The sequence below is a fragment of the Sciurus carolinensis genome, chromosome 16 (genome assembly GCF_902686445.1).
Source record: "Sciurus carolinensis chromosome 16, mSciCar1.2, whole genome shotgun sequence".
NCBI lineage: Eukaryota > Metazoa > Chordata > Mammalia > Rodentia > Sciuridae > Sciurus > Sciurus carolinensis.
In genome coordinates, this window is record NC_062228.1 from 41,364,699 (window position 1) to 41,422,135 (window position 57,437).

At 53.2% G+C, this 57,437-nt stretch overlaps 2 protein-coding genes across 5 annotated transcripts; one reads left to right on the forward strand and one right to left on the reverse strand.

The window, feature by feature from the left end:
- Positions 1–350: 350 nt before the first annotated feature.
- On the forward strand, positions 351–14,727 carry Lrp3 (LDL receptor related protein 3). 2 transcript variants are annotated; one of them, XM_047529369.1, is made up of 8 exons: positions 352–943; positions 2,796–2,843; positions 4,957–5,138; positions 8,966–9,104; positions 10,413–10,627; positions 11,023–12,139; positions 12,366–12,498; positions 12,772–14,727. In XM_047529369.1, exons 4-8 carry the CDS (start codon positions 9,091–9,093, stop codon positions 13,357–13,359), a joined length of 2,067 nt encoding a protein of 688 aa, XP_047385325.1. In that variant the 5' UTR covers positions 352–943; positions 2,796–2,843; positions 4,957–5,138; positions 8,966–9,090; the 3' UTR covers positions 13,360–14,727. The 2 variants fall into 2 exon arrangements, with proteins under 2 accessions (XP_047385324.1, XP_047385325.1); XM_047529368.1 differs by lacking the exon at positions 4,957–5,138 and having other exon boundaries at positions 351–943.
- Positions 14,536–29,145, reverse strand: Slc7a10 (solute carrier family 7 member 10). 3 transcript variants are annotated; one of them, XM_047529371.1, is made up of 11 exons: positions 28,867–29,145; positions 20,746–20,950; positions 18,391–18,542; positions 18,034–18,159; positions 17,811–17,964; positions 16,967–17,090; positions 16,778–16,881; positions 16,354–16,450; positions 15,973–16,122; positions 15,145–15,322; positions 14,536–14,887 (listed from the first exon to the last, which is right to left on the reverse strand). In XM_047529371.1, exons 1-11 carry the CDS (start codon positions 29,015–29,017, stop codon positions 14,757–14,759), a joined length of 1,572 nt encoding a protein of 523 aa, XP_047385327.1. In that variant the 5' UTR covers positions 29,018–29,145; the 3' UTR covers positions 14,536–14,756. The 3 variants fall into 3 exon arrangements, with proteins under 3 accessions (XP_047385327.1, XP_047385326.1, XP_047385328.1); XM_047529370.1 differs by having other exon boundaries at positions 18,034–18,228; XM_047529372.1 differs by lacking the exon at positions 16,778–16,881 and having other exon boundaries at positions 18,034–18,228.
- Positions 29,146–57,437: the final 28,292 nt, after the last annotated feature.

The following is a 57,437-nucleotide window of genomic DNA, read 5'->3' on the forward strand; positions in this document are numbered from 1 at the left end:
TGGCAAACAAGGAGGACAGTAGAGCAGAATACAGGGACACTTCGGGAGGAAGAGAGGCTGAGCCCTGAGCCACCATGCACTGTCTTGCTTCCAGGACTCCTAAGCAGCTCTAGGCAGCTCTTTCTCTGCCACCCCATCGTCTCTCTCCCGCCCCTCCCCAGCACAGCCTTCTACAGCTCTGGCTCCGGGAGAGACCAGTTCGTGGGCTTGGGAGACCAGGCGGTCGCTGACTGGGACCCTGGGCGCATTGCCAGCCTTCAGCGCCTAGGCTTGAGGGCCAGAAGACGCGGGACTGGGCAAGGGCTGCGTGCGCGGAGCTGTCCAGCACCCCAAGGCGGGGCGTGCGCCCCCCGGCCCGCCCCAGCCGCCTCCGCCCGCCCTGTCAGCGCCACTGCGGCTCCGCGGGTGCGTCACGTGGCTGGCGCCGCGCGGCCTCCAGGCTCCCTGCTCCGGCAAGGGGCCCGGCGGGAGGACAGACGGACTCACGGACGCACTACTGGCGGCACCCGGCCAGGCGGGCTGGGCGCAGCGCTGGGCGGTCCGGGGTCGCCGGTGCCGGACAGGCAGCGCGCTGCGGGGGCATGGGCGATCCGGGGGCCCCGGGGCGCAGGCCGGCCTCGGCGCGGCACCCAGGACTTAGGGGCAGCGGCGGGCGAGGGTCCTGCCTGGTGGCCGCCGCTGAGCCCCAGTGGGGCCCGTGACGCCGCGGCCGATGTGGCCCCGCTCGTTGCGGGCCTGCATCGCCGCTGCACAAAGACGCCGCCGGAGCCGCCGCCTACACCGCGGCCGCAGCCGTCGCGCAAGCCTCAGCCCGAGCCGGAGCCTGAGCCGGAGGGCAGGAGGCGGCGCCCGCGCGCGGCCGGCCCCGGCATGGAGAAGCGGGCGGCCACGGGGCCGGAGGGGGCGCCGGGCGCCCGGGCGCAGCTCGCTGTCGTCTGCCTGGGTGAGTGGGCCGCGCAGGCCTGGAGGGGTCCGGGTCCCTAACCTCGCAGCTCCGCGTCCCCTTGGCGGGACCCCTGCTCCCGCCCAGCCGGCTCTGTCCGAAACCCGCACTGGGATGTCTCCGGCTCCAAGGCTGCGAAGAGCGCACGCAGTTCCCCAGCACTCTCGGCCTGCTCGGGCCTTAGGCCTGGGAGGGCGGCTCCAGCGGCGGAGTCCCGGCTCCTGCCCGGCTCGGAGTAGCGCTCTGGCGCCGGGGGTGAGCGGCGCGCAGGCGGCGGGTTCGTGCAGGAGACGGGTCCGCCAGCGGCTGTGGTTGGCAGCAGCAGCAGCTGAGCCCCGCCGGCAGGCGCTCAGCTTGGTGGAGATGGGGCCTGCAGAGCCGCTGACAAAGGCCCGACCGGCTGCTTGCTGAAGAAAGAACTGTTTCCTGCCTGGAGTTGAGGCGGGGGTGGGTGCTAGCCGAGGACGGGGACTCAGGATGCAGGCTGGAGGAGGGTTCCAGGGAGAAGCAGCTGTGCGAATGACTCATTTTCCCTTTGTGTCTCTTGGCCCCATCGGGCGGGCCTGTTTAGTACTGGGTGGTGAGTTCCGGGATGCCCAGAGACCTGTCCAGGCCTGGCACCTGGGCCAGGGCTCCTTTCCTGCTCAAGAGTTTTTCTGTCAACTTTTCCAGGACCCATGTTGGGGTGAGGGGCAGGAAGGAGTTAAATGCTCAACTCACATGGCTCCTTTATTTACCTCTATGAAGGAGGGAGGCCCTTAGAAGAGCTGAGGGTCATTAAGGGACACACTGTGATGTCACTGATGAGGGCTCTTTAACCTGACAGGTTTGCTGAAGCAACTGAAATGACAAAGTGAAGAACAACCCCATTGGTTTTAAGCTGTATCCTCCTCTGTCCCCCAAGAACCAGGTGCTCTGCCCCAGCTGTGCAAGCTGGTCTTAATAAGGAATATCACCTCCAGAATGTCCACCTCTCAATCTGGCTATGGTCGTGGGTTCTGGGTTCTGAGTTGCTGTGTCCCCTGGTGAGCAGGTTCTTCCTGCTCAGATGATGTGTTATGGTCTGCCTGGCAGAGCCTGGGTGTCCTGATGTGGTTCAGGATAGGTGACCAGGTCTGCAATGACCCTCCGGAAACGCTCCCTGGTCCCTTGGCATCTTTGATAGGGGAAGGGAGCACCTTTAACTCCAGGAAGTTAGGTCTGCCTTTCCACTCTATCTATATTCTCTTCTGGGCCCAGGACCCCCTGATTAGAGCAGCAGATGAAAGCAAAAGACTATCCCATGGATGTAGGTACTTAAGGAGGTGGCAGGAGAATTCTTTGCTTTCCTTCTCAAGGTCAGAGTGATTCAGTGAAGAGGGTCACTGTTCTAGCTGAGTGTCCCTGTAAAATGGGGATAATTAGAACTTTCCTTCCCTCCCTGGCCATTGGGTAGGCAAGATGGCTGACAAAGTCTATCTGAGGGAGGAAACCCTTCCAGGTGGTAGGAGTCCTCTTTGAAAGGCAGGGCCCCAGCCTGGACTGAGCTAGGTCTCTTCTGTGATGGGTGCCCCCAAATCTGAGAGGAAACCCCCTAAGTTATGTGATGTAGTATGACGGAACCCGACTGGCACATTGCTCTCTGGCCATGGATGTGCCAGTTCTCTCAGGGGTCCCTCTGTGCATCCCAGCAGGACCATGGGAGCAAAAGCCTCGAGCTGCACTCTGACCTTGCCCTGTGAGGTGGCGAGGACCAACCTTGAGTTCAGCTATGTTGTTTTGTGTCCTGCAAGGCCTATCACTGGCCCAGAGCAGGTGCCTGGGACCCTGAGGGCCACGGTGCCCTTCTGACCTCTCTTTATGTCTCCCACAGTGAACCTCTTTCTCACGGGGAAGCTCAGCAGTGCAGTTCCTGCCCTAGGTAAGTAAATGCTTTCCTCCTGTCCTTCCAGCCCCTCTGGGTTATTGACCTCTGAGGACCAGCTTTTAGGTCCAGGCTCACCCTGCAGTCTCTTTGCCTCTTATTGAGAAAATCAGTTCTTGTGCATCTTTTCTGCATCGCAAAGGAGTTATTTGGCCTTGGGCAAGCTTAAACTTCCCTGAGCCTCAGTTTCCTCTTTTGTTAAATGGGTGGATATAGGCTCTACATCAAAATCTTGTCTTTAGGGTCCAACAAATGAATATGGCAAGATGTTCAACATGGTGTCTGGCATGTGTGGCTTATTACTACTGGCAAACTACTAGCACCCTGTGCAACTGAGAGATTTTGCCTGCTGTAGGCTGTGGGGTTCCTTAGGGCTATGAAATGCTGACCCGTGTTTAAAAACCTGTGATTCAACTTAGAGAAGTAGGACTGCGTGATGACACAGAGAAACCAAGACCATTGGTAGAACTTTTGACTCTTTGTGAGAGATGGAGACATGTTGTACCACACGGGGCCATCGGGGATTACTAGGTTTGGTCAGGTAGGGATGAGGGGAAAGGAGAGGCCAGACCATTATTGTGGTTTGAATGGGAAGGTCAAGGCAGGCAAAGCAAACAGCTTAGAATAGGCCATTCTGAATAATTCTGGGGACTTGGGCTGTAGGGTGGTCTCTAGCTCCTGGTCCCGGGTTCTCGAATGCATCAGGGCTGGGGAAGTATTAGCTTGGTGTGTGAGAGGCAGGTAGACGGTGGGTGAGGGCCTAGCCTTGGATCACTGCTGTGCATATGACAGGTGAGCTCCAGGCAGCTGACCTGCAGGACAGAGATTGACTTTGGCCAGTAGTACACACAGGATGTGAGAAACACAGTGAAGACTTCATGCTGGCCTCCTGCCTGTCAGTGTGGGTTGGTCATCCAGTGGCCCTCTTTGGGCTCTGGCCTGGTGCCTAGTATAGCAAAGCCTGTCAGGAGCAGGAGGGGCAGCCAAGAACATCTATCCTCCATCACTGAGGGGCTGCCAGGGATTGGTGAATGGATAAATCCAGGCCTTTGTGGCCCTTGCTGCCATTCAGAGAGTTCTGAGAAAGGAGACTCAGGGAGCCTGTACTGTGATTGATGCACCCTGATAAACCTCACCATCTCTTGCTCATTCAGCCAATATGCAGCCATCTTCAGCAAACCCTAAAATGTTATTCAAGTAAGCGCAGGTCTTTTGCATAAAAACATTGGGTCAAGGTTAACTCAAAGTAGTCAGGAATGATTATGATACCCAGCCTGGCACTCTGGACTTGTTTTTTGTGTGCCGTGCTACATGGTGGGGCAGGAGCTACTTGAGGTTTCTAGCTCTGCTTAAGGGGCTGACTGGCTTCAGAAACCCACTGAGACTGGCTCAGGTATTAGGGGCTCTTAGGGGGAGTCACCCTTGCTGGCTGAGGTCATGGGAATGGGAAGGTCAGAGTCACAGAGACTGGTCTCCCTGCCTGTCTCAAAGACTTGACCTCTGCCTGCCTCCTAATTTTCTCTGCATCTGAGCTCTGCACTCTATGCAGCCATGTGTCCTTTGCTGACCTGGGCTAGCCCAGGGCCTGGCCTTGCTCAGCACTGACCAGCCCAGTCCTGCCTGGTGTCCCAGCCCAGTCTCCCATCCTTTTCCAGGAAAAGACTGACTTAGCCAGAGCCAGATGTTTGTGGTCAGGATAGAGTAGGAGAAGGGGGTAAGAAGGGTTCACATCTCATAAACATGAGCCCCAGGCCAGTCCTTCTGCTAAGATGATGGGTGGGTATGTTGTCCCAAACATATCTGCCACTTCCAGGTTTAGATAAGTGATGCTCCAGAGATAAGGACACTTATGGAGCTTGGGGGAGAAAGACCCCTGTCTGGGTGTTCATGTTTGGTTGTTCTTAGCTTTGAAGACCTTGGATCCCAGGAGGTCCACGTTGCTATACTTGAGGGGTCGCTGTTTGCACATTGGTGCCCATGCATGGTGTCCTTGGTGTTGTGAGCTGTATGCACAGTTCGTGTGGTGATAGGTGGTAGTGTGGGACCCTAGCTCTATCCCTCCAGTCTTGCTAACCAGCTTCTGATTGCCCTAAGTGCCCCCTTCCAACAGTGCTTCGTGACCCTGCATTTGGAGCACTTTCTCTGCCATTCCTATTGTGAAGGAGACCGGATCAGGAACCGCTCCCCCAGCCCCTTCTCGGAACTGGCCTGGGCTCAGATAATCCTGAGGACCTAGCCAGGCTGCCTGGGAACCTCACAGATTTTTGTCCCTCAGTCTCTGCCCTGCCCCAGGTATGTCAGGGCTCAGATGACCCACCTCCCACATCCCCCAGGACCCAGGGTGGCTCCAGCGGGTGAACCTGGGCAGGGTTCAAGCTGTTCGCCACTCAGCCTGACAACTTCCCGGAGAGTCTGGGGTGGGTCTCCCAGCTCCCTGTCATCAGGTTACACCAGGCGGGCTGTCCAGGGTATCGATCTCACCTCTGGAAATTAGATCTGCAAATTGTGCTTCATCAGTTCTTGCTCATGTCCTCTCAGGAGTATTTGACGACTTTTGGACCAGGAAAGAAGGACACTGTCCTTAAAAGTGCCCAGTCATCTCTTTCCCACTTAAGCGGGCATTGAGAGCGGAGGCAATCTTCTGCCAGAGTGAAGTCAGGTCCAGTTAAAGCTCGGACATTCCTCTCTGTCTGCCCCGAACACCCCTGAAGCCCTCTCCTGCAGTAGTATCTCCCAAACACACGGTTCTCCGAACCTCTCCTCTGTCCACCCACCCTTACATACCTTTGCACAACCCTCAGTTCCTGGAGACTCCCCTCCCCTGATAGGCACCCCCATCACTCGGATGTCTGCCTCCAGTTTTCCTTTCCTCAGGTTTCCTGCCCATCCCACTGAGACAAGTGACACATACTGACTCCATTTTTCTGAAGGACAAACTGAGGCTCAGGGCAGAATGGTGTGTCTGGCAGCCTGAGACTGGGACTGGATTCATGTCCTTATCCCTGCCTGTGCCTGGGCCCTGGGGTGGTGCACTGGGTTGGGGACAAGGCTGCCCTTTACAGAGACAGAGCTGGAGGGCTGGCTGTCTGAGCTGGGGACATCCACCAGGCCCATGGCTAAGTGGCATCCAGTCAAGAGCCCTGGATGGAGCTCCAGCTCCTGGGAGACGCCAGCCTCCCTTCTATTCCATACTCGGTCTGCACCAGGCTGGGCTGGTGGCTGCAGACCACCCCCTGCTGTGGTCCTCTCTGGAGAAGAGCAGACAGGTAACAGAGGGCCAGTGCTCTTGATGCCCCTGATGGGGGAATTTCTGGGGAAGTGCTGGGGGCCTTTGGTGGCAAGACCATAGGGGAGGACATGGTACTGGTGCTTTGTGCAAAGCCAGAACTTAGCAGGAACTGGTCCAGTCATCTGGACAGGCTTCCCAACCCTTGAGCGAATGGCCAGATACAGGGGTAGGAGGGAGATATATTCTGGCTACTGTAGGTGGGAAGAGACTGAGGTGGCTGGTGACATTGGAGGGACCTGGCTTTCCTTGGCCAGGGTGGATAAGACACCTGGCCTCTTATTGCCCTAACACAATGGGTAGATCTATGTCCACTCCTGTGGGGCGGTGGCAGCCCTGTCCTTGGAGCCAAGGGTACAGATAAACAAGGGCTGTTTCCTGCCCTTGCTGACCCAGAGGCCTGGTTCTCTGGTTTAACGTGCTCCAGAGACTTGACATGGGAGCAAGCTGTGCCCCCTTGCTGGGACCTCTGTTCCCAGGAACCTCCTTTCCAGCACCTTCTGGAAGGAGAAACCTCCCAGGTCAGCACTCAGATCTCTGTGAGGTCCATGTGGCCAGTGGGCTCACCCGTCAACAGGAACTAGGCTAGGCCTGGGGGTACCTCACACTTTCGAAGACCTGCTCCATTTGTTTAGTGCTCAGACTCCTGTCCTGGGAGTGGGTCACGTGGTTCCCATTTTCTGAAATGGGAGGAATCTGAGGCACAAGAGGCTGCCTCCCAGGACCGTGTATAAGCACCAGGTCCAGAGGCAATGGCTTATAAACTCACTGAGCTAGACTATTGAGGCCCTGATGACCTTATGGTGACCAGACGTGCTTTAGGGCCAAGGGTGGCATTTCTGTTCTAGCCTTTTGATGCTCTCAGGAGCATCCAACTTGTAGTTATAGTTTTGGATAACCTGGACCCCATGGTCATGGCTGGTCCCCAGCAGGAGCCTCAGCTCACAGCTTGTCCCGCAGACTGATGTGCAGCAGGAGCTTGGACTGACCACTCAGTGGTCCAGAGTGCCTGGCCACGCTCTGTAGGCTCCTGGGGTTGGGTGGTGGGCTAGAGCATCACAGCCCTGCTCTCTTGTGGAAAGCTGTCATCAGCCCATCCCAGGGAGGAGAGGAAAGTCACTGCTGTGGCAGATGCTAGGGAAGAGAGGAGAGGTGGACATGGGAGCTTCACTGAGCAGCTTGGGAAGGGCTTCTCTGAGAAAGGACCTGGACCGAGGGCTGAAGCTGAGAGTAGGGAGGTTCCCTCCAGGGCTCAACAGGAGCAAAGTCTCTCCATGCACGGGACCAAGGGGCTTGGGGGTGAGGGCATTATGGGAGCCATGAGGCTGGTGGGGTGGGTGGGTGATCTTGTGCTTGTCCTAAGAGCACAGGGTGCAGGGAGACCAGAAGGCTTTCCTTCTTACTGCAGCTGCCCCATTTGGAGTTCCAGAGAGTCTTGCTGAGAGGCAGAGAGTATGTGGCTTCTGGGGCAAGAAAGGGAGGTGCTGGCAGTGGGAAGACAAGCGGGGGGTGTCACTGGTCTTGGTTATCACTTGATTCTCTAAGCCTCAGTTTCTCCATCTATATAATGGGTCCTGCCTTTGTCACAGACTAGATCAGATAAACTGACATGGTACAGGCTTGAGGGCATTGTGAGAGGGGTGTGCCAAGTGCATAGGTCCACTGCCTGGCCCTGGAAATGCCTGAGTGTATTCTGCTGCCCCTTCCGGTTTGGTGCCTTCAGGCTGGGTATGCTGAGCTGGCAGGTGGAGGGTGCAGATAACGAATCACTTAAAGGGAAGCCAGTAGTGTGGTGGGCTCCTCACCATACTGGCCAACATAGTGCTCTGTGCCCATCCTGGACACTATGTACAGTCGATACTCTATAAATGCTTGTTGGTACATAGTAGGTGCTCAGTAAATGTGAGCAAAGCCCCTGTCCTCCCAGGGCTGAAGTCTTCATTCAGCAAGCCCCAGGAAGCACAGGCAGGGGACCCTCGTGAGAGTACAGTCGATACTCTATAAATGCTTGTTGGCTCAGCCTCTCACAGGACCAGAGTGAATCCTGACTCTGACACTCACTGGCTTTGTGACCCTGGGCAAGTCATTTATCCTCTCTGAGCCTCTTTCCTTCTTCTGGTTATAACATCTGCCTTCAGTGGCTTCCCATGTACACTTAGGATAAGACCCCAATTCCATGTAAGGTGTACCCAGCCCCAGCCTGTGTTTTCAGCCACTTCTGGACATTGCTGCCTCCCTTCACATCTGTTTCATAATCTTCACCAGGTCTTCTGCGTAAGTCTGTCTGCTTCCCTCCCCAGCCTGTGAGTTCCACAGGGCAGGGCTTTTTCCTGCCTTACTCAGCATGCCTATCACTTTTGCTTGGTACATAGTAGGTGCTCAGTAAATGTGAGCAAAGCCCCTGTCCTCCCAGGGCTGAGGTCTTCATTCAGCAAGCCCCAGGAAGCACAGGCAGGGGACCCTCGTGAGATGGCTGGTAAGCCTGTCAGGCCCAGGGTGCAGAATTCTCCCTGAGCTGAGGCCCTGAGGCAATGGTGCTGCACTGGCAGGTGCTGGTTGCCAACAGGAATTGGTGGCATGCTCTCAGCCCTGCAAGAGACCTAGGCTCTGGCAAACAGCATAGGATGGGTGCTATGCTGCCCCAAGGCCAGGGGGACCCTCTCGGACCCCCTGCCCCTACTTCTGTGAAGTCTCAAGTTCATGGCCAGCCATGGCCTGGCTACCCTCAGCAGCACTTGATCACACCACGGGAAAGGCTTGTGCTCAAGCCCGCCCCCAGCCCACTTCCCACCCAGAGTTGGGGTGGGCACTTCTCAGCCTCCTCTCCTGACAGCTGCCTGCAGTGGGAAGCTGGAGCAGCATACAGAACGGCGCGGCGTCATCTACAGCCCAGCCTGGCCCCTCAACTACCCCCCAGGCACCAACTGCAGCTGGTACATCCAGGGTGACCGTGGGGACATGATCACCATCAGGTAAGAGGGCCTTGAGGGTGTTGGGGGGAATCAGTGTGGAACCTTAGGTCCTTGGCAGGTGGGGTGGGCAAACAGGTGGGTATGGACAGGTGTGTGAGTGTGCACATGTGTTTGCAGACTTGCACAAGTCCATTCCTGAGCGGGCATAAAGGACACGTGTGTGAGATTGCATGTGTGAGCACATGCATGTGCATGAGCCCGTGTCTGTAGATGCAGAGAGCATAAGCATGAGGTGTCTGAGAGGACACGTGTGACCATGTGTGTGCCTGTGTGAATGCACTTGAGCATGTGAGTGTGCCAAGCTCGCTGGGCCTCTGTGACTGGGTGTCCCAAGCCACACCTCTTCTTGTCTTGAGCCCTGGGAACTGGTGGGCATGATCTGACTGCCTGTGAGGTAGCCGAGCTCTCCTCTGTCCTGCAAGGATGGCTTGAGGCCAGGCTGGCACAGAGCCCAGATCGGGGTTTTTCCAAGGGGCCTGTGGTGGTCTCAGTAGGAAAGGGAACCAGGCAGGAGCTTGTGCCCTTGAGCTGCAGAGAAGTGCAGAGGGAAACAAGGGGATGTGAACCGGAAGTGGCACTGAAGAGCTGAAAGACCTGGCCTCAAATGGTCATGGGGTCATTTGACTAGGGGCTCAGCATGGATTCCATCTGCTTTAGTTCTCTTAAATGCCAAAGTCCAGACCCCACCCCACACCACGGCCCCGTTACTCCATAGCACCAAAAGACAGGGATGTGAAGGCCATGAACAGGTACTGGCTTGGTTTCTGTGCTTCAGTTTCCCCATGGCCACAAGGCCATGGCTGCAGGGCCAGTGTTCCTCCCTAGGTGATTACCTGTCACCCAGCTGCAGCATTGGACCTGTGGGCACAGCCTCACCTGCAGTGTTGGTATCTGGGAGTTCGTGCTGGGTCCGTTCCAGCTGACCAGGTCTGGGAGGGATCTGGGCCTTTCAGCCTCCACCCTTCAAGGAAAGTGTCAGGGTGGCTCCTGACCCTCCCACTCTGGCCTTGGACTGGAGCGCTGTGCTGATGGAGGAAGAGAGGGAGCTGCAGCAGAATTAAGTGTGACCGTTGCTGCCCACAGATGTCATGATTGTTCAGGGAGCTGCCCTTGGACCTCTGGGAGGGAACAGCATGGGGACAGAAGGAGTAGGAGTGGAGGAGTAGGCAGTTTGGGAGACGCGGGGCAGGGGAGGTGTGTAGGGGCAGGGTTGACCTTCCTTGCTGTGAGTGCTGGCCTGACCACTCTGCCAGTCCATGGGGTCTCTGCCTGCCCTGCCCATTTCTGTGGTCCTTTCTGTCCCTGTAGTTTCCGCAACTTTGATGTGGAGGAGTCCCACCAGTGCTCCCTGGACTGGCTCCTGTTGGGCCCAGCGGCCCCGCCTCGCCAAGAGGCCTTCCGGCTCTGCGGCTCTGCCATCCCGCCCGCCTTCATCTCTGCCAGGGACCACGTCTGGATCTTCTTCCACTCAGACGCTTCTAGCTCCGGCCAAGCCCAGGGTTTCCGCCTCTCCTACATCAGAGGTGACGCCAATCGGAGGTCAGGGTGGGGTCACCATGGAGCACTCAGTGTTTGGCTCCTGGGTCGGGCAGTGCCCTCTCCTCCTTGCAGGGCTCGCCCTGACCAGCCCTGATAATCCTAGGATGTGGGTGGGACTGCAGTGCTGCTGCCTCAGAACCTCTCCAGGTCCCTGGCTTCACTTCACAGACTCGGCTAGAGGGGGACTCTCCCCTCACCCTCAGGTCAGATCAGGGAATGAGCCCACTTGGGCATCCCAGCAATCTGCCTGTCAGTGGCCCTGCCCTTCCTGAGCCCCAGCTGCGATGTGGGTGACCTGCCCACTCCTGTCCCCAAGCCCCCATGCTGGAGGGAGGCACTGCTCTCCCCTGACTGCCTCCTGCTACCTCCTTGCCTACAGGGAAGCTGGGCCAGGTGTCCTGCCAGCCAGATGAGTTCCGCTGTGACAACGGCAAGTGCCTCCCGGGCCCGTGGCAGTGCAACACCGTGGATGAGTGTGGCGACGGATCCGATGAGGGCAACTGCTCTGCCCCCGCCTCTGAGCCTCCAGGCAGCCTGTGCCCTGGGGGCACCTTTCCCTGCAGCGGGGCCCGGTCCACGCGCTGCCTGCCCGTGGAGCGGCGCTGCGACGGCACACAGGACTGCGGCGATGGTTCCGATGAGGCTGGCTGCCCTGACCTGGCGTGCGGCCGGCGGCTGGGCAGCTTCTATGGCTCCTTTGCCTCCCCAGACCTGTTTGGGGCGGCCCGTGGGCCCTCGGACCTTCACTGCACGTGGCTGGTGGACACGCAGGACCCGCGGCGCGTGCTGCTGCAGCTGGAGCTGCGGCTGGGTTATGACGACTATGTGCAGGTGTACGAGGGCCTGGGCGAGCGCGGGGACCGCCTGCTGCAGACGCTTTCCTACCGCAGCAACCACCGGCCCGTGAGCCTCGAGGCTGCGCAGGGCCGCCTCACCGTAGCCTACCACGCCCGCGCCCGCAGCGCTGGCCATGGCTTCAACGCCACCTACCAGGTGAAGGGCTACTGCCTCCCGTGGGAGCAGCCTTGCGGGAGCAGCAGCGAGGGGGATGACAGTGGCGTCGGTGACCAGGGTTGCTTCTCAGAGCCACAGCGCTGTGATGGCTGGTGGCACTGTGCCAGCGGCCGGGATGAGCAGGGCTGCCCTGCCTGCCCACCCGACCAATACCCCTGCGAGGGCGGCAGTGGCCTGTGCTATGCGCCTGCCGACCGCTGCAACAACCAGAAGAGCTGCCCCGATGGCGCCGACGAGAAGAACTGCTTCTCCTGCCAGCCCGGCACCTTCCACTGCGGGACCAACCTGTGCATTTTTGAGACATGGCGCTGTGACGGCCAGGAGGACTGCCAGGACGGCAGCGATGAGCACGGCTGCCTGGCCGCTGTGCCCCGCAAGGTCATCACAGCTGCCCTCATCGGCAGCCTGGTGTGTGGCCTGCTGCTCGTCATCGCCCTGGGCTGCGCCTTCAAGCTCTACTCGCTGCGCACGCAGGAGTACAGGTGGGCGCCTCGTCGGGGCCATGGGCCCTCGGTTTCCTCACCCGCTGCGCATGCGGCTGTGGGTTTGCACACGGAGGCTCGGGCCATCCAGGTGGGGACTGCTCTTGGGCATGCTGGGTCTGGGCAGCTCTCATATTCCAGATGGAGGGGCAGAGTCCCTGAGTCCCGTTGCTGCGGCAGGTCCTGGCCAGCCCTGCCATACTTCCCCTCTGCCCACTGCTTTCAGGGCCTTTGAGACCCAGATGACACGCTTAGAGGCTGAGTTTGTGCGGCGGGAGGCACCCCCCTCCTATGGTCAGCTCATTGCACAGGGCCTCATCCCACCCGTGGAGGATTTTCCTGTCTACAGTGCATCCCAGGTGAGCCCGAGCAGGTGTGAGACCCACAGGTCCCAGACTTGCTGCTGGACCTCAGAGAGCATCTAAGACCAGGATGGCAAAGGGCCAGGCAGGACAGTGTTTGGGTTAGCCTGGTTCAGGGGTCAAAGAAGGGGGAGGTGAGAGCTGGGCCAGGTGACATCAGGGGCCCCAGCCAGGTGAAGGGATACAAGTTGGTCTTGGGTTCCTTGGGGGTGTGCTGACCTCTGCTCCTGAGTGGCCACGCATGCCCTTAGCTGCTGCCCCACCCTCTAGGCCTCGGTGCTACAGAACCTCCGCACAGCCATGAGGAGACAGATGCGACGGCATGCTTCCCGCCGGGGGCCCTCCCGCCGCCGCCTGGGCCGCCTCTGGAACCGACTTTTTCACCGGCCACGGGCACCTCGGGGCCAGATTCCACTGCTGACCGCTGCACGTACCTCGCAGACGGTGCTGGGCGATGGGCTCCTCCAGCCTGCACCAGGGGCCGCCCCGGAGCCCCCAGCATCCCACACGGACACAGGCAGCCCCAGAGCAGCTGGGGATGCGCCTCCCAGTGCCCCTGGCCATGCACCAGAGGTGGGAACTTCAGTGCCACCCCCACCCGCGGGCCTGCGAGACCCAGAGTACGGGCCTGTGAACAAGGACAGAAAGGCCTGTAGGGACCCTCTGGCGGATAACCCGGCCCCTTCGGACACACTTCCTGAGCCTTGCTTGGCCCAGGACCCTTACCCCCCGGCTCCCACTGCCAGCAGCACCCCAGACCCCCACTCACCAGAGCCACTGGAGGTCTGCAGAAGCCCCCCACCACCCTGCTCCCCAACATTGGAGGCCAGTGACGACGAGGCTTTGCTGGTCTGCTGACCCACAAGACATGCTGGTGACCGCCATAGCCCCGCTTTGTAACCAGGGAATACACAGTCATTTCTACCCTGCCTCCGCGTCCTTTCTTGCAGAGAAAGAGGCCCACCAGCAGCCCCACTGGAGGGTCTGGGCCCTGAGCCAGCAGCCTGCATCAACTTGGGTGGGCATGGCAGGCGGGCCCTGGGGGTTGGGGCGGGGAAAGAGGGTGGAGGGATGAGCCTATCTTTGGAGTCCCAGCACACACGAGCACCTTGGGGTCTCACTTCTACCTACTCCCCCACTCCAGTTCCAACCTGGGAATCCATTTCCAGAGAGGTAGGGGGGCCAGGGCAGGGCTCTCTGCAGGGTTTTATGTGACTTCTCACTTATTCATTCTGTGGTGGCACCAGCAGCCCCCCAGAGCCGTGCCAGAAGCTATAGTACTAGGACTGAAAGGGGCCCCGGGGGGTACTGGACTTCACCAGTGGTGAGGGCTCTGTACACACTGAGCCCTCTTCCCATCCTTCCTAGCAGGGCCCCCAGAGGAGCTGGGCTAGGAGGCTTCCGCGCCTACCCTCAGGCCTGTGATGGCATGGGCATGGCCAGGCTGGTGTCCTTTGCCCTTTGTGATCTGACTAAGGGGTCAATCCCCAGGGTATTGCAGCAGGGCCGGAAATGTGGGTATGAGGTTGAGGGCCATGAGGTCTTTTGCAAGCCCTGAGACTCCCAGGACATCCTGCTCTGTGCTTTCTCAGGGGACAGAGGCTAAGGCGCCAACTGACAGTAGCCAAATCCATTCCATCCTGTCTCAGGGTCTGTTTCCCCACCTGTAAACCAGGGTGAGGCTGGGCACACTCAAGTCATGACACTCACTCTGGTGATTTATAAGAAGAAAGATGATCCTGGCCAGGAATCCCTGGGCTCTCCTGAGTGGCTAAGCTCAGGTTGGCAAGGAGTGACCTGTGGAAGGGGCAGATGGAGCTGCTTTCCATCCTCACCGTCCCTTTGGGGAAGTTGGCTCTGGGCTCACAGAGCCAGCCCTAGGTCAGGCGGCAAGGACCCCCGATGTTGAGAGGCTCCTCAGTGGCATATCCTCCAGCGTCCGCCACGGCATCTTCCCAACTAGCAACGCGTGCGCCCCCCAGCAAGGTATGCCACCACCTGCCCCCATCAGGGTCCACCAGGGACTCCCCTGAGCACAAGCGAACAACCAGCCCTGTTTATTTGTAGATCTTTTCAGAAAAAGCTAGCAGGGCAGTGCTAAGAAAGGAAACCCCATCCACATTGTCTGGGCTTCCTTACGACAGGCCTCTAAGAGTCATATCTCTTCTTTCCAGAAAAAAAAAAGTTTTTGCAAAAACACCTCCTCAATAAACAACATGTAAACAGAAACAGCTGCTTCAGTCTCTACAAATGTCTCATTGTGTCTTTAAGGGCTTGTCTGTGGCCGGCAGTGGGAAGGGCTGGCAGGGGCCATTTTCCTCCTCCTCGGGGGAGCTCTGGGGGTAAACCACGAAACACAGCTCCTGGCCCCAGCGTGTCATGGACTCTGAGGACAGACAGACAGAGGGGCAGATGGACCTTGGGACCTGTCCTTTGGGTCAGGGGTGACCCCACCTCTGGATACCTCCCCTGGGCAAGGGTCTTCAGGGAGCTGCTCCCTCTTCAGCCACATGTTGTGGAGATATGTGGAAGGGGTTGGACTCTTTGTTACAGGCTGAACATCTGCGAGAACCTGTTCTGGAGCAAGACCCCAAGAGGATCCCCTCTCCAAGCCCTGGCTACTCAGCAAGGCCACCAGCTCACCTGTGAGTCTGTGTACACACTTTGGTTTCCTTCTCCAGAACACTCCCAGGAAGAAAATGGGCACCCCTGTGAGGATGATGATGATGCCAACCCCACAGACCATGGGCTCTGAGATGAAGCTGAAGACCAGCAGGAATGCCCAGAATACCAAGTACGCAACTGGGACAAGCAGGTTCACCTGCAGAAGGATGGACAGGAGTGCAGGTGGTGCAGGTTCCCCGGTGGCTCTCCTGCCCTACACCCAAACCCCTGGGTCTGAGGCTTCCTTTCCTTTCCTGGGAGCTGGGGCCTGAGGGCCCCACTCCTGGCAGTAGCCCATTGTGCTGGAAGCCAATACGTGGGTTGACCAGTTGGCCAAACTGTTGCGACTCGGTCAGTTTCAGCCGCCCTGACCTCTACACAGCTGTCATATGGGGACTTTTTTGCTTGTACTTGTCTGGAGTTCAGCTATTTTTGGGGGTTTCACATTTCAGGCATAAGCACTTCTCCACTTAAGGCTTTATGGGCAAATGGAGGGCCTTTTCTTTTAGTTTGGTTTACCATCTTTTGTTTTCACATGGGATAGGGGATGCTGGCTGTGTTGCCCGCAGCCTGTGTGACCTTGAGTAAGTTCCTTAGCCTCATTTTCCCTATCTGTAGACTGGGACTATTCAAAGCGTTCTCCTCATGGGGTTGTTATGAGGAGGGAATATGCTAGTGCTGGGAAGGCCCAGCCCTCTGAAAAAGGTGCATTCACTGACATGTTGTCATTGGCCCTGTCCCTGGTGCCCAGGGTGGCCCTGACGGTTTCTGGCACATCAGCCTACCTGTTTTCTCTGGGGGCCTCACCTTGATGGGCCTGTGGAGTGCCGGCCGCCTCCAGCGCAGGATGAGCAGGCCCAGGATGGTGACGCCATAGCAGAGGTAGTTGATGAAGGACACGTAGTTGATGAGCGTGTACGTATCTCCTACGAGCATGATCACCGCCGTGGCCCCGCACTGGGAGAGGACCCAGAGGACCCGAGGCTGACAGCTGGACTCCCACCTGCCTCCTGCCCTCCCGCCTGTCCTGGGCCCTCCCACTCTGGCCAGGAGGTGGTGTGACTCCCCACCCTACCCCCACTCTCCGTGGGCTGTCCTCCACGGCCATCCCTGGCATCATCCAGAAAACTCCCCATTGCTGGGTGGCCCTGACTCCACATGCTGCCTGGCCTGGGTCCCCAAACTTACACAGACAAGGAGGGCAGGGATAGGGGTGCAGTGTCTGACATGGATCATTGCTAGCAGGCTGGGCAAGTGCCCCTCTCGGGCTCCAGAGAAGCACAGCCTGGGGGTGGGAACAGAATGGGTAGGGGCCATGAACCCAGCCTCTGCACCTTCCTACCAGCTAGATCCTGGACCTCAGCTCTGGACCTGATATCCCCTCTCAAGCTCTCACCTCTGACCCACTCCAGGCCCTAGTAGCCCCACTGGACAGTTCCCACCCTCAGCTAGCCTGCCTCTCTCTTGCTTTCTTTACCTTAGGGTTGGGATCAGACACTTGTTACTGGCAGGTCATCATTCAGCTTTCCTTTCTGGTTGTCCCCAGCATGGTTCGCACACACCAAGGCACCTGCCTTGCCTCACCATGACAACCCCTCCCCAGCCTAGTCACCTGGAGGAGGTGAACAGGTAGCCATTGATCCCTCCAAAAGTGGAAAGTGCCACGGAGACGGGCATGACCCATGAAAAGTAGCCCAGCAGCTTCTCCCCGAAGGTCTGCGTGGGCACAGAAGAGAGGTAGGACATGAGGCTGGGGTAGGGGTGGGGCAGGGCCGGGGACCAGGCAGACGCCCCCACTTACCACGGCCACTGCGTTGGAAGACAGCAGCTCCTGGGGTGACATGGCAGTGAAGTAGGCCACATTGGTGAACGTGTACACGAAGGTCACCAGGGGGATAGAGATGAAGATGGCACGAGGTAGGTTCCTGGAGGCGTCAGTGGGGGCATCAGTGACAGTCCCTGGGGGGTGGATACCCTGCCCAGGTGGGACCAGCAACAGCAGCAGCATTAAGTCTCATCTCCTGTGTCTGCTGGGTGTTGGGGCAGGTCGGGGATAGCACTGTTGCTTGGGACATTGGTGCCCACCTTTCCCTCCACCCCTACCTGACAACAGGCTGGGAGGAGAAAGAGCAGATGAGGGAGGAAGCCACGTCCTGACCTGAGGGTGGCGTCTCACTAACGTTTGTACATAAAGAGAAAACTGGATACAGCTTCAATTTGCCTGGACAACCCCCTGAGTTCCCTTAAAGCCTGGTCTGCAGGTCTGGGTCTCCCTGGGGACTCTATTTGTCTCAGCCCAAAGATCCCTGGCCGAGCGTCAGATGCAGTCATTGGCTTCATTTGTAGGCACCATGTTGTGTGCATATGTATAATTTTGGGCCAAATGCAAATCACTGGATCTATTTAAAGCAGGACGATGATGCTGAGTCTTTCTGAGGCCCAGCAAGGGGCTCTGATGCATCCACAGTCACATAGAATGGGACCAGGCTAGAACAGAGTGTCCTGGCTTTCTTTCCAGGACTGTTCCCATGGGGCAGCAGATGACCAGCCTGAGCCATAGGTAACAGCAGATCTGTGCCAACAGGCTGCTTCTCCCATGGGCGGGACTAACCCCTTCACAGTTCCTGGCCAGATGCCCCACTCACTTTCGAGGGTCAACCAGCTCCTCGGTGACATAGTTGAGGAAGTTCCAGCCACTGAAGGCAAAGGAGCCCTGGAGGAAGGCCAGGGCCAGGTGACCCACGGAGGGTGTCATCCAGAAGGTGAAGGCATTGCTGGGCCTCAGTTCCTCGAAATGTCCTGAGGGTCCAGATATCAGGGGTCAGCACAGTCTCCCCATCCCCGTCCACACCCCTACCCTGGCCCTACCTTGGAAGATCTGGACAAAGCCAACGCCAATGATGAGTGACAGGGCCAGCAGTTTTCCACCCGTGAAGATGTCCTGGATGCGTGTGGCCCAGCGCACACTGGAGCCATTCACCCACGTCAGGAGCACTGGGGAGGGAAGCGGGGGCACCTGTGGCTCAGTGTGGACCACAGGCAAGTCCAGCCCAGGCAGCAGCCCTGCAGCAGCCAGAATGCAAGAACATGGTTCTCGAGATGACATTGCAGGCAGCTGACAGTTGGGGGATCCCATCGGGCTGTCCCTGCACCCGGAACAGAGAGCAGGGTGGGGTGGGGCCGTCAGCTGCTCTGGGGACAGAGGCTCATTCAGAGGCCACTCACTCAGGCAGGCCATGGAGAGCACACGGGAGGCAGCAGTTGGGGGGATGCAGTTGGGGAACACAGGTTGCAGCACGTAGTTGGAGAAGGTCATGGAGATGACAGCCAGGCTGGTGGGGTACATGATGAGGACAGCACTCCAGAGCAGCAGGAATCTAGAAAGAGCAAAGGCCAGAGTGGCACAGGCATCTCCAGCCCCTCCCAGAAGACCCAGCCCGAGTATAGGGAGTGGGACTGAGCTGGGACCAGCACCAGGGCCCGGTGAGGCTGCCAGAGGCCTGGGAGGCAAGATTGTCCTTGAGCAGGTATTGGGAAGGATGTGGGAACTAACGGCCTTTCTTCTTTTCTGTTTTTCATTCATTCTTTCTTTTTTCTCCCCACCCCCACCCCCATACTAGGGACTGAACCTAGGGGCACTCAGTCACTAAGTCACATCCCCAGCCCTTTTTATTTTTTATTTTGAGACAGTGTCTTGCTAAGTTGCTTAGGGCCTCACTAAGTTGCTGAGACTGGCCTTGAACTTGCAATCCTCTTGCTTCAGCCTCCTGAGTCACTGGGATTTGAGGCATGCGCCATTGGGGAGCCAAATACCTTTCTAATGACCACCCTGTGCCCCTTGGTTGTTTTCAGCACAGCCTATGGCTGAAGATGGTTGAAGCTGGGCAGTGGTGCCCACGAAGGGAGACCTTTGGTCTGTAGGAAGTGGACCCTGAAAAGGGTCCTGGCTGTGGGGGTGGGGAATCATGATTTATACCTCTTTTTCTAGAATCTTACCTCTGCAGGGTGCCCATGGTGGCCTGGGGGCTCTGTTCTCAGGGGTTCTGCCTGCACTCAGGGGAGGGTCTGCCTTTGGGTCCTGTCCTAGGTCTGGCCTACCTTTGAGGGTGGGGAGTACCTTATCAGGAATACCAGAACTCCTTGGTCACTGAGTCACACCCCGTACCCCTTCTTGGCACAGCCCTCCCTCCTTGGCTTCTGGGACATTCTATTTTGATAGTCCTTCCTTGCTGGGAGTCCCTTCTACCCTCCCCTCCATGCTGGGTGCCTGTGGGTCCTGACCCTTTTCTTTCTCTCCCCTTCCTCAGTGTTCTTTCTAGGACCACAGCATGATTCTTCAGCTTCTGTGAGTCCCAGCCCCTTTGAGAACCTTTCTCCCCAGAGATGAGCAGCCATGGACACACCCACAGGGGTGTGCATGCTCTGCCAGGGCTTCCTCCAGAGTTGCCAAGTTAAGAACTGGATCAAGTCATTCAGCATCAAACTTTGTATACTTCAGCCTGGACCCTTCCTCTGAGCTCCAAACCCTTCACCCAAGATCTGACTGAGTACCTACCTGCACATGGCACACAACCCCCGACAACTTGAGAACCCCCTCCCTCCCTGTCCCAGGGACCACCATCTATGAAGCCTCTCAAATGGGACAGTGGGTACCAGTCCTCCTGAATTCGGTTCCTAAAGGATGTTGGTGTCTGCCTGTACCTTTAAGGCTCTTGGCAGGACTCCTCCAGACAACTGCAACAACTCCAAACCCCCATCTCCTTCAAGCCCTGGTGCCTGCCAGGAACCTGATCTTGCCTCTCGCTACAACAGATAGTTTGCACTGGCCAGGCCACCATGCCCTCTGTGCATGCTCCCACCGAATGACCTCCTCACTGGCCAGGAAGCTGAGAAAAACCCTACCCTTCCAAGGCTTGGTGCAAACTGTGGATTTTCCTGGGAGCCTTCCCTGGGTGGCATGCACCCTGTTCTCTCTGGGGTGGTTGCTGCCTCTTGCCCACACCCTCAAAGCAAGGGTCCTCTGGATCATATCAATCACATTTGAGGGGCTGTTCCTCTCTGCTTTGTGAGCAACTTGAAGACAGGAAAAAATCTTTTTATCACAGCATCCCCAGGCCTTAACTCAAAGCAGGTGCTCAGCAAATGTTCATGGGTGAATAAGGAATGTCAGGGAGCTGTGTGAGGGGGCAGGGTCTGGGGGGAGGATTCATGCCTCTCCCCCTCCTCGTGGAACAGATGGATTTTACTAAAATCAAGGCCCTCCTTGCCTGATAACCAGCATTGTCTAAAAGTTTCAGAGAGTAAGGGGTTCCCCTCCATAAAAGTGGGGCTTAGAGGAAGCTCCATTTAAGAGGAAACACAGAGAGGTCAAGGGGTCAGCAGTTGCCCATGGACTGGGGTGAGCATAGGTGCCACCCACCTTGGCCTCAGAAGCCTACCAGACAGCCCCAGCCCCTTCCTTCCACTCACTCTCATGACCTCCCTGTAATATGGGAAGCAGAAGAGGAGACAGGTCCATGGTTCAAGAGTCATTCTGTTCCAGAGAAACTGTCCCCTACCCCACCAGAGTGCCACACTCACCCAGCCAGGCCCCCGAAGATCTCTGTGACGTAGGCGTAGTCCCCGCCGGACTTGGGGATGGCAACTCCCAGCTCTGCATAGCAGAGAGAGCCCAGAGCTGTCACGCCCCCACCCAGGACCCAGACGAAGAGGGCCAGACCCACGGAGCCTGAGTGCTCAAGGACACCCTTGGGTGAGATGAAGATGCCCGAGCCAATGATGTTCCCTGTAGGGGAGAGATGGGAGGCATCAGGCCTGGGGCCCCCGTTAGCAGCCCAGCCTTCTTTGTGGGGGTCTGGATACCACACTGAGGAAGGAAGCTGTTAACATGTTTCTGGTTCTGAGGTGCCCCCTGCAGGAGGAGTGGGTGGGGGGACAGGAGACGTGTGGATGCCACTGGGCCCCTCGAACCCAGCAAGGCCCATTTTGGGTTCATCATCAGCCTCCTGCTCAGTCCCTGGCATTGGAAATGGCACCTTGTCCAGTCAGCCAGGTCCTGAGTTCCTCTGTCCACTCTCCTACCCCTGCATGAGGTGGAGCCAGCAAAATGAAGTGGCCCTAACACCTGCACCATGACAGAGGGTGGCCACTCCTGTGCATCTCCACATGGACCACCTATAGCTCAGGTCCCTAGTTGTGTCCTGTCCTTTCAAACCTGTTGGCCAGAGGTGGCCTCCTAAAGCAAGGCCTGGCCACTCTCCTGCCTGCCAAATTCATGGGGGGACTTGGGGAGTAAGCATCTTCTCCTTAGAGCCCTCCTAGCCTGAGCCAGGTGTGGAACCCTCTGCCCACATCACAGCCTCGCTCTAGGTTTCTGTACCTTCTATCCCCCTTTTTCCCATCCGGGAGCCCCTCCTTGACCTAGAACCCAGGCTGTGGACGTAGACTCTGAAGAGACCTTGTTTCTTGGAGCTGTTAACATGTTTCTGGTTCTTGGAGCTGTTAACATTTTTCTGGTTCTGGAGCTATTAACATGTTTCAGTGGGTGAGTGAGAGCAATTGGTGCATTTTCAGGTCTTAGGGTAGTCAGTAGCCACTAAGGCAGGGATGGGTCTGACAACCTGGCAGAGACTCTTGGCTCGGCCTGGGGTCTGGACACCGACAGCCTGCCACTCCCCTTGGGTCTGCCCCCATTATACAACGTGAAATCCCAGCTGGGCTCAGACCTGCTTGCTCCCTGCTCAGGCGGGAAGGTCTTCCTGCTGACCTCTCTAGTCCTGTCTCTAAAACAGGGTTATGATGAGATCTTAGGGAGGTACACCATGTGAGGCCCTCAGCTCATTTACAGCTGTTGCCAGGTGTGTCTTGCAACTCTGTTTGCTAGTTCTGTGCACAGCTCCTGCCCCCCAGCAGTCACCCACTATGCCTGCCTCCAACACCTGAGTGTCCCACACCCTGCAGATGCTCAGGATGCTTCTGCTGAGTAAATTGGTGAGTGACTACACAGCCTGGTGTCCAGAGTGGCATCTACACCTTGACATGAAGGACTAATTTCCTTGTCTGTGAAGTGGGGGCGCCAGGACCCACTCAGCCCTCCGCTTGGGGTCTCTGAGGAGGAGTGAAGGGGTTGCAGGCTCCTGAGGTCCCATGCAAGTAGAATCGGAAAGGCCTGCCCTGTGCTTGGGCAAAAGACCCATCCTTCTGGGTCTCTGAAGGGTGCAGGCAAGAGGGGGCTGCTCCTGTGGTCTCCAGATGTCTGGGGGTGGAAAGGGGATGGGCCCCGCTCGCTGCTTCCTGAAACAATGGGAAATGTTCAGAGATCAAGCTGTGGTCTGCAGAGCAAGTTCCCATGGTGAGTGAGGACTCAGCACCTGTTCAGCTCTGAGCTCCCTGGCAATTAGAAAGAAGTAGGGCCACATCTGGCTTATGTGGGTCTCACTATCCTACAAATGAATCAGGTAACTGTGCGGGAGATCTGCATTTGGGTCTGCCCAAGAGGAGAGAATCCCAGCCCCACAGGCCACACGAACAAAAGAAGCACTGGTGGGACCTAAGGCTCAGCCCCTGGACAAGGGTCCCTCCCAGCGGGTGGGGCCTGGGGAGGGAGTCACACATCCATCAGGGCAGAGTCTGCCCACTCCACCTGCCAGGCCCACAGGCGAGGCTGGACGAGGACACGGCTGTGGCCTCCAATCTGCATTCACTCCTTGTCCACGGTGCTACCCCTCACCCCCGTCCCCGGTCGACACAGATTTCTAGTCTGGACAGCCATGAAAGCCCCATTTGGTTTTCTGGTCACATCCCAGGAGCCCTAAATACATCCAGATAAGGACAAAATAATTCCTGTGCCTCAACCTCCAGATGTAAGCTGCGTCCTGGGTCTGCTTCGGGGGGCAAGGGAGGGGAGCCACCTCCAGCATCTGTTGCGATGGGCCCAGGGCCTGGGTGGGCTGTGGGGTTTCTAAAGGGCCTTTGAGTTGCTCCATCCGGCAGCAGTTCTCAGGACCTGGCGGAGCAGGATTTGCCAAAAGCCAGTGAGGTTGGAAGCCAGCGGGGGCTGGGTGGCCTTGAAAGGAGCTGGGTATGTTGGAGCTGGGGGCATCCGGGGCCCTGAGCCACCCACCCTGTGAAGACCCCACCCCTGTAAAAACAGCTCAGCCTGGTTGAGCCTCACAGATCTAATCTTTGGGGGAGCCACACCTCGCACCTCACCTTCCAGAGCTGGGGTCTGAAAAAGACACAGCATTATTCAGGTGCCAAGTGGCTGGGACTCAGACGCTGAGTTCTGCAGGGGTAGTGGTGTGGCAGGGAGGACCACTATTGTTTTGGACACGTGGTCTCGGGCTACCATTCAGGACTTCTTCCCGTGTGTCTGAAAGGACCACGTGTGCTAACCAGTGTCTCTGAGGTCCTCAAGGGCCTTTCCCTGTGGGCCTGAAAAACCTCTAGCACCTGCCCCCGGTTCATGCTTGAAGGTGCAGAAATCCCTATCATGATTCACAGGTTGTTCTGGGCACTGTGTGGGTGAACCAAGGGAGGTGGGCTTGAAGGAGTGGCAGAGGATCAGAAGGAGGAAGAGGATGCTGAGGACAGGGCTGGGAGCCCCACGGGTGATTGAATAGAGGAGGAACTGTGGGAGCTGTTGGAATGCCACCAGGGTGTCTGCCCAGTTCCTCCTGGTGGTGTTGATGAGTTCAGGCCTCCCTCCTCACACCCTGTGTTCAGGCCCACTAGATCCGCCTGATGAGGGAACAGCAGCGGACAAGCCCAGCCCTTGTGGAATCCTAGTCTTCAGGAAGAAGAGAAGTAGGAACTTGGCCTACTGGACGTGGGATGGGCCAAGAGGTACTGCTGAGCCTCTGTTAGGTGTCTGATTGACAACCAGAGAGATGCTGGTCCTGAGGCCTCCACATTCCTGTCTACCCAGTGGGACAACTGCTCTCTGGTCCCTGTAGGTCCTCCCAGGCAGGAGGCCAGGCCAGGCGAGGATCAGATGCGAGTTTCCCCAACTAGCAGGCCTCCCTTGAGTCTCCTCCTCCCGCCCTTCTTCCCTGAGCCTTTCCTGGGTGGTTTTTATCACATTAAGATGTTTGGCCTGATGGGGCTTACCCGGCTCCTTGGAGGAATGAAGAAAGGGCCATTGTTCCCTGCGGGTGCTGCAGTGCATGCTGACCTATTTCTGAGAGGCAGCAGAAGACAGTGGAGGTCGCAGGGGTGGGCCATGGAGGTCTGGGTGGTAGAATGAGCCACCTGCCCACCGTGTGTGTGGTGGGAATAGACAGGCTGATTTGGGGAGGACTGGGGAAGTCAAGCCAAGCCAGGACACTGGCTGCAACCTCATTCCTAGAAGCACTGAGGAGTCAGCCATGTGGCCTCAGATCAGTACTGCCCATCTAAGACTTGGTTTCCCTAATTTCCAGGTGGGGCCCCCAGTCTAGGGGGCAGCAGAGAGCTAGTCTGACCCTGACTTTGGCAGAGAGGATGAACCTTGTGCATCTGTATTGGGCCCAAGGAAACACTCTGCCCAGGGCAGAATGTCCCACACTATGGCAGCCCTCTCCCCAGATCAACACTACCCCAGGAAGCTTCCCCTGGCCACCCACCATGGCCCTGTAACCTGGACCTGCTCCCCTGTCACTGTGCCTGGAGAATGGCCAGGAGGGGATGCCTTTACTTGAGGCTGTCTGTAAGGTCATGGGAATTGCTTATGGATCCCACTCTGGTCATCCACCTTGGAGACTCCCCTAAGACAATCAATCTTCCCTCTGGAGACCTGAGTCCCATGGAAACCCTACACCGTTGGGTGAGCAGCCAGAACCCTACTGAGACCTGCTCCCAAGCACACAAATGTCCTTGTGTCCTCCCAGTAAGCATGTGTCAGGTACCTCCCTGGGATGACAGATGCTCCCTCTGAAGTCTTGGTAGTACCCCAAGGAGGTGAGTGGGGACATCCAGGATGTGCCTGGAATGACTAATGGGTTGGCAGGCACCTCCGGCCTAACCCACTTTCCTTCGGAGAGAGGGGATGAGCAGAAGTGTAGAGTCTCTGCCTGGCTCACTCAGTCCAGGCCTGCCTAGCTCAGGAAGTCTTGTTTGTGCCCCATCTCCAGGCTGAGTCTTGTCATGGTCCCCCGTGAGCTCCAAATCGCTGAATCCAACAGTCAAGCCCTAGCCCACATCTTATTTGACTCATCAGTGACCTGTGACAGAAGGATCACCCTCTTCTCACTTCGCCTCCTACCTTGCTGGTGGCTCTTGGAATTCTTTGCTGGTCCTTTTTCTTACCTGACTTCTAAACCCTGAGTGACCTTTGATCATTCCCTGGGAGATCTCATCCAGCCCCCTGGCTTCTGTTGGCAAATCCCAAATTTATATCCCTACCATGGACCTTTCTACCAAACTCAGCCCGTGTACCAAACATCTCACACCTGACATGTTCAAAGCAGAATTCCTGACTTTTGTGTCCCCTTTCCAGCCCCTCACCCCATCTTCCCTGATCAATCAATAACAAACCATCCTCCCAACTGCTCAGACCATGACCTTGTGTCACCCTGGACCCTTCTCTTTCTTCCACACCCTACACCTAGGTCCTCATAAATCCTCTGGTTCTGCCTTCCGAAAACCACAGTCGCTCAGCCCCTTCACTGCTGCCACCCTGCTCCTGTCCAGGCGACTCAAGTGGCTTCCTGCCTGACCTTCCTACCCTGGTCCCTGCCCTCACAGGCTCTCCTCCCTAGTGAGTGCAGTAAGTCATCCCATCCTCTTCTGTTCCAAACCCTTCCAGGGCTCCCACCTCCTAAGGAGAAAAGGCAAACCCCTATCATTGCTTGCGAAGCCCCACACAAACCCTGCCCACCTCCCCACTCACCTCCAACCTACCACCCCCACCCCAGGGCTTCAGGTCCTCCTCCCTGGCTCAGATGTCTGGTCTCAGTGCTTCTCAGGACCCCTTGGCCACACATTGGGCTTGTGTATTTGTTTGCTGTTGGAACATCTGGAGGAGATGCTTTGTCCCCTCTTACAAGGTGCCCAGTACAGCTGAATAGATGAATGAATGCATCCATCCTTGTAGCTGGATCGGTCCTGTCCTGCACATGTGTCCCAGAACGGACATGTGACCCTGGGCAGGTTGCAGTTTCCTCATCTGTAAGTGGGGCGTTGGTGAAACACGGACAAGCTCCTATGTAGTTTTATGTCTCTCCTGGGTCCTACTGAAGAGGGGCTGGGGTTCTGCAGAGCCCCATCTTCTTGAGCAGCCCAGCTACCTCCAGCCCAAGAGACCACGTATCAGGACCTAACTGAGGCTGGATGAGCAGGGATTGGCTCCTAGGAAGATGAAGTTCATGAGGTAGCCTCCTGAGTCCTTGAATATACCCAAATACCTACATATGTTGAACATTTGAGTCATGGGGAAAGAGCAGAGGAAGAACCTGGGGTAACCCACTCCACTGGATCTAGGTATCTCTTCCTTAGTTGTGGATCATGTGAGGCAGATGGTTGAGGTCCCTAAGACAGGATGAGAGATCCTCTATACACAGCTGCCAGAGAGACCCAACTTTCTTCCCCATCTATTTTTACCTCCATAATGGAGTGGGGAGCTCTATCTACCCTTGTTGGGTGAGTCCCCAGCTCAATTCCCAGCCTTACCCCATCAAGGGCTCTGAGTCTGCTTTCAACTTTGCTCAGCTCAGTGTGAAGGGCACTGGACAGAGAGTTGAATCCAAATCCTGAGCCCGCAACTTGCAGCAATGTCTTTTAACTTTCAACCTCAGTTTTTACATCTTTATAATGGGTACAAAAATTTCCATCTTGCAAGGTGGGCATGAGAATCAAAGGAGTTAAGGAAGAATGTGTTTTTATAATGTAAAAAAGAAGTGACTTTCTGAACAGTGGTTGGATGTGATTGTTCTGCCCAGCTGGCTCTATTTCCTCTGACCTGGCCTAGTCCCCTCCAGCTTTGCTTGTTTTAACCAGCTAAATGCATTTCAGGCAGAGTTTCACTCCTGCCTATAGCCAGTCCTTCCATATCTCCTCATTCCTGAAATTCTTACTCTTCAACCTGGGACGGGACAGAGACTCTAATAAGGAGTGAATTATAGGATCTTCGGGGATGAACTTTGACATTTTGGAAATAATAAGTTAAGCAACGGGTAACAAATAAAAATAGATTATAAAGTGATATATAAGTTCTGAAGATTTGGAATCCTAAAACATGATACTTTGCAGACTTTTGACTTGACTAGACTTCCCAGGTTAGTGATGTAGAAAATGGCCCCTCCCAGGGTGGGGGCTGGGTGGGGTAGATGGACCCCAGAGCAGCAAATGGGCGAGAGGGACCCTTAGGGTATCAGTTTCCCCCTCCTAGGGAACAGCTGCTACAGAAGGCATGGGCTGGAGCAAAGCTCTAACCAGCACTCTGGCCCAATCCCCAGAACCAGCCCTTCTTTCTAGCAGACAGCCAGAGGATTCTAGGCCAGGAAGCTCCCAGGGCCAGGTCAGGGCCAGCTCTGGACCATCTCCTAGGCAGAAGGAGGAGACACAGTGGAGTCACCTGCCTGGGACTGCATTCAGGGGCAGGGCATGGTCAAGAACCAGACTGCAGCTGTGGCCCAGGAGCTTCTAGTATGGGGACAGAGCAGAAGGAAGTGAAGACCCTAGGTCTGCTCTGCTGAGCACCCCAAACTTCCTCCATCTCCAGGGGTCTGAGGGAGAAAGGTGATGGTGTATGAACAGCTCCCACTAGCTGGAGGACCAGTCACAGGTGGTAAGGCCTTAGGAATCCATCCCTCAGGCCCACATCTTCTGGGTGCAGGGGACGGAGGAGGGACAGCCCTCCCAGGAGGGCTCAGAGACACCTGGGCTGAGTTAGCCCAGTACCCAGAAGTAAGTATTCATATCTTGAGACAGAAGGAGAAAGTTCTACCACCACTGTTACTGTGCCCTGCCTACCCAGAAGCCCCTATGTGGAGGAGGAGTTGGCACCCAGGGCACAGAGGTCCATGCTCAGTTGGGAAGCTGGGGCCAGAAGGCCAGGCCATGGGCTGTCTGCTGAGATCCCAGCCAGGAAGCAGGTGGCCCTTCTGCAGGCTTGGGTCTGCCCACTACTGTCCTTAGCCATGAGCGATTCCAATTCCATTTTGTGGTTCTGGTTGCTAAATCTGGCAGTAGTTACATGCTCTGAACCTATTTTCCCTCTGTGCAGGATCTACCTGTCCAGCCTACCTGCAGTTCTTCCTGTTTTCCAAGATCAGATCATTCACACTGCATGGTACCAGAACACAGTAGGGACTCAGACTGATCCATAACCTAGAATTTGCCAAGCTCTTGCACTAGAGGCAGAACGATAGTCATCACTTCCATTTCATAGACGAGCAAACAGTCAATGGCCTTGCCAAAGACCGACAGGGAAGTAAAGGCTGAAGGAGAATTCCAGAGGTGGAGGAGACCCACGACTTCCTGAGGAGCAAATTTTCAGGGCAACCAGGGAAGTGGGAGCAAAATCCCCCTCGACTTCTGGGCAGGTCAGTATGTGCTCCAGGCCTGCACCGCAGGTGCTCCTGGCCTCTGTTCTCCAGCTGTCCCTCTGTACCAGACCGGTAAGAACACCAGGAGAGGAAGTGCCCTTGGTTTGGAGCTGCTTGCACGCCCCCTTGTCCTTGGCCCTGCCGTCCAGGGCACCCACCCGCCTCGCGCCCTGCTCACCGACGATGATGGTACAGGCGCTCACCAGTCCGATCTCCTTCTTGAGCGCTACCCTCTCCGAGGCGCCAGGGCCGGGGCCGGGGCCGGGGGAAGGCGAGGGCGCAGGACCGGGGTTCCCGCGCCCGCTTGGCTGTTGTATATGGCCGGTCATGTCGCTGTCCCGCCGCGTCCCGGCTCCCTGCGCTGCCCCGTCTGTCCGGCGGACTGCCAGTCCGTCGGTCCGTCTGTCTGTCGGTGCGCTCGCAGCCCTCGCAGCCCTCGCAGCCGGGACAGCGCCCACAGGCGGGCGCATGCGCTGGCGCGGGGCCCGGACTTCGGTCCCCCAGGCGGAGGGGGGCCAGGGAGGGGCGGAAGGAGGGCCGGCCGGCAGCCCCCTCCCCCACGGCCCTTAAAGGGAACTTCCCCTCCCCCCAATCCTGGCCTGGGAAGGAGAGAAGTTGGGTTAGACCTAGGGAGAATTTCCTAGTTGAGTGAAAGAAGGTGCCCTCCCATCGCCCGAGTTGCGTGGTGTCGGGTGGGGAAGAAGAGCTCAAAAACAAACTCCCCTGCCCTCAGAAGGCTGAGGAAAGGCTACAATAACAACTGTCTGTGCTACTGGGAACCCACTGCATGCCAGCGCCCCCAGTTAGTGTGCGTGTGTGTCCATTCTACAGGTGGAAATTGAGGCCAGAGGCAGGAAGTGACCCGGCCCAGACACACACCCCTCCTTGGCATCCAGGCCGTGATGACTGGACATGATACGACAGTGGTAGGGGTGGGGGCTGCACCCTATAACTCTTCTGGGTGGGCAGGGGCAGTCAAGAGATCCTACTAGCTCAGGATCAAAGGCCCGCGGAGACAGGATTAGGGTGAAGCCTTTAGAATCCCCAACCCTAATCCAGGGAGTGACCCAAGGGAGTTGGACAGCGCCCCCCACCTCCTTGCTCTGGCCTGCATCTGGTTTTAGGTCCCGATCGATCCATTGCACACTCCTGGTCACTGGTCAGAATCAGGACTCAGCGGACTAACTCTGGGGCAGGCCGGGCGCGGACCAGCCTGACTCACAGTAGCCAGGCCATTTGAAGGGCCCTGGCGATGGCGAAAAGGTGGCTGTGGTCGGGAACCGTCTGAGAGTAGGGTGCGAGGGAGGCTACCTCCTCCCGGAAGCCGTCCGGACTGTGCAATCCGACCCACCGGGCAGATACAGGGGGGCCGCGTCGGGGCCACCGGGGCAGCGGGCGGGGCGAGGCTGGCACTGCGCGAGCGGCGGCGGAACAGCCTTTGTCTCTTTCTGGCGGCCGCCGCGACGCGCCGTCCCCTGCATGTGGATGAGGCCGAGCCGAGCGCCCGCTCCTTCCCCCAAATCGCCGCCTCTGAGGTGGCTGGGGCCCGGCAGGGGTGCGACGACAGTAGAGTGGATTTGAAATGGAACCAGGACCTGGGTCGGGTTCTGGGCTCCGGGCAGAGCCTGGAGGTGGGAGCGTGGCTAGCGGGGTGAGGTGTGGGGGACAGCGAAGGACGGTGGCGATTCGCTGGCGGCAGGGAACTTCGAAGATGGGGCGGGGACCAGAGAGTAGGAGTTGAAGCCGGAGAACCCTGGGTGGATGTGCTGGGGGGACTGGAAGGGGGAGGCCACCAGGCGAAGCTTCATCGTTCGCACTCCGCATTCCCCGTTGTCGTCGGAGTCCTACATTCTTGGCGACTTCAGCCTCCCGCCCCAGAGACGCCATGAGCAGCTGACTCTCTTAAAGGAGTCTCTCTGAGGGTTGGGTGAGGGAGCTGCCCTGGCCTGGTAGACTCAAGACTGATGCAGGTGGTAGGGACCTGGGGCCTCTACCATGGCCCCAGTCCCAGGAGCTTGACTCTTACCATGCAGTTTGCTGTTGTAGTGCTAGGGTCTGCTGGGCAAGGATCCAGCTAGAGGTAGTGCCCTCAGGGACTGGTTGTAGAGGGGCTAGCGTGAGCCTCAAGGGCCAGAGGCCTGTTGTTTTTCAGCGATGATCCTCTTTCCAGACCTGGATGTGGAGTTTGTGCTTGAGGGGAAAGAGGCGAATCTAAGACTCTGCACAGGATGGAGTTTGCATATGGTTGTCCAAACACAGCTCAGGAGACCATTTTACTGTAATTCAACTAGAACCTGCAAATGCCAATGGGAACAAAGGGTTACCAAGTTTAGTTTACCATCCCAAATCAATCAGTATGCTACCCCGGTTAACAGAGAAAAAAGGTGAATTATAGTACCTTCTGGGTAGAATGACACAACCATTCATTCATGATTTAAATAAACACACTCCTAGCAAATTAGAAACAGGAAAGAACCTCCTATATTCAGTAAAGCTATCTACTTAAAAACAAATCCCCAAGAAACAGAAAACAAAAACTGCAACTATCATCATATGTAGTGGTGAAATATTTAATGCTTTTCCACTGAGATTGGAAGTGAGAAGGGATGCTGACACTCATCATACAATACTGTACTGGAGATCCTAGCCAGTGTAATAAGGCAGGAAAAAAGAGTAAAATTTGAAGATAGGAAAAGAAGCCATAAAACTGTCATTCACATGTGGCGTGATTGGATATGTAAAAAAAAAAATTTTAAACTGTAGGTAAACTTAAAGTTGATAATTTCAGTTAGTAAACTCACAGGATACAAATTCAATATACAAAAACTAATTGTATTTCTATATACCAGCAACAATTAGAAAATGAAATTTATAATAGCATGAAAATGAAATACCTAAAAATTAACCTATTGAATCATGAGTACAATTTCTATTTAGAAACAAAAAACATCAGTGAAAGAAATTGTTAAAGATATGAGTTAACAGGAGGATATATCATATTTAGGGATTGGAATTTAATTTAAGATGTTTTCCCTCAAAATGATCTTAGAATTGATCAATCTATGTGATTGATCAATCAAAGTAACCAGAGGAGTTTGTTGTCTGTGGTCATCATCTCCTCTTCCTCCTCTTCCTCTTCTTCCTCCTCTGGAGAAACTTGACAAGTTGATTCTACAATGTATATGAAGAAGAACAAAGTTGGAAAGCTTATACAACATATAATAAAGAAGACAGTGTAGTATTGGTGCAAGGATGAGCAAATCTACTAATGGAACAAAACACAAAATGCAGAAACAGATCCATCCCGGTTTATCAGGACAAAGATGACATTGTAGAGCAGTGGCCAGATTTTTCAATAAATGGTGGTGGATCAATTGAGTATCTACATTTGGAAAAGAAAAAAACCACTCCCATCCCTACACCATACCCTAAAATCAATCTATATTCATCAACTTTCTGTTACTGTAACAACTACCTGGGATAATCAACTGATAGAGAAAGGGATTTCTTTTGGCTCTGCCTTGGAGGTTCTGGTCCATGATTGATTAGTTCCATTGCTTTTGGGCCTGTGGTAACATAGTATATTATGGCAGGGAGTATGTGGAAGCTGCTAACCTCATGAGCAGCCAAAAAAAAAAAAAAAAAAAAAAAAAAAAAAAAAAGTGAGGAGAGAAAGAAGAGGAAGGGTCAGGTTTCCATCATCTTCACTATGTTCTTTGAGGTCATGCAGCTGTGACCTAAGATATTCCACTAGGCCCCACCTTTTAAAGCACTGAACTGTGCAACAAACCTTTAACACATGGGTCTTTGGAGGGCAATCTAGATCCAAACTACAGCACAATCCCAGGTGAAACAATAGCTAGGAGAAGACCTATAAGAGAGAATAAATTCATTTCTTTATTTTTTGAATGTTGAGATTTATTTATTTTTTAAAATTTATTTGTATTGTAAACAAATGGGATACATGTTGTTTCTGTTTGTACATGGAGTAACAGCATACCATCTGTGTAATCATACATTTACATAGGGTAATGAAGTTTGATTCATTCTGTTATTTTTTCCTCCCCCCATCCCTCCCACCCCTCTTTTCCCTCTATGCAGTCCCTCCTTCCTCCATTCTTGCCCCCTTCCCACCCCCCATTATGTGTCTTCATCCGCTTATCAGTGAGATCATTTGTCTTTTGGATTTTTGAGATTAGCTTATCTCACTTAGCATGATATTCTCCAATTTCATCCATTTGCCTGCAAATGCCATAATTTTATTATTCTTTATAGCTGAGTAATATTCCATTGTATATATATACCACAGTTTCTTTATCCATTCATCAATTGAAGGGCATCTAGGTTGGTTCCACAGTCTGGCTATTGTGAATTGAGCAGCTATGAACATAGATGTGGCTGTATCTCTGTAGTATGCTGATTTTAAGTCCTTTGGGTATAGGCCAAGGAGTGGGATAGCTGGGTCAAATGGTGGGTCCATTCCAAGTTTTCTAAGGAATCTCCATGCTGCTTTCCAGTGTAGCTGCACTAATTTGCAGCCCCACCAGCAATGTATGAGTATACGTTTTTCCCCACATCCTCTCCAACACCTACTGTTGCTTGTATTCTTGATAATTGCCATTCTAATTGGGGTGAGATGGAATCTTAGTGTAGTTTTGATTTGCATTTCTCTTATTACTAAAGATGGTGAACATTTTTTCATATATTTGTTAATTGCTTGTAGATCTTCTTCTGTGAAGTGTCTGTTCATATCCTTAGCCCATTTGTTGATTGGGTTATTTGTATTCTTCATGTAGAGTTTTTTGAGTTCTTTATATATTCTGGAAATTAGTACTCTATCTGAAGTATGAGTGGCAAAGATATTCTCCCACTCTGTAGGCTCTTTCTTCGCATTGCTGATAGTTTTCTTTGCTGAGAGAAAGCTATTTAGTTTGAATCTATCCCAGTTATTGATTCTTGCTTTTATTTCTTGTGCTATGGGAGTCCTGTTAAGGAAGTCTGATCCTAAACCAACAAGGTGAAGATTTGGACCTACTTTTTCTTCTATAAGATGCAGGGTCTCTGGTCTCATTTCAAGGTCCTTGATCCATTGTGAGTTGATTTTTGTGCAGGGTGAGAGATAGGGGTTTAGTTTCATTCTGTTGCATATGGACTTCCAGTTTTCCCAGCACAATTTGTTGAAGAGGCTATCTTTTCTCCATTGCATATTTTTGGCACCTTTGTCTAGTATTAGAAAATTGTATTTATTTGGGTTTGTGTCCATGTGCTCTATTCTGTACCATTGATCTACCTGTCTATTTCGGTGCCAATACCATGCCGTTTTTGTTACTATTGCTTTGTAGTATAGTTGAAGTTCTGGTATTGCGATACCCCCTGTTTCATTCTTCCTGCTAAGGATTGCTTTAGCTAATCTGGGTTTCCTATTCTTCCAGATGAATTTCATGATTGCTTGCTCTATTTCTGTAAGGTACATCATTGGGATTTTAATTGGAATTGCATTGAATCTGTATAGCACTTTTGGTAGTATGACCATTTTGACAATATTAATTATGCCTATCCAAGAACATGAGAGATCTTTCCATCTTCTAAGGTCTTCCTCAATTTCTTTCTTCAATGTTTTGTAGTTTTCATTGTAGAGATCTTTTACCTCTTTGGTTAGATTGATTCCCAAGTATTTTTTTTTTTTTGAGGCTATTGCAAATGGAGTTGTTTTCCTCATTTCCCTTTCAACTGTTTCGTTGCTTGCGTATAAAAATGCTTTAGATTTTTTGCTGAATTCATTGATGAGGTCTAGAAGTTTTCTGGAGGAGGTTTTTGGATCCTCTAAATATAGAATCATGTCATCAGCAAATAGTGACAGCTTAAGTTCCTCTTTTCCTATTCGTATCCCTTTAATTTCTTTGGTCTGCCTAATTGCTCTGGCTAGAGTTTTGAGTACAATGTTGAATAGAAGTGGTGAAAGAGGACATCCCTGTCTTGTTCTCATTTTTAAAGGGAATGGTTTCAGTTTTTCTCCATTAAGAATGATGTTGGCCATGGGCTTAGCATAAATCGCCTTTACAATGTTCAGGTATGTTCCTACTATCCCTATTTTTTCTAGTGTTTTGAGCATGAAGGGTGTTGTATTTTGTCGGACACTTTTTCTGCATCAATTGAAATAACCATATGATTCTTATCCTTAAGTCTATTGACATGATGGATTACGTTTATTGATTTATAGATGTTAAACCATCCTTGCATTCCAGGGATGAACCCCACTTGATCATGGTGCACAATTTTCTTAATATGTTTTTGGATACGGTTTGCCAATATTTTGTTAAGGATCTTTGCATCTGTATTCATTAAGGATATTGGTCTAAAATTTTCTTTCCTTGATGTGTCTTTGCCTGGTTTGGGTATGAGGGTGATATTAGCTTCATAGAATGAGTTTGGTAGGGTACCCTCCTTTTCTATTTCCTGGAATACTTTGAGAAGTATTGGAATGAGTTCTTCTTTGAAGGTCTTGTAGAACTCGACTGAGAATCTGTCTGGTCCTGGGCTTTTCTTGGATGGTAGATTTTTAATGTCTTCTTCTATTTCATTGCTTGATATTGATCTGTTTAAGTTGTGTATGTCCTCCTGGTTTAGTTTGGGCGGAGCATATGTCTCTAGAAATTTGTCAGTGTTTTCATTAGTTTCTATTTTGTTGGAATACAGATTTTCAAAGTAGCTTCTCATTATGTTCTGTATCTCAGTGGTGTCTGTCGTGATATTTCCTTTTTCATCATGAATTTTAGTAATTTGAGTTTTCTCTCTCCTTCTCTTTGTTAGTGTGGCTAAGGGTTTGTCTATTTTGTTTACTTTCTCAAAGAACCAACTTTTTGTTTAGTCAATTTTTTGAATTGTTTCTTTCGTTTCAATTTCATTGATTTCAGCTCTGATTTTAATTATTTCCTATCTTCTACTACTTTTGCTGTTATTCTGTTCTTCTTTTTCTAGGCTTTGAGCTGTAATGTTAAGTCATTTAGTTGTTGACTTTTCATTCTTTGCTGGAATGCGCTCCATGCAATGAATTTTCTTCTTAGTACCGCTTTCATAGTGTCCCAGAGAATTTGATATGTTGTATTGTCGTTCTCATTGACCTCTAAGAATTTTTTTATCTCCTCCAATTTTGTTATCCATGTTTCATTCAATAGCGGATTATTTAGTCTACAGGTGTTGGAGTAATTTCTGTTTTTTGTTTTGTCATTGATTTCTATTCTCAGTCCATTATGATCTGATAGAACACAAGCCAGTATCTCTATTTTTTTGCATTTCCTAAGGGCTGCTTTGTGGCATAACATATGGTCTATTTTTGAGAAGGTTCCATGTGCCACTGAGATGAAAGTGAATCAGCTCGTTGATGGATGGAATATTCTGTATATGTCTATTAAGTCTAGGTTATTGATTGTGTTATTGAGTTCTATGGTTTCTTTGGTTGGTTTTTGTTTGGAAGATCTATCTAGTGGTGACAGCAGTGTGTTAAAGTCACCCAGAATTATTGTGTTGTGGTCTATGTGATTCCTGAAATTGAGAAGGATTTGTTTGTTGTACAGGGATGCACCATTGTTTGGGGCATAAATATTTACTATCCTTATGTCTTCCTGATTTATGGTTCCCTTAAGCAGTATGAAATGTCCTTCTTTATCCCTTCTGAATAACTTTGGCTTGAAGTCCACTTTATCTGATATAAGGATGGAAACCCCCGCTTTTTTACTGAGCCCATGTGCATGGTAGGTTTTTTCCCATCCTTTCACCTTTAGTCTGTGGATGTCTTTTTCTATGAGATGAGTCTCTTGCAGGCAGCATATTGTTGGGTCTTTCTTTTTAATCCATTCTGCCAGTCTGTGTCTTTTGATAGATGAGTTTAGGCCATTAACATTCAGGGTTATTATTGAGATATGATTTGTATTCCCAGTCATTTGGCTTATTTTGGTTTTTAAGTTGGCTTGGTTTCTCCTTTGAGTGGTTTTTCTCTAAGGTAGTTCCTCCCTTTGCTGACCTCCATTGTTGTTTTTTCATTTCCTCCTCATGGAATATTTTGTTGAGAACATTCTATAGCGCAGGGTTTCTATTTGTAAATTCTTTTAACTTTTGTTTACCATGGAAGGATTTTATTTCATCTTCAAATATGAAGGTTAGTTTTGCTGGGTATAGGATTCTTGGTTGGCAACCATGTTCTTTCAGAGCTTGAAATATGTTGTTCCAGGCCTTTCTAGCTTTTAGAGTCTGGGTTGAGAAGTCAACTGCTATCTGTATTGGTCTCCCCCATGTGTAATCTGATGCTTTTCTCTGGTGGCCTCCGAAATCCTATCTTTATTTTGAATGTTAGGCATTTTCATTATAATGTGCCTTGGTGTAGATCTGTTATGATTTTGTGCATTTGGTATTCTGTAAGCCTCTTGTATTTGATTTGATTTTCCATTTCATTCTTCAGGTTTGGGAAATTTTCTGATATTATCTCATTGAATAGGTTGTTCATTCCTTTGATTTGTATCTCTGTGCCTTCCTCAATCCCAATAATTCTTAAATTTGGACTTTTCATGATGTCCCATAGTTCTTGGAGATTCTGTTCATGATTTCTTACCATCTTCTCTGTTTGGGCAACTTTATTTTCAAGATTAAATATTTTGTCTTCATTGTCTGAGGTTCTGTCTTCCAAGTGGTCTAGTCTTTTGGTGATGCTTTCCATTGAGTTTTTTATTTCATTTATTGTTTCCTTCATTTCAAGGATTTCCGTTTGGGTTTTTTTTTTTTTTTTTTTTTTAGAATCTCTATCTCTTTGTTGAGATGATCTTTTGCTTCCTGCAGTTGCTCTTTCAACTGCTTATTGGTATTATCATCCATTGCCTGCATTTGCTCTCTTATCTCATCCTTTGCTTTGCGAATCATCTTAAGCCTGTATAATCTGAAGTCCTTTTCTGACATTTCTTCTAACATACTGTCATTGGATTCTATAAATATAGAATCTAGATTTGTTTGGATCATTTTCTTCCCTTGTTTTTTCATGTTGTTCATGTATCTTCCCCTCTAGCAGTGCAGATCTGGGGTAGTGCAGATTCCCCCCTATAGGCTTATAGTGGCCCTATAGGTTCCCCAAACCCTTTCTTTATGGGGAGATCAATATTAGCAGTGCCCAATTCAGACACTATGCAATCCTAGACCAAATAGCCCCTATGGGGACAATAACAAAATTGTCAGAATAAACAGAGTGAGTTCAAATATTATCTTCAGTAAAACAAACAGATTTGCAATAAGGTCTGCAGTTTCAAATGGAGGACAAAGAGGATGCAGAGGGATGTAGAATGTGGCTGTTAATGGGATAAGAAAAGAATATACAGAAGTTCTAGATAATAGAAAGGGTGAGAGTGTAATCAAAAGAAATTGGATGTTAGCATCAAAAAAGGGAGAAAGAGACTCTGAGGGAACAGGTAAACAAAAGGAAAAGAGAGCAAGAAAAGTAAAGAAATAAAAACTTAAATTTTTTCAATAAGGAGAAAAAAGAAAATCTACAGTATAACAGTCATATAGTAGTGAAACCTCCCAGAGTTCAGTAGCCTGATGCATGAGAGGTACCTGACAATGAGCTTCAAGCCTCCAGCAGGCGTCTCACCTAAAGATCGGAGCTAAGGCTTCCAGGATTATCCAAGATGGCTACTCTGGCTTTGAAACATGTTAGCAAATGGGGAACTGCAGCTCAGGGTGTGGCCGTGGTCAGCAGGAGGTCCTGGAGGCCTAAATTCATTTTCTTAAACAGGGCACAGGAAACACTAAGAGTGAAAAAGTGACAGGTTAGACTGCATTAAAATTTGCAACTTCTGTGTTATGGTTTGCATTTGGATTGTCCCCCAAAAGCTCACGCACTGAAGACTTGGTCCTGAGTGCAGCAGTATCCAGAGGTAGGGCTTTTAGGAGGTGATTAGATCAAGAGTACCCTAACCTCATCAGTGGACTAATCCATTTGATGGATTCACAATTTGAATGGACCACTGGGAAGAGGTGGGAGCTGTAGGCAGGTGGGGAATGGTTTGGAGAAAGTGGGAAGTAGGTATGCCCTTCCTACTTCCTACTTCCTATAGACCAGGACTATATCTTGTCCTGGGCACCCCCACCTGCCATTCCTCACTTCCCAGCTGCCATGGCCTGATGGAGCTTTCCTCCCCCCCACCCTTCTGCCATGATACCCAGAGCAATGAAGCTGCTGACCATGAAACTTCTGAAACCATGAACCAAAATAACATTTTCCTCTTCTTAGTTGTTTTTCTCGGGTATTTATACAGTGTTGAGAAGCTGACTTTAACATTCTGTTAATCAAAAGACATGATTTAGAGATGGGAGAGTGAACCCCACATGAAGCCCCATGGGGAAGAGGAAGAACATGAGAATAGTTTCGCTTTATGAACCCTCTCACAGCGAGACTCACTCAGGCCTTAGGGCATTAGCCCAGGCCCATGAGAATGATGGGAATTCCTCTAAACGACCTAATCACCTCTTGAGGCCTCCATCAGCACCTCATAATGGCAATCAACTTTCAGCATGCATTTTGGCAGTGACAGACCAAATCCTGCCTTCCCTCTCCTCTCCTTCTTTAATCTTTGTCCCGAATGACCTCTCTCCTCCCTCTGCACCTTCCTTGGCTACCCGTCACCCATACCAGCCCTCACACTGGTGGGCTTAGGGTAGCTACATTCACGGGGCCTCCCCATGGCTCAATAGAAGTTCCAGTGAAAACCATTCCACAACACAGTCTACAGTCACACCCGGCCCCCAGGACACTCCTGGGGGCTTGGTCTCCCCAGGACAGTCCTGAGGGCCACAAGGGTAGGGTGGAAACTGGGAGAGTGCCAAAGATTCCTGGGTGTGAGCACCCCTGGGGTGGGCCTGGCCTGCACACCCCTTCCTCCCACCTCACTTTTCCAACCATGGATTTTTTAGACTATTCTAAACTCCTCCCCAAATTGCACCACTGGACAGGAAATGGAGGAAACACGGTTATGGGGATTCCAGGCTGCCTGGACTCTCTCCTTGGTGCTTTGGGGCATCCAGTTTTTAGCAAGAGCATCATCTCTTTCTCTGGCTTCCCAGGGCAATGGCTGTAACTATCCCCCCCCATCACACACACGCACAAACACAATCACACTTTCACACACACCACACACACATTCTCATATACTCTCATACACCACATACACATACATGCACTACTGTTAGCACCACACACACACACACACACACACACACACACACACACACCATTCTTCACTCAGCAGCCTCTGGCTTGGTGTGGGTCCTTTTCCTCACAACCGTTTCTCTCCTATAATTCACCTTTGTTCCATTAGTTATAAAACTTTAAAACTCTTATGAGACTGAAAATTTTAAAACCATGTTGGTAATCGATGTTGGTAACACTCTGGCTCTTCATGGTCTTGCTGGGCACTAAGGAGGCACAGCCTCCATGTTCTGCTGTGGTCTAGAATGACCTAGTAGAGTGCGTTGCTCCTGGGCTTCCCAGGCTGTGTGTGAAACACCACAACATACCAACTCCCTCCTGTGATGGGGACCTGGATCCCAGTCTCTGGGCCCAGAGCTCCGAGTGCCCCCACCTGGCCCTTCACCACGCACCCCTCTACCAGCTGCCCTCCAAACCCACATTCTCCTCCAGGCTGACAGCAGTCTCTTCCCTACCCCAGGGCTGCTCCAGGGGGCAAACTGTCCTGGCCCAGTGCAGCCGCAACCAAGAGCACCCTCCCAGACTGAGGCTTAAGGCCCCAACTCAGACCCTTTTGCAAATGAAAGGAGGCACTCTCAGTAATTATGCTAGGAAGACAGGTGTAAAGCTGGTGTCCAAGCAAACTGAGGCGCGTGGTCACTCTCTTTGAAACTGCTCCCCTCCTCTTCAAGCTTAGGGATGGCAGGCTGGTGGTCACACTGCCTAGCTTATGCTGCTCCTTGGCCTACACATCCTCACTGGTGCCTCAGGAATAGATGGGCATCACCTCCAAGCCTTCCTGGTTCTTGGAATGGATGACACGCCCCTTCTGTACCCACCTTGCCACCTCTGCTTGCAACTTCTCTTCCGGTGGAGCTGATCAAAGCCAGGGAGAAGATCTCATACCCTTCTCACAGTGGTTCTTCAGGGAAGATTCCAGGTGTCTGACAGGGGAACCAAGAGAGAGGCAGGTTCTCCTCCCAGCCCTGCCACTGACTTCTAAATTGGATGAATCAGTTAATACCCAGAGTCTCGGATCTTCTCCATGAGTTAAGTGCCCACAACTGTCATGAGGGGCCATTTGTCTGAACTTGTCCTCCAGGCTCTGCCTGAGACTTGCTGGTTATAGGACAGGTGAACTGTTGGACAGGTCAGGATTCCCATCATCTGTGTCACCCCAGGCCCTACACACACAGCCTTGTGCAGTATCTTGTTGGTTGTTGTGGGGTCTGTGAGTCACATGAGATTGAGTCTTGGGCCTCTGCTTTGGAAGGGGGCCCTCCTATCTCTGGTGTTCCCAACTCTGAAAGATGCAGGGTCACTCTCCAGGACCAGGGCACCCTGTCCCTGGGTCCATATCCCTCTACTCAAAGACACCTGCCATTCTAATAGTCGCCACCAGAGGGAAGCCTTCCTCTCAGACTTTGAGCCCTGGTCTCTGGGCTGGAAAGAGGTAGTGGCCTGCCTCTTTGGGAAGTCAAGAAATCTGGGACTCTGCTGGATTTGGAAGAAGGTTCAGGAGAGCAGGACAGGCTCCCTGGGACTAGCACCTACACTCTCCTGGGACCACCAGAATCATGGAAGTCCTTCCCGAGGTTTGCCTTCTGGTCTGAGAGGTACAGAGGAGGCCCCTGGGACTGTGGGTGCTGGCCGGGGTCAGGAAACTCATAGTGAAACCAGAGAGATCTGGTAATGAAATTCATTCTGTGCAGCACACCTGCCTGAGGCAGGACTGGGAGGGACTGGGAGGCGACAGAGCCTTCTGCGGTGGCGGTAGTGACGGTGGCTGCGGGGAGGGCCCAGCGCCTTATCTGATGGGCCCCAGCCTTTTTCACAGCTGAGTAGAGTTGCCCTCCCAGGCCCACCACGACTAGTGGGCTGGGGCTCTGCAGGCCTGTGGGCTCAGATCCCCACCTGCCTAACGGACAGAGAGGCCATGAGCATGGGAAAAGCGCGGGCGACCAAGGGGGCTGCCCCTAAAGGGGAGTGGGCATTGTGGGCTGGGAGCCATACGTAGCCTGCCCCTTGGAGCCTTGAAAAAACGTCAAAACTAGGTAACAACAAAACAACAGGAGAAGTTTAATTATTTGTTTCTAACAAATGAATCCTAATGTAAAGACGGGCTTCGCACCAGATTCGAGGACACATAGGTTCATGGGACACTGAGGGGGGAATCTTGGCTGGACAAGAACCGGATGTTGTCCTGTGGGTGGGGACTGTGCTCAATCTGACAGGGTGGATTTAGGCCTGTGTGTGAAACTTCAGTGGAGGGCCACGTGGAAAGTCTGATCCTGGGCTCCCTCGGGCTGCTCCCACCATACCTCTGCTCTCCCATACCTTGATCCCCATCCAGTGTCGGGGAGCAGAGAATCTGCTTCCTGGGATGAGGGAGGTGAGCCACTCTAGAGAAACCAAAGCCTACTAGTAGTAACCAAAGGGTACTACTCTGGGACCCTGTCTGGATGGGACCTACAGGATCACAGGTGCCATCAGAAGAGTCTGCTGCACCAGGAGAGCCCCACCCTGACCCCTGGACTCCTTTGTAGACCCTTCTATGAGCACAAGGCACCAGTGGCTTTGTGGGATGGGTCTGAGCTCTCCACTGCAGGAGGGTCTGAATTCCCACTGCATGAGTCACAGCGGGCCACTAGCACCATTGCTAGGGGCCCTCAGAAGGCTTCCCTCCGGATGGCGGTAGACTCTCTCAGGCCTTTTTACTGGGAGGGGAAGAACCGGAAGTGAGGATGCCCAAGGCCATCCATCCAGCTTCTAACTGCTGACGGATAGGACACAGTCTCACCAAGGCTGGAGCCTGTCAGGAGGGACGTGCTGGTCAGACTGGCCATGGATCAGATCAGGTCATTTTCTGGGGTGAACATGAGTGTTGTCTTCCTACCTCAAGAGGGAAAAATTGAGGCAGAGAGAGAGGAAATAATGGGCACCGGTCACCTAGCTGATAAGTGGTGAGCTGGGACATCCAGATCCTGCACTTGCAAGCCCTGGGAACCATGGCCGCCTGGTCCTAGTTCTCCCCAGCACCATCTTGCCCCGAGACTTCTAGGAACCCACCCTGTCTCCACCTGCTGATGGCCAGGTGTGGCCAGCCTCATAGACCTGAGAGGGACTTGGCACCTTCTCAGACCTGCCTTTGATCTTAAAAGGAGCTCCAGACACAGCCTGGAGGGCTGGGCTCTGCTGTGCTTTTCCCATGACCCACAGCCACTCATACCTTCCTCCATGGCCTGTCCTCCACTTGCCCCTTCAGTGCCCCTGGGGGCTCCCTTCCCCTCATTCTTGGTACTTGATGAATCTGTAGTTTCCACTTCTTGGCATCCACTCCTGCACCCTGCTTCTGATCTCAGACCCTGGTACTCAGCTCCCCTCAAAGCTCAGGGTTCTGGGCAGGGTCCAAGCACGAATCTTCCTCGTACCCAGGCCTCCCCTCCCTTTCCTTAGCTAGGGGACGCTTCCTTCCACTGTTCAAGGTTCTACAGTTAAGAACAGTGGGAGTCAGGGGCTGTCCTCCTCTCCTCCAGAACCTGGGGGTGGGGTCCTCATCGTCTCCCTATCCCCACCTCCCCAAACACGATCAGGCTTTTACTCCTTCTATAGTCTTCTTACTTTCCCAAATAAAGCATATAGATAATATAACCTTCAGTTGTAATAAAAAAATCAATCTAATGTCCTAACTTTAAGGGAGAAATAAAAAGAAAGTGGTTCACGCTTTTATTATACATGTTTATTTGAGAAATGCTTGGGTATGATCTACAGAGGACTCAGGCTGCTCATGAAGAATGATTGAGGCTGTAACTGCTACAGACACAGCTAGGGGCGGGAGCATCCTTCTAGGCTCAGGTACCTGCCTGAGCCACCATGTCATCTCAGAGATGTGTTTTTCCAAGACTGCAAATATATCTTGATAAATTTCTGAACAAAATCGGGCTCCATCTCCCCTTGATTGCCATGTTTGTTGAGTCCCTAGGAAATTCTGTATTTGGAAACTGTGTAAGACAGAGGAGGTTCTTACCATAGTTTGAATAAGTAGCCCCCAAGGACCCATGTGTGAAAGGCTTTGTCACCAGCCTGTGGCACTAGTAGGAGGTGGTAGGACCTTTAGGAGGTAGGGACTGGTGGAAGGGAGTTAGGTAATTCGGATGTGCCCTTGAAGAAGACACTGGAGCCCTAGGCCCCTCCTCTCTCTCTCTCTCTCTCTCTCTCTCTCTCTCTCTCTCTCTCTCTCTGCTTCCTGGTTGCCATGATGTGAACAGACCTTCTTTACTATGTGGTCATGGTACTACTGGCCCAAAGCAACAGGACCAAGAGATGGAAACCTCTGAAATTGTGATCAAATCAACCTTCCCTCTTTTTAAGTTGGTTATCTCAGTTGGTTTTGTCACACTGATGGAAAGGTAATTAACAGTTCCTGGCTCTGGTTATTACCTGGGTTTCTCATTCTCAGCCCTATGGACATATTGGACTGAATAAGGGTTATTGTGGGATGTTTGGCAGCATCTATGGACTCCATCTACTCAACCCACTATCTGCCAAAAGCACGCCCAGTACCCAACAATCAAGTGTCTCTAGACATTACTAAATGTCCTTCAAGGGGCAAAACTGCCCATACTGGGGAATCACTGACCTAGACAAATGTCAGTGGAATATTTGGATGCCATGTGGAATACAGGATATTGCTGTTGGCCCCTTGTATCCCAGGGTCCCAGCACCCAATGCCTATAGAAGTCTGCTGTGATTTGAAAATGTTCCCCCAAAGTTTATGTATTGGAAACTTAATCCCCCAAATCATTGTTAGTGGTTTTTAAGAGGTGGCACTTTGGGAGGTGAACATTTTTGTTACAAGAGCAAGTTCTCTCCGGCTCTTTGCTCTGCCTTGCCTTTTGATACCTTCTGCCATGTTACCTTGATATTGAACTTTCCCAGATTCCTCCAGAATCATGAGCTAAATAAACCTCTATTCTTTATAAATTAACCTGTCTTAGGTATTTTGTTACACAACAGAAAATGGACTAAGCACATTTCCATTACCATATCAACCAAAGTCTCCCTGAGGTTTCCAAACTACCCCATGGGAGAAGTACAGCAGATGAACGTGACTTACCTGATTCTCTAAGGCAGGTATGTGGAGTGAGGACAACCAAGCCCCTTCCCTGCATACCCTGTGAGACTTGCTGTCCTCATTTCTCCCTCAGGCCCAGCGACTGTTTCAGCGACTGTTTCCCCCTGTGGGGACATCTGACTCATCCCTGCCATAACTCCCATTGTTCCTGTAGCTCTTGCTTTTCTGTCTCCCCCTCATTCCTAACCCCACTTCCTGCTGCTTGGAGCACCTACATGCCTCAGTGCAGTTACCCTGGAATCGCATCTGACCTTGGTTCTCTGCAGAGCTTTCTCAGCCCAGGACTCTTCCTCCAGAAGCCCTGCCGAGCTGCCCCTCCCTCCCAGGCTTCCCCAGCTCCCCTGGGCAGCTCGCATCTTGTGTCTCATCTGCACCCCCTTCCCCTGCAGATACCATCCCTTCCAGCCAGGGGCCTTCCTCTGCAGCAGCCCAGTTCCAGCTCAGAGACTGTCTCCTAAGTGACACCATAAACATTGGTGGCAGAGTTGAGGCCCTGGCTCCAGTCCATTCAGTTTTCATTCCCAGAGGCTTCTAAAGCCCCTCCCCCAAACAGAAGTAGGTACATTCTAAGGAGCAGACTTGGGGGTGGGGCGGACAGGGTTACAGCAGGAGGGGATTCATGGGTGAACCCCCTGGGAATCTTGCCTCCCTGCCTGAAGCTTCTGTTCCTTCTCCTGAATTTGGGGAAGTGTGCCCTGAGCCTCAGTTGGCAAGATTCTGGGTACTGTTGCCTACCAAACCTTTACCCCAGTTCCTTCAGGTAGGTAGATGTTGGAATTTTTCCATCTGAATGTGCCCACCAGGAAAGAACTGCTCCAGTCCAAATTAGAATTAGGGTAGGAATAGCACTGAGTGTAATGGAGTATCCCAGTTCCTACCTGGGGGGTCCCTTGGAAGTCCAAGCCTCCAGGCCAGGTCCCCTGAGCTTCTAGCTCCTATGGGGGTCCTTGGGGCATGGAGCTCTAGGGGGCACTCTGCAGTGTCCACCTCCTTCTTCATCTGCCCCTAGGTCTTACCTGGCCTCATGCCATGTAAGCAGGCTAAGGTCATGGGCAGGGGCAGGAAAAGCTGTAGCTGCCCCACCTGCCCATTCTTCAACCCACTTGGCCCCTGGCCCACCTCCGTCAGAGGCACCAGCCTGTCCTGTCCTGCTCTGCTCTGCTCTGTGTGTGCTGGGCTCCTGGGGCACCTCCTCTGCGTAATATAGGGATTGGAGGCCAGCGGAGGAGTGTGGGTGAAGGGTTGCTTAGTAGATGAAGCCACTTCAAGCTGGCAGAGCTGGGGGTGTGGTTGATGGACACCTGGGTCCTGGGAAAGCATGGGAAGTAAAACCCCAGCACCCTGCAGATCTCACCCCGCCCCAAGCCTAGGAAGTGAAGTATCTGGTGTCTCCCATCCCTCTCCTATCAGGCCTCAGGGCTTCCAGCTGGGAAATGGGGCAAGGGACATTTATCCTCCTCTCCTGCTAGTGACTGAAATTGAAAAGACCCAGCATACCTTCAGGTCAGCAGAGCCTGGGGCTTCAGGCCCTTAGCGCTGCTGTGTGCTGTTGGTCATGCATGCCCCAAGCCTCAGTTGGCAGGCTTCTGGGCACCGTTGCCTACCAGGCCTTTCCCCTAGTTCCTCCGGCTCCTCTCTGTGATTCAGGCAGCCTGGCCCAGGCTCAGCAGGAGGCTGCTCTCAGCTGAAGAGGACACACAGCTCCTGGGCCTGACTTGCATCGGGAGATGGGCCCACGTCCATGCAGGCCTTCTTTTGAGATGGTTCCTTGGCTTCTGATCTGGTTGGCAACCTCCTTCCTACCTGGGATCTTGCTGGTTCTCAATCTTGGTCTCCTGGCTCTGCCCCAGATTTGTTTTCACAGCAGCAAACATGAGGCCTGGCTGGGAGGTGGGCTGGAAATCCCAGGTGGCAGTGGAACCTCCTCTCGAGGCCTCCCTCCCTGCAGGGTGGGCTAGCTGGGCAGGCGCCCCTGGGGGTGGAGTGGATGGCTGGAGGGGTGCAGCTGGCCTAGTGGAACACTGAAGACCCTCTTCCCAGAGGGTCTGAGAACATCCCCCATGGGCCCCATGTGGCTCTGCCACTGTGTACACGCTGGTCACATGGGAGGGCTGAGCCACCAGGGAGGGTGTGAGAGTGAATGTGTGGGTGCAGGTGCCTCAGAGCAGCACCTGTGGGGGAGGAGGATCGTGAGAACGTGTCTGTGGGTGGAGACCCAGGGCAGAGGGTGCCCTTGCTTTCTGGGGACAACCCCCAAGAAGCAGGTCTGGGGAATGGGGGCAGACAGTGCAACAGGAAGTCATGGCCACTAGGTGTCACCAGGAGCCCACAGGACAGAAAAAGGGTCACCAGGTGAGAGGCCCGAATCCCTCTCCCCCAGGTATTTCCACTCCCACAGGTAGGGGGCGCTGCTTCACCTGTCAAGGTATCTGAGGGCACTAGTTATTTTGAGCCACTGGGATGTTATTGTCCTGTCAAGGAGGACATTCTCTGTGAAATCCACCCCATGCCCCTCTCCTGCCCATACAGATCCAGGCAGAGGACAGAGCTGGCGAGGAGTGGGGTAGCAGCACCTACCCACCCCCAACCCACCCATCCCCTTATCTGCTTGGGTGCCCTGCAGAGGGTCCCTCTTGCCAGCACCTCCAGGTGAGTGCCTTGGCCCACACCTCCTCTCTTGCCTCCCTCAGTGAAGTAAGCGGGAAGGGTCCCTGCTTAGACCTCCCCCCAGGTCCTCAAGGGACATCCCCTCTGTGGAGCCGTGGGAGCTTCTGGCTGAGATGTGGCCAGAAGGCCCGTTCTACCTGGGGCTGATGGTGATTAGTGAGGAGAGGGTGCTGTTGCTCAGAGCCCAGCCCTGATATCCCTGTGAACTCAGGAGCAGCTAAAACCCCAAGAAGGGGTTTTATTACTCCACTGACTGACTAAGCAGGGCTGGGCTGGGCTGGCTCAGCTTTTAGGCTCTGAAAAAGTGTCTTTGTGGCAAGGTTGACCTGGCTAAGACAGCAGGAAGGGTGACAGATGTTCTGTTTCTGGGTCCCTGTGCTGCTCATCACCCTGTAGTGTCTCCGTACCCCTCTGAGTAATCCAAAAGTCTTCCCATGGCAATGACCTGGCAGGCCCCATAACCTGGCTCACCTTTCCCCCATCCACTATCCCTGTCACCCACTTGGCTCCAGCCACATTGCTCTGTAACTATGCATATGGTGACTCAGGGCCTTTGGACTTGCTGTTCCCTCGGTGGACAATGCTCTTCCCGCATCCATATTATTTCCTCACCCCCTCTAGGACTTTGCTGAAGGTTGCCTTCTCAGGAGGCTTTCTCTGACCATTCCGCTGAAAAATCACATCCCTACTGCTTTCTCCTTGGTCACCACTTGACATTCTAGCTATTTTACTTGTTTATTTTTATCGTGCATCTCTCCCACATTACCCAAATAACCTGTAAGCTGAGCGCTCTGTTGTCATTTGAGGCATCCACACTGCTTAACACGGTGTCAGTACAGAGCAGCGAATCTCCCCATCTCATCTGGTCACAGCAGGACAAAGGTTTGGGTCTTAGCATCCATCTGTCTCTAGTAGAGCTGTCTGGTATCCCTGGCACTGTCACACTCTGCTTGAGGTGGTCCCCATGGGGAGCGTTCGAGGGCCACTCTAAGTTGGAGGTGGACAGCCAGGTTGGGGCCAGTGTGATGGAGCCACTGACCATGGCACGTCTGCCTTGCTGTGTGAGCCATATTTGACATCCAGCAAATTGCATTTAGTGGTGTCATGCTGATACCTCAAGGTGTGGAATGCAGGCATTGTGGTGAGCCATGTGCAGGACATGGAAGCAGTGGGGATGTGGCAGGATGCAGGACACCTCATGGCAAGGAGGAGGTGAGGCCTTGAAGACAGGCAGGCTTTCACGGTCCTTTTCCATCTGTGGCAGGAGCCAGCAAGCTGTTGGGTAGAGATATCTGTGATTAGGGTCCCCCATGCCAGGGCCCTTGTGGTAAGGCTGTGCCTCCCCTGGGAACTCTTTCACTGGAGGCTGCCCAACTCTGGGGAAGATGCTCTTCCTCCTTATTGTCTCTTTTGGTCTCCAAAGCTGTATGTAAATCAGAACTCCCCATTATGTTTTCTTTGGTTTCGCTAAAGTAATTTTGTACACCTTTTAGGAGGTGATTGGGTTATTAATGCTGTGGCCAGAGGAAGACCGCCCTGTGGTGGTGGAAGCAGAAAGGGAGCCCAGAAGCTTTGAGTCATAGGATGGTGGCATCCGCAGAGCCGGAGCGAGGCCTGGGACAGCTGGCCCATCAGGGCTCTGAGAAGAAGCCCACCTTGTTGGCACCTTGACTTTGGACTTTAAAACTCATTTAATCATCCTGGAAAAAAGATATGACTGAGACATAAATGGACTCCTAGAGCTGAAAGGTCAATAGCCAGCCTAGATATTTTAAAACATTTCCAGAGAAATGTCTTCAAAAGGTCCTGTTCATAAAATCATTGAGAAGAGCAATGGGGAGCCATGAACCTCAATTTTGGCAAGCCCTTGAAAGGACCTGAAGGAACCCTAGAGGTTCTTTGGAGCACAGTTTGAAAACCACAGATCAAACTGATCTGCTCCTTGTAGAAAGGGACCATATTCCAGTGGAGGGAGTGATTTTCATAAGGGCTAGTAGAGTCGGTCTGCAGTACCAGACATTCCCAATAGGGGTCACTGTTAGGAGGAAGTCTCAGCCAGATCCCAGTCTGAAGCATTCCAGACCCAAGTGGGCCCACGTGCCTCTGCCTCAGTGCCAGTGACCTCCAGCCTGGGTCTGCTTTGAGCCAGAGGCCACCACATGTCCTCCCAGGGGACAGAGCTGCCCTCTGGCCATGCTGCCAGCTGGCCAACATCAGTCAAAAGCTCTCAGCTCTAGGACAGCTGCCAGGGCCAGGGCCACAGGGATTGGTGAGGGTTTCTGGCTAAGACCAGGCCAAACCATTCCAAGGGACAGCTGCAGTATCTCTCCAGTCAGTGCCTGGAAGGGGGCCAGTCCAGCCTCAGACCTGAGCCAAATACATGCCAATACATGCCAATACATGCAAACACACATGCACCCACACAGGCACATAAACACACATGTGTACATACAAATACACTTGTATGCAAACATGATCACACATGTATTTGATGTTCATGAATACAAACATGTATATATTAAATAACGTAAAAAAAGTGCATGGATGTACACAGTGCAAATGTACACACAAATATGCTCAAAATACGTGTGTGTACACGTTCACTTATACACACTCCCCACTTTCTCCCCAGACAGGCTCAAGGATGGATGGAGAAACACCTTTGGGTCCAATCTGTTTGGGGTGAGCTCAGTTGGGGGAGGGGATCTCCCTCAGTAGTGGCAGCTCCTCCCCTTTGGGCCAGCTTCTCCCCTGCCTAGACTGGTCGGTTTACGTGTGTGGGTGGAATATGGGACAGTTGGGTGTCTGGTCATGCTCTTCTGTGCAGAGGCAGGGACAGGTCACCCACCGAAGTTTTTTAGGGTGGGAGAGCTGGAATTGTTCTTGTGTCCCATGGAAACAAACTGCACAAAGAGCCAAGGGGGGTGCAATGGTCACTCTAAGCTCATCCCTGGAGCTAAGACTGGGAGAGCCATGGAGCTTCAATGCAGCTATGGGCCTCTCCCCCAGGAGGCCAGTCCAGCCCTCAGCCAGCTGCCTTCCTAAAGAACCTCCAGCCTGGCCTCAGTCTCTGCTTCAGGTGGAGGCCTTCTTTGATCCCTCAATTCCTCAGTTGTTTCAAGCCTGGCAAAGCCTCAGAGACTGGAGCCCACTGCCTCCTGGTCCCTATTCTTCTCTGGCCAGGCAGGCCCAGGCACACTGGAGCATCAGCCCAAGAGTAACACTGAAATCACTTGTAGTATGACCATCAGTCCCCTGCTGTCAAGGGACCTGAGGTTGTTGGAAGGGCTCCGGACCCTCCACCCCACAACCCTAAGGATCCTGCTCTGGGTGGGCTCTGCTGAGTTCATCTTGCTGACCACCTGTGTATGCCCATAGTCCTTGGCAGGGGACAGAGTTCTGTTACCTCACCCACCAGATCAATACCTCCTAGGCTGCTGTCAGCAAATCTTTGCCCTCTGGCCTGGCCATTCATGGTAACCCCTGAACCTATTGGTCTTTCCACCAATCCTTGCTTTGCTCTCTGGGGTGGGTGAGGGGCTGATCCCTGGCTCTGGCCCAGGCTTCAAGGGAAGGGAGAGTGTGAGGCTGATTGTCCTTATGGGCCCAGCCTCTTCCCTTCCCTCCAGATGCAGGGCTGGAGTGTAGCTGGCTACCCACTCAGTTGAGGGCAGTGTGTATGGGGCTGTGTGAGCAGGCCCCTGCCTGGCAGAAGAGTCTGGGCCCTGGAGCTGAATATCCAAGCATACTGTGAATAAAGGATTGGAAGGTTCCTTCTGTGGCCAACGGCCCTGGAAGCCCCAGCCATCAGTGAAGAGACCCTGTCTTCTCTCCAGAACCCACAAAGGTGCTCTTTGCTTCCAAACTGCTGCGCCCTAGGCCAGGGTCTTGAGGCTCAAAACTCTCATCCTCAGAGTGGTGCTAGTTGAGGAAGCCCCCCAGTACTGCTGGGCATGACATGTGACCCACACTGGTCCCCATGTCAGGGTGAGAGATCATTGCTGCCGGAAACGGAGAGATACTGCCTTCCTCATCCAGTGGGTCCCCTCCCTGCATCAATTCCTCTGATCAACCTGGGACCATTCAGTCTTGCAGGTCTGACCTGGGAATGAGGAAGGAGTTTGTTTGTTTGTTTGTTTGTACTGAGGATTGAACCCAGGGGCACTTAACCATTGACCTACATCCCCAGCCACTTTTTATTATATTTTATTTAGAGACAGGGTCTCACTGAGTTGCTTAGAACCTCACTAAGTTGCTGAGGCTGGTGTTGAACTTGCGATCTTCCTGCCTCGGCCCCCAGAGTCACTGGGGTTGCAGGTGTGCGCCACTGCTTCTGGCAGAAAGGAGCTTCTGAGAGGCCCCCAAGGTGCTTCCTGGGCCCTGTCTCCTGCTGCTGAGCTGCAAGGGCCACTACTCTGGCCACCTCTTCCTGCCCACTCATTCTGCTTCAGTCAGGAGCTTTAGCAAATTGTTCTGCTAAAATCCTGGTGAGCTTTGTGGAAGTGCTAGGAGCCCCATCTCTTGATCTCTCTGGGATGCAATCTAGGGGAGTCCTGGGCTCCCCAGCAGACATCACTGATCTGAGACTGTCTCTAGAGTCTGGTCAGGATAAACAGGCGTCGTGTTACCCTTATCTAGCTGCCTTCCTTTGCTCCTGATCCTGAGAGGAGACCCCCTCCACTCTTCCATGGGGTGTTCTGAAGATCATGGACCCTGCAGCAATCTGTTCTGGGTGTGGGGAGGGGGAGTCTACAGCAGGGAGAAGCAGTGGCCCAGAGACTCCAGCAAGGAGAAGAAGAAGGGAAACAAAGGAGGAAGGATGTGGGAGAGGAATGGAGGAAAGGGGGGTGGCAAGGGCTTCTGACTAAGACGGAAGATGCAGGTGAGGAGAGCTTCGCTGGCGGGATCACATTGCCGGTGAGGAAACTGAGACTGGGGGTGGGTAAGTGGGAGGGTCCAGGATGTGCACTCAGCTGGACCTGACTCCATAGTCGAGGAATCCTCACTTCTCCTCTGATCCTATCAGCCTTGACTTTGACCTCCAGATATGCCAGCCCCAGGCAGAGTCCTGACTCACTGCAGGGACCCTCAGGTCCCATATATCTGCTTCCCTGGGGCACTCTTAGGAGCTAGGAGGCACTGGGCTAGGCCAGGGTTGAAGACCACCTGGCCAGGTTGGTATACGGGTTACAGGTTCTGAGGTCAGTGGGCACATGGGGCCCCACGATGGCAATTCGTCATTCCGAAGCCTGCATCCCATACCTGGCCTTGGCCATGCCCTCTGCTGCCCCCTGCCCCGCCCAGGACCTGTGAGCTCTCTGAGAACCTGTTTTCTCTGGGACCTGGGTCAGTCAGGTAGGAACAACCTACTGCAACACACCCACAAGGGTCCTCCTAGCTTAGAGTGCTAGGCACCTGTGCTGGGTTAGGCCTTCTGCCTGGTGACCTCACCCAGGCCTACGCAATGCCTCAGAGAAGGGAGGTGGCTCCCATCGTTGGCCCAGTAGATGGAGCTGGACTTGGAGCCAAGGCTCTGGGCCACTGAGTGGGCAATCCTGCTAAGGGTGAGCTATGTGATGTGGACCCCGCTGGGGTCTGGGTAGTTTCCTCTGCCCACTCAGGTGCTCAGGGCTTTGCCTGGCCACTAGAGAGGGGACCTGTGTCCTGAGCCCTGCAGCTACTGAGTAATATCTGGAGGAAAGGAGAAGATGGAGAACAGACAGCTCCAGAGCCCTGGTCCTGCACCCCTGACCAGGCCCGAGGACTAGGTGGCCACCCAGGGCTGCTCAGATTCTCCCTAGTCCAAATAGTCACTCAGGGCCCCTTCGGCTCCCCTGCAGTCCCAGGTTCAAAACCACCACGTGAGACACCACCTGGCCTAGACGGGGGCTCTGGTCAGATTCGCGCTCCCACAGGGTACACAGACCCACACAGCCTGCGATGTCACACAGCACACACAAACCATACACACTACACTGACACCTCCCACTAACACAAAGGTCAGGCCCTGCGGACACCCCAGCTGAACGCACACATGCAGATTGAGTCAGTAGTCAGCTTGCAGGAGCCCTGGGGCCACAAGGCCCTTCACCCGCCCCAGAAGTTCCTCAGCCTCCACTTGGCAGAACCTGGAACTCAAAGGGATGGGCCTGGGGCAGAAATTCAAGGGGGAATGGAGACTTCCAAGGTGGTGGGAGGAAGCAGGAGCCACATGGATGGGGACTGGATGGTGAAGTCTGGGCCTGGGGGACAGCCCTGCGTCCTCTGCACCCTTCAGAGTAGGAGTCATCACCTTATCACCTTCTTGGGACTGTCTCAAAGGGTCTCTTGTCCCCATTACAGCCAAGTGCTCTTCTCTACCCCTTGGGGTTGGTGTGAGCATAGATTGTGACTGTGACTCTCCACTTACTCTTTCTTGGCTGGCTTACGATGACCACTAAGGCCCCCACCCCACTGACCTACTGTCTTGGAACACAGGACTTCAGATGTGGGGGGATGGTCCCCACATCTTGTGCCCAAAACAATGGGTCTGGCCCATAGAGGCCGGCTCTAGCCTGTGCTAAGACCCACCACCTGCCCTAGACCATGCTGAAGATCCTCCTAGATTCGTGGAGCAGCTTGGGTCAGCCTGGGTTCTCTGACTCCGAGCAGGCCTGGGCAGGAGGCCCATCTTAGAGATCAGGGCCCCCAGAGAACTCTGACCCACAGCCTCGACATTCCACCCCAGCAGCCAGATTCTTCTGCTGCAAAGTGCCCCAGGCTCCATAAAAACGTGAGAGCCTCCAGGCCTTTTGTGAAGGTGCTGGAGGGGGAGGGGCGTGGAGGCAGTGCCCTCAGCGCTCACGCGGGCTCCTGGAAGGAGCTGGCTTGGACTGTGGGGCTCTCCCAGAGGCCATGGATGGTGGGCAGTAGAATTTCGAGGGTCAAGTCTGCTGCCCTTCCCCCGTGGTGGCCCAAAATGGCAGCAGAAGAATTGGAAAAGGTGGAGCAGATGCAGGGCTGTAGCTCAGACTGCACTCCTAAGGATGGGTCCTGGCCTTCCTAGGAAGGGCAGAGTAGTCACTGCTGCCTGCCAAGGTCACCACCGCTGGTGACTTTCACCCTTGTACTGCCCACTGACAGCAACAACTGTCAGCACCCGTCACTGCCGGCTAAGCTTCCCTGCCAGAGAAGGGCCACTGATGGCCGTGGTAGTAGCTACTGTCATTGGAGTAACAACCTGGATAAAAATGTACAGACGCTGGAGTCCTGAGGCAATCCTCTTGGCCAGTGCAGGGCAAGGAATGCTGAGGGGGAGGAGCAGCATCTCTCAGGAGGTGCCCATGCCTGGTCTGGCTCAGGGAGTAGTGCCCTCAGTTGGCTCTGCTGGACCCTGGCCCTTCTCCTGCTCTGCACAGGCCCCAGTGCCCCATCTCCCAGCTCTGACCCTACTGGAGGATGGTGAGCCTGCCTGCCTGGGCAGAAGTCATGCTCGCAGCCAGGAGGGGATGAAACTAGGAAGTGGACGTCAATGCCAGGCGGGTGCCTGCCTGCCATCCTTCCCTGGTGTGGGGGCGGTTGCTCCTGGGAAGGGCCTTAGTCATCCACCACTGGCTGCCGGGAACCCTGCGTCTCTGGGAAATGCCAAGGTCCCTCCAGCTGGACACTGGAGGCTGACCCGAAGGTTAGAGTGCTGGGGACAGGATCATGGAAAGCCAGGCTGATCTGTGGCGCTGCCCACTGCCTCTGCCTGCCCTTGGCTTTCTCAGAGCCCTGGAGATGGGGCACAAAGCTTTGATCTGCAGATCCTTGGCTCAGGGGACTTCTTGGCACCCATTGTGCCCAGGAGATAGCCTGACACTTGGGGCCCTTTTGGGACCTCCATGGTCAACCTATGTGATTTGACCCTTTCCTGGCTTCTGCCCCAGGACATCTTCCCTCTGTCCTGCTCCCAAGACCTGGATGTTCTATCTCCCTAGGGTACCCCATCATTGGGGTGAGGTGCAGCCTTCCCAACAACAGGATTGGAAGTCTCTTGTGAGTTCATGTGCAACGTGACTGGAACAGCAAGTGCTCAAAAGTATAGACTGTCCCCAACTTACAATGGTTTGACTTAAGATTTTTGACTTTATGATGGGGTAAAAGTGATGTCCATCCATCCTTTGCAATTTGAATCTAGATCTTTTCCTTGGGCTTATGATACACAGTTCGACACTCTTGTGATACTGGACGGTGGTAGCAGCAAGCCACAGCCCTGGTCAGCTATGTGATTACAAGAGGGAAATAACTAGTACTCTACAGTGTACAATGTTACAAAGCTATGATGTTTGGTAGATCAAGTGTATTAAATGCATCCTTGACTTACAATAGTGTCTTCGTCCATTTTCTGTTGCTGAAACAAAATACCTGAGCTGGGGTAATTTATAAACAATAGAAGTTTATTTGGCTCACAGTTCTGGCAGCTGGGAAATCCAAGAACCTGGTGGTGGCATCTACTTGGCATTTGGTGAGGGCCTTCATACTGCATTATAACACAGCAGAGGGCATCACATGGCAAGACAAAACAGGCCTGCCAGCTGGGCCTCTCTTCCTCTTCTTATGAAGCCACTAATGCCCTTATGGGGCCCCACCCTCATTACCTCATCTAATCCTAATTATCTCCCAAAGGCCCCATGGCCAAATATCATTAACGTAGGAATTTGGGGATTAAGTTTCCAAAACATGAATTTAGAGGGAACATACTCAAACCGTATCAGATATTCTTTAACTCAAAGTGGGTTCATTACTATGTAACCCATCAAGGAGCACCTGTATTCATTATTATTGTTGCTACTATTTGGATTAATATCCTCTTGTCCTGTTGCTTTTTCCTGGGAGAGAGTCCAGGTGTGCCAAATTCTCCTTGAGGAAACGGCAGTCGGGCAGTGGCCAGTCACCCTCAGAGAGGGGCATTTCCAGGATGTTGATCACCGTGCTGTGAACACTGTGGCCCTGTCCCCTCTCTCCCAGCTGCCCTCTCACCCAGGTGGATCTAGAGAAAAATCAAAATAATCTAAGATGGTTCAGAGGGGAGAGAAGTTGCCTCAGGTTGGGGGTCAGAGAAGACATACAGAAGAGGTGATGTCTGAATGGAGTGCAAAGGGTCAGATGGAGATGTAGGGAAGGGGTGGCTCTGCTCAGACGCCAGAGTGGCTCCAGGACTGAAAGGTCACTTGTGACCTTTGACCCTGCCCTCATGACCTTGTCAGAACCAGACGCAGAACTGGCTGGCTGGGATTCTCTTGCCACTCTGTCTCATTCTGCTCAGGGATACGCCTCAGTGTTTGACCTTGGCTTTCTTTACTTTCCAGTCTGAGTGCCCATCCACAATGAAGTCACTCTCCCAAAAGCCAGACTGTACCACTCCCTGCCTCCTCCGCTGACCACGATTTGTTCTGAAGACTGTCAGTGTTGCCCTGTCACCAAAACACTGCCCAAAGCATACTTCTTTGTACTCTATTCTTTATTTCACCGTAGTTTAGTCAAGTGTAGGATTCTGGGTAGAAACATTTTCCTAGAAGACATCATCCTCTGCTCTTCTGAGAGCTGCTCATGATGGTGATAAGTCTGTGGCCGGTTCAAAGGTCATTTCCTCATAGCACTCATTTCTTTCTGGCACTTTTAAGGTAGTATTTCTCTCTTTAATGCTTTTTAGTTTTGCTATGGTGTGCATTTGTTTTTAATCATCCTTATTAGGAAAAGT

Excerpts from the sequence above, each read along its gene's own strand:
- Lrp3 (XM_047529368.1), top strand. The coding sequence starts at position 871 with ATGGAGAAGCGGGCGGCCACGGGGCCGGAGGGGGCGCCGGGCGCCCGG. Across the intron at positions 10,628-11,022 it reads CCGCCTCTCCTACATCAGAG|GGAAGCTGGGCCAGGTGTCC; the intron begins GTGACGCCAATC and ends CCTTGCCTACAG. Across the intron at positions 12,140-12,365 it reads CTGCGCACGCAGGAGTACAG|GGCCTTTGAGACCCAGATGA; the intron begins GTGGGCGCCTCG and ends CACTGCTTTCAG.
- Slc7a10 (XM_047529370.1), bottom strand. The coding sequence starts at position 29,017 with ATGACCGGCCATATACAACAGCCAAGCGGGCGCGGGAACCCCGGTCCT. Across the intron at positions 18,543-20,745 it reads ATCTTCGGGGGCCTGGCTGG|ATTCCTGCTGCTCTGGAGTG; the intron begins GTGAGTGTGGCA and ends TGCTCTTTCTAG. Across the intron at positions 16,451-16,777 it reads TACCTGTTCACCTCCTCCAG|GCTGTGCTTCTCTGGAGCCC; the intron begins GTGACTAGGCTG and ends TCCCACCCCCAG.